Source organism: Oncorhynchus clarkii, chromosome 9, assembly GCF_045791955.1.
Source record: "Oncorhynchus clarkii lewisi isolate Uvic-CL-2024 chromosome 9, UVic_Ocla_1.0, whole genome shotgun sequence".
Taxonomy (NCBI): Eukaryota; Metazoa; Chordata; class Actinopteri; order Salmoniformes; family Salmonidae; genus Oncorhynchus; species Oncorhynchus clarkii.
Genome location: NC_092155.1, coordinates 16077220 through 16149308, shown reverse-complemented (window position 1 = coordinate 16149308; position 72089 = coordinate 16077220). Strand labels below are relative to the sequence as shown.

At 41.9% G+C, this 72089-nt stretch overlaps 1 protein-coding gene across 1 annotated transcript; it reads right to left on the bottom strand.

The window, feature by feature from the left end:
• Nucleotides 1–23715: 23715 nt before the first annotated feature.
• Nucleotides 23716–61798, bottom strand: LOC139417473 (leukocyte immunoglobulin-like receptor subfamily A member 4). The gene is made up of 8 exons (XM_071166755.1): nt 61531–61798; nt 53754–54038; nt 49218–49502; nt 43960–44220; nt 43480–43764; nt 24174–24422; nt 23949–24065; nt 23716–23795 (listed from the first exon to the last, which is right to left on the bottom strand). Exons 1-8 carry the CDS (start codon nt 61568–61570, stop codon nt 23716–23718), a joined length of 1602 nt encoding a protein of 533 aa, XP_071022856.1. The 5' UTR covers nt 61571–61798.
• Between the last annotated feature and the right edge of the window lie 10291 nt (nt 61799–72089).

The window sequence follows — 72089 nt, the reverse complement described above, 5'->3', positions numbered from 1 at the left end:
CATCCAGAAGGTGAGGTCAGTACAGGTGCATCAAAGCAGGGACCGAGAGACTGAAAAACAGCTTCTATCTCAAGGCCATCAGACTGTTAAACAGCCACCACTAACATTGAGTGGCTGCTTCCAACATACTGACTCAACTCCAGCCAATTTAATAATGGAGATTGATAGAAATTGATGTAAAAATATATCACTAGCCACTTCAAACAATGCTACTTAATATAATGTTTACATACCCTACATTACTCATCTCATATGTATATACTGTCCTCGATACCATCTACTGCATCTTGCCTATGCCGTTCTGTACCATCACTCATTCATATATCTTTATGTACATATTCTTTATGTACATATTCTTTACACTTGTGTGTATAAGGTAGTGGTTTTGGAATTGTTAGGTTAGATTACTCGTTGGTTATTACTGCATTGTCAGAATTAGAAGCACAAGCATTTCGCTACATTCACATTAACATCTGCTAACCATGTGTATATGACAAATAACATTTGATTTGATTTGATTAGACAGCTGCGCCACTGGGGAGGCCCCATCCACAAAGTATCAAAATACAGAGAGGTGTTGGTAACGGTATATTGTCCTGCAAACAGCCATAATGGACTATTATAATACTTTACATGGTGTCAAGGTCAGGATAACCAAAACATTTCTTTATTAAAGACTATCAGAAAGAATGTAGGTGGTTATTTATTTTCATCCAAAGCCATGAATGAGTGAGTCTCTCAGCTTTATATAGGTGCCGCTACAGTATATGACTGTGCCATCAACTTGATAATATATAACAATATTTATTGTTGTTATTGTTATTGTTTATTGTTGAGGTTATTTCGTTTAAAAAAAAAAAAATGAGCGATTGTAATCTGAATAAATGCCAAAATAGTATTTGTAAAGGCCAAACCATGAATTGCTGTTTTTAGAGGGAGAGAAACGCTGGGCCAATTGTGCGCCACCCTGAAGGACTCCCAATCACAGTCGGATGTGATACGTAATAATAACAATAATACTTTTTGTTGTATTATTTGTTTTGTCTTTTCTGGTGGATTAAAGTGAAATTGCAACAAATCAAATCAAATCAACGTTTATTTGTCACAGTGAAATGCTTACTTACAGGCTCGAACCAATAGTACAAAAAAAAGGTATTAGGTGAACAATAGGTAAGTAAGGAAATGAAAACAACAGTAAAATGACAGTTGAAAATAACAGTAGCGAGGCTATGTACAGAAAACGGTTAGTCAGGCTGATTGAGGTAGTATGTACATGTAGATATAGTTGAAGTGACTATGCATATATGATAAACAGAGAGTACCAGCAGCGTAAAAGAGGGGTTGGGGGGCACACAATGCAAATAGTCCGGGTAGCCATTTGATTACCTGTTCAGGAGTCTTATGGCTTGGGGGTAAAAACTGTTGAGAAGCCTTCTGGTCCTAGACTTAGCACTCCGGTACCGCTTGCCATGCGGTAGAAGAGAGAACAGTCTATGACTGGGGTGGCTGGGGTCTTTGACAATTTTTAGGGCCTTCCTCTGACACCGCCTGGTGTAGAGGTCCTGGATGGCAGGCAGCAATCACGGCCGGTTGTTATACAGCCAACCGAACTAAGAAATACATTTGACGATAGAATTCTCCCCCTACCCTCCGTCTAGGAAAGTTTATTGTCCAGCTACCTGCTAATAGCCATAATGACGCTGTGCAACGTGACCGTGTGTGTTTGAAAGAGTATTCTCCAGTAAGCAACAATTTGTTTACCTTCATTAACTTTGTTTAAATATTTCTGTAATTCAGTGATATTTATTCCCATAGTAATTCATTATCGATACATAACCAAATAAACAATGGCATTTTGAAAGAGTATTTGTATCATTATTTTATTAACGAAAACATAAAGATGCCATTATTAGTTACATTGTTTTAGTTTGAACGTGCAGACCGGCATTAAGAACAGCGGGAACGTTTCCTTTGTCAGTGCCATTATTAGTGCAACGCCCCTTAAAGTGTTGCTCTGTGCGACCCAGTGTGGCGGGGTATCAGATGGGCTATGTCCGTCTTCTGTGCGTGGCTCTATGGCCCATCCCATGCCGCTTGCCCTCATGCATTGAACCTTGTGCGCTTTCTCTGGATACAGCTGGAGAACTGCAAGGCAATCCCATTGTGTTCCACTTGGGAGCATTGACCAATATGACCAATATACAGTTGAAGTCGAAAGTTTACATACACTTAGGTTGGAGTCATTAAAACTTGTTTTTCAACCACTCTACTTTGTGCATGACACAAGTAATGTTTCCAAAAATTGTTTACAGACGGATTATTTCACTTATAATTCACTATATCACAATTCCAGTGGGTCAGAAGTTTACATACACTAAGTTGACTGTGCCTTTAAACAGCTTGGAAAATTCCAGAAAATTATGTCATGGCTTTAGAAGCTTTTGATAGGCTAAATAATGACATAATTTGAATCAATTGGAGGTGCACCTGTGGATGTATTTCAAGGCCTACCTTCGAACTCAGTGCCTCTTTGCTTGACATCATGGGAAATCAAAAGAAATCAGCCAAGACCTCAGAAAAAAATTGTAGACCTCCACAAGTCTGGTTCATCCTTCGGAGTAATTTTAAAATGCTTGAAGGTACCACCTTCATCTGTACAAATAATAGTAATCAAGTATAAACACCATGGGACCATGCAGCCATCATGCTGCTCAGGAAGGAGACGCGTTCTGTCTCCTAGAGATGAACGTACTTTGGTGCGAAAAGTGCAAATCAATCCCAAAACAACAGCAAATGACCTTGTGAAGATGCTGGAAGAAAACAGGTACAAAAGTATCTATATCCACAGTAAAAACGAGTCCTATATCGACATAACCTGAAAGGCCGCTCAGAAAGTAAGAAGCCACTGCCCCAAAACAGCCATAAAAAAGCCAGACTACGGTTTGCAACTGCACATGAAGAAATGTCCTCTGGTCTGATGAAACAAATAGAACTGTTTGTCCATAATGACCATCGTTATGTTTGGAGGAAAAGGGGAAGGCTTGCAAGCCGAAGAACACCATCCCAACTGTGAAGGACGGGGATGGCAGCGTTATGTTGTGGAGGTGCTTTGCTGCAGGAGGGACTGGTGCTCTTCACAAAATAGATTGCATCATGAGGGAGGAGAATTATGTGGATATATTGAAGCAACATCTCAAGACATCAGTCAGGAAGTTAAAGCTTGGTCGCAAATGGGTCTTCCAAAGCATACTTCCAAAGTAGTGGCAAAATGGCTTAAGGATATCAAAGTCAAGGTATTGGAGTGGCCATCACAAAGCCCTGACCTCAATCCTATCGAAGATTTGTGCGCAGAACTGAAAAAGCGTGACCCCAAGCATACTTCCAAAGTAGTGGCACAATGGCTTAAGGATAACAAAGTCAAGGTATTGGAGTGGCCATCACAAAGCCCTGACCTCAATCCTATTGAAGATTTGTGCGCAGAACTGAAAAAGCGTGACCCCAAGCATACTTCCAAAGTAGTGGCAAAATGGCTTAAGGATAACAAAGTCAAGGTATTGGAGTGGCCATCACAAAGCCCTGACCTCAACCCTATCGAAGATTTGTGCGCAGAACTGAAAAAGCGTGTGTGAGCAAGGAGGCCTTACAAAGCTGACTCAGTTACACCAGCTCTGTCAGGAGGAATGGGCCAAAATTCACCCAACTCATTGTGGGAAGCTTGTGGAAGGCTACCCAAAACGTTTGACCCAAGTTAAACAATTTAAAAGCAATCCTACCAAATACTAATTGAGTGTATGTAAACTTCTGACATGCTGGGAATGTGATAAAATAAATAAAATCTGAAATAAATAATTATCTCTACCATTATTCTGACATTTCACATTCTTAAAATAAAGTGGTGACTGACCTAACTGACCTAAAACAGGGAATTGTTTCAAGGATTACATGTCAGGAATTGGCATAGACCCTACTGAACAGGTAAGAGTAACTGTCTCTCCAGGGTACAGAGTGCTGTTGGGCTGGATGTTCAGAACAGGTTTCTCTGCATAGACACAATCAACACAATACCATTCATTACCTTATACTTGTTACAGTATCATGAGACAAATAAAACACATTTGTTTTACTTTTCTACACAGAGCATACAAACACAACCGAATACTGACACGTACATCATGAATGACTCAGTATAAATAGTGTATCAATCACCTATTTCAACTGATTCACCTATTTCAACTGAATCACCTATTTCAACTGAATCACCTATTTCAATTGAATCACCTATTTCAACTGATTCACCTATTTCAATTGAATCACCTATTTCAACTGATTCACCTATTTCAATTGAATCACCTATTTCTTTAAAATAAAATGACTGAGAAAGGAAAAGCAGTGACAGAGACAAAGAGGATGAAACATAAAGACGGAGGTTTGATCAAATAAATGAATGTCTAGCATCATCTTCACCACAGTATCCACAGTAGATTCAACAAAGACCAAGAAAGTCATTACAGTACAGAAAATAATATATTGACTGTACTTTCAGTGTAGCACACAGAGCAAGGTGTTCACCATTCTGTCCCACTGACCATCTCCGAACTACAGTTCTTCTGACAAACCGCTCTACTTCCAGTATGGTGAGTCTGATTACATCACACAGAGAAAAAGGGAGACAAGATTCTGCAGAAATATATAAAGACTGAACAAAAGAACAGGAACTGTTATTTTTTGAGAAATGTATTTTTATGGTTGGCTACATTAGTTACATGGCCCCAACCTCTTTATTGGAGGAAAGAGGATGGAACCAGAAGAGAGATCTGAGATCAGATCTTGTGGTTTGACATCAGAATGTGCAGATGTTTGTTTCATGTTGCACAATGAACAGATAGATGGATATGGAAAGACAGACAGACAGACAGGAAGACATACACTGAGAGGACAAAACATTAAGGACACCTGCTCTTTCCGTGACATAGACTGAACAGGTTAAACCAGGTGAAATCCACTTCAATCAGTGTAGATGAAGGGGAGAAGACTGGTTAAAGAAGGATTTTTAAGCCTTGAGACAATTGAGACATGGGTTGTGTATGTGTGCCACACAGAGGGTGAACTGGCAAGACTAACGATTTAAGTACCTTTGAACGGGGTCTGGTATCAAGTGCCTGACACACTGGTTTGTTTCAAGAACTCTAACGCTGCTGGGTTTTTCACGTTGAACAGTTTCCCTTGTATATCAAGAATGGTCAAAAACGCTTTCTCTGTACACTGAGATATAATGCATGCCAAGCTAGCTAACCTAATTTGTGCCACTGCCCACAAAGGAAATGGACATCTTCAGCCACCCCCTCCCTTCATATACACACACAGCTCTTCTCACCTCTCACTGTCACACTGCTGCTCAGGAGAATATGTCAAAACCACAGTCAGCAAGCTAAGCAACTAACTCCTCTCAGGGGTTTGGTGGATGACTTGTTCATTAGACAGCTGAAGCTCAGTCTCAGCCGGCAGCTAGCCACATACAGTGCCTTGCTAAAGTATTCGGCCCCCTTGAACTTTGTGACCTTTTGCCACATTTCAGGCTTCAAACATAAAGATATAAAACTGTATTTTTTTTGTGAAGAATCAACAACAAGTGGGACACAATCATGAAGTGGAACGACATTTATTGGATATTTCAAACTTTTTTAACAAATCAAAAACTGAAACATTGGGCGTGCAAAATTATTCAGCCCCCTTAAGTTAATACTTTGTAGCGCCACCTTTTGCTACGATTACAGCTGTAAGTCGCTTGGGGTGTGTCTCTATCAGTTTTGCACATCGAGAGACTGACATTTTTTCCCAATCCTCCTTGCAAAACAGCTCGAGCTCAGTGAGGTTGGATGGAGAGCATTTGTGAACAGCAGTTTTCAGTTCTTTCCACAGATTCTCGATTGGATTCAGGTCTGGACTTTGACTTGGCCATTCTAACACCTGGATATGTTTATTTTTGAACCATTCCATTGTAGATTTTGCTTTATGTTTTGGATCATTGTCTTGTTGGAAGCCAAATCTCCGTCCCAGTCTCAGGTCTTTTGCAGACTCCATCAGGTTTTCTTCCAGAATGGTCCTGTATTTGGCTCCATCCATCTTCCCATCAATTTTAACCATCTTCCCTGTCCCTGCTGAAGAAAAGCAGGCCCAAACCATGATGCTGCCACCACCATGTTTGACAGTGGGGATGGTGTGTTCAGGGTGATGAGCTGTGTTGCTTTTACGCCAAACATAACGTTTTGCATTGTTGCCAAAAAGTTCAATTTTGGTTTCATCTGACCAGAGCACCTTCTTCCACATGTTTGGTGTGTCTCCCAGGTGGCTTGTGGCAAACTTTTTAAACAACACTTTTTATGGATATCTTTAAGAAATGGCTTTCTTCTTGCCACTCTTCCATAAAGGCCAAATTTGTGCAATATACGACTGATTGTTGTCCTATGGACAGAGTCTCCCACCTCAGCTGTAGATCTCTGCAGTTCATCCAGAGTGATCATGGGCCTCTTGGCTGCATCTCTGATCAGTCTTCTCCTTGTATGAGCTGAAAGTTTAGAGGGACGGCCAGGTCTTGGTAGATTTGCAGTGGTCTGATACTCCTTCCATTTCAATATAATTGCTTGCACAGTGCTCCTTGGGATGTTTAAAGCTTGGGAAATCTTTTTGTATCCAAATCCGGCTTTAAACTTCTTCACAACAGTATCTCGGACCTGCCTGGTGTGTTCCTTGTTCTTCATGATGCTCTCTGCGCTTTTAACGGACCTCTGAGACTATCACAGTGCAGGTGCATTTATACGGAGACTTGATTACACACAGGTGGATTGTATTTAGCATCATTAGTCATTTAGGTCAACATTGGATCATTCAGAGATCCTCACTGAACTTCTGGAGAGAGTTTGCTGCACTGAAAGTAAAGGGGCTGAATAATTTTGCACGCCCAATATTTCAGTTTTTGATTTGTTAAAAAAGTTTGAAATATCCAATAAATGTCGTTCCACTTCATGATTGTGTCCCACTTGTTGTTGATTCTTCACAAAAAAATACAGTTTTATATCTTTATGTTTGAAGCCTGAAATGTGGCAAAAGGTCGCAAAGTTCAAGGGGGCCGAATACTTTCGCAAGGCACTGTAACTGACATATCTATAAGCAACTATTTACCAGTTGTGCACTCGATCATTCTCTGAGGGACTGTTTTTGTTTGTTAGGGTGATGTCTGTAGACATGGCAGGAGTCGATGGACGGTTTAAAAAAGTTCATTTTTTTCCAGCATCTCCCAAACAGTGTCAGCAGCGTCTCTAGACTATTTGCCTACTGAGCTGACGAGGAGCTGGGGTAGTTTTTTCACATCTCATGCCCTCAGCCTCTGCCTGAGTGTATTGCCTAACTGTGTGCGAACACTAAACTACCTACTACATAACATTCTATATCAAGTTGAGAGTTGCAGTTGGAACATTGCGTTCTAAAGTTAGTGTCCAGTGTCCCCTACAGTTCCTGTGGCTTTGAAACAAATAGGGCTTTTTGTCAGATTTAAAAAGCTACAGATGCTTTAAAGAGAAACAGAGTAAATTAGCATGTCCTGTTTATCTCAAGTCAACTTCCTCTTTCTGTAAAAGGAGTGGACACAGCAACACTGTGGGAAGGAGTAGGTGACGACGCCATGAAGTACAAAATATCAAGTAAGTAACCTAGATTTACAAAATGTACACAGGCTTAACCTGTCCTAACTATAGGTAGAGGGCAAGACTGAGACAAACCAGAGAGGAAGAGTTGAAACGAGACAAATGTCCCAAAAATCTGTCTTCCCCATCATGTGGTGTTTTCAGTATTTTTCGCTTACCAAGCAAGGAGTTTATGTACAGAGGTCAATAAGAGAGTGGCGAATTTGGTCAAATAAATAATTTAATGGCCCTCTTGGAACTCTAGGGGCAGTATTTTCATTTTTGGAAAAAAAAACGTTCCCGTTTTAAACGGAATATTTTGTCAGGAAAAGATGCTAGAATATGCATATCATTGACAGCTTTCGATAGAAAACACTCTAACGTTTCCAAAACTGTAAAGATATTGTCTGTGAGTGTAACAGAACTGATGTTGCAAGTGAAAGCCTGAGAAAAATCCAATCCGTCGTCAGTCGTTTCCACAAATAGAGTCAAATTAATAAGTGTTGTAATTATGAAATGAATACACACTGTAACTACAGCGAGCTAGAATCCTGCCTGCAGTACATTCTAATGAACATGACAAGCCAACTGTCTTGGTACTGCCTTTAGAGATGGTATCAGTATGACTGCAGTACATTGATATTACCACAATATTCTAATAAAGCCCAGGGGAAAATAGGAACCCAATAGGAGTTATGTTATGTACCTCACCACCACACTGTTCTCACTCAGCATCCTCCTGTGTGTGTGTGTGTGTGTGTGTGTGTGTGTGTGTGTGTGTGTGTGTGTGTGTGTGTATACACATCATCCCACAGACCAGAGACTCAATGAGGAAGACAGTATTCAATCAAAAACTATAACCAGTAACTGGTTTTCGAGGATAAGCCATGAAGCTGAATTGTTCCTGGTCTGTTAGCGCCCCCTCAGAGCTGGGCATGTAAATACCACATAGCCTTACATCCCATGCATTTAGTCATGATCAAATATGTTTTTGTCACTGACATTTCATTGTGTTCGAATGTATGACAAACATATTTATCACTGGATGGGAAAAGTAAAACTGGAAATTGTACTGTAAAATTATTTTATCTTTTTGGGGGTTAATTCATGACAATTAATATACTGTAGTGAAATTCCTCTATTGATCCCTTTCATGATCTCTTTGCTTTGAGGTGTTTCTCACATACTGTGAAAGTGGACACTGAGCACTGAAACATTCTATTTTGTCTAGATGTTTTCAGAAATATTTCATAAAACAGAGAGGAAATGTCCATTTCAACACCTTTATTTAAAAATGAATGATGAAAATCTCTATTGGCAACTAAGCTCATGAGGCATTTGCAAGTTATATTCTTTAAGATTCCCAAAATGTATGTACTAATCACAGATTGTCCCTTGAACTCACATATTGGGAGCCCCAAAACTATTTTAGGCTGAAAGGAAGGCTGAAAGACGGTTGTATGGATGAGTTGACTGTAACTGTTTACTTGTGCATTCACACCCTCTTGTGGATGATTGAAAAAAAGTGAAATACAAGAGCAAATATATTGTAAAAGTAGTCTTTAAAAAAAAGTGTATAATTCTAATATTCTGTGAAATGTATATACTAATACACTGAATTAAAATAAACTCAACATGCAACAATTTCAAAGATTTTACTGAGTTACAGTTCATGTAAATTAGTCAATGTAAATTAGATATTAGTCAAATTTAATAAATTCATTAGGCCCTAATCTATGGATTTCCTATGACTGGGAATGCAGATATGCATCTGTTGGTCAGATACTTTTTAAAAATGTAGGGGCATGGATCAGAAAAGCAGTCAGTATCGGGTGGGACCACAATTTGCCTCATACAGCACGGCAGTGTTGATCAGGCTGTTGATTGTGGCCTGTGGAATGTTGTCCCACTCCTCTTCAATGGCTGTGCGAAGTTGCTGGATATTGGCGGGAACTGGAACGCACTGTTGTAGATGTCGTTCCAGAATATCCCAAAGAAAGCTCAATGGCTGACATGTCTGGTGAGTATGCAGGCCATGGAAGAACTGGGACATTTTCAGCTTCCAGGAAATGTGTACAGATCCTTGAGACATAGGACCATGCATTATCATGCTGAAACATGAGGTGAAGGGGGCGGATTAATGGCATTACAATGGGTCTCAGGATCTCAAATTGCCAATATTTGTTAGTTGTCCATAGCTTATGCCTGCCCATACCATAACGGTTAGAGTGTTGGGCCAGTAACCGAAAGGCTGCTGGATTAAATCCCCGTGCTGACAAGGTAAAAACCTGTCATTACGGCCCGGAACAAGGCAGTTAACCCACGGTTCCTAGGCTTTCATTGTAAATTAGAATTTGTTCTTAACTGACTTGCTAGTTAAATAAATGTATGTAAAAAACAATAATTAATATACAATTAAAAACACTGCCACCATGGGGCACTCTGTTCACAACGTTGACAAAAGCAAACTGCTCACAAACAGGATGCCATACCCAATACAGTTTTAACCGTTATTAATCTGTGAACTTCTCCAGCGTGCCATTGAAGGTGAGCATTGCTCTCTGAAGTCCGTTACAACACCAAGTAGCAGTCAGTTCAAGACCCTGGTGAAGACGACGAGCAAACAGATACGTTTCCCTGAGACAGCTTCTGACACATTTTTTGGTGGAAACCCAGAGTTTCATCAGGTGTCCGGAAGTCTCAGACCATCCCACAGGTGAAGAAGCCGGATGTGGAAGTCCTGGGCTGACGTGGTTACACGTAGTTGTGAAGACGGTTCTCTGAAACAACGTTGGAGGTGGCTTATGGTGGAAAAATAAACATTAAATTCTCTAGCAATCTGGTTATAAGAACGGAGGCACATATGTGAATGAGAGATAAGATGACGTACGTGTCACTGATCACTCAATTTAGAATCCTGCTGCTGATGTGAACCCAGACATCTGTCGTCACCACAGTGGGAAAACTCAGTTGAACTGATAATACATTCATGTTCTTTCTGTGGACATTGATCTGGACTGGGTGTTAACCATCTGTACTCCCTGTCAGTGACTCCTCCCCCCTGTATGTCACATCTGAGAGTGACAGACTCTCCACTGAATATCTGGGAGCTGTTGGGGTGTATGGTCAGAACAGCCTTAGCCACTCCTGCATAAGGGCATAGCGAGATTTATTATAAGTGTCCGGATTAGTGTACCGCTCCATGAAAGCTGCAGCTCTAGCCTTTAGCTCAGTGTGGATGTTCCCTGTAATCCATGTCTTCAGGTTGAGATATGTACGTACGGTCATTGTGGGGACGATGTCGTCGATGCACTTATTGATGAAGATGATGACTGAGGTGGTATACTCCTCAGTGTTATTGGTCTTCTGACCACGTTCATTTTGAGCGAGTCACTGGTACTTCCTGCTTTAGTTTTTGCTTGTAAGCAGGAGTCAGGAGGATATTATTATTGCCAGATTTTCCCAAATGGAGGGCGAGGGAGAGCTTTGTATGCATCTCTGTGTGTGGAGTAAAGGTGGCCTAGAGTTTTTTTCCTCTGGTTGCACATTCAACATGATGGTAGAAATCTGGTAGAACTGATTTAAGTTTGCCTGCATTAAAGTCCCCGGCCACTAGGGGCACTGCTTCTGGATGCACATTGTCTTGTTTGCTTATGTCCTTATACAGCTTGTTGAGTATGGTCTTAGTGCCAACATCGGTTTGTGGTGGTAAATAGATGGCTACGAATGATATAGATGAGAACTCTCTTGGTAGATAGTGTGGTCTACAGATTATCATGAGGTACTCTACCTCAGGCGAGCAAAACCTCGAGACTTCTTTAATATTAGAAATCGTGCACCAGCTGTTATTTACAAACGGACATACACCCCCGCCACTCGTCTTACCAGACATAGCTTCTCTGTCCTGCCAATCCTAACAAATGCATTCCTCTTTTCCAGGTGGATGGATCTTCACATGTGATCACATAACCTTTTACATGTGGAATCATTGAAAACCATTTGGTTTTGGAACACTTCACATGTGATGATATTTCATATGAAGTTTCAGAGGTGGATATTTTTAACATTACATTTCACAGGTGATGCCCTAAAATTTGTCGTTAGGATGTCCCCGGAACGTCACACAGTCAGTGTTTTCAACTTTCTTATTTGACACACTTTGACATGATTACATTGTGATTGTTTATTTATACTGTAATTATTATTCAAGATATCCACTTGACCAAGAAAGAGATACTAACTAAATGACTACCGACCCATTGCACTCAATTCCATCATTATGAAATACTTTGAGGGGCTTGTCAAAGACTACATCACATTCTCCCTCCCCGACACAAACGACCCTCTCCATTTCCCCTACTGCCCAAACAGATCCACGGACAACACAATCGCCATTTCACTGCAAGCAGCCCTCACACACCCGAACAAGAGGATTGCATATCTGAGGATGCTGTTTATTGACTACAGCTCGGCCATCAATACCATAGTGCCCTCTAAGCTCATCAGAAAATTCACAGCCCTGGGACTGAACTCTTCCTTATGCAACTGGGTCCTGGACTTCCTGACGGGCAGCCCTCAGGTGGTGAAGATAGGCAACATTACCTCATCAACACGGATTCTCAACACAGGGGCCCCACAAGGGTGCATCCTTAGTCATCTGCTGTACTCCCTGTATACCCACGACTGCATGGCCTCAACCAGTTCCAACAGTAGTAGGCCTGATTACCAAGAGAGGCGAGACACCATACATGAAGGAGGTAGGCACTCTGCCGGTGTCGTGCCAGGTAAACAACCACTCCCTCACCTTCAGCAAAACAAAGCTGATAGCGGACCTCAGGAGGAACCAGGTTGGACAATGGGGTTGCCATGGAGATCAAAAACTTAAAGTTCCTTGGCGTACATACAGTGCCTTGCGAAAGTATTCGGCCACCTTGAACTTTGCGACCTTTTGACACATTTCAGGCTTCAAACATAAAGATATAAAACTGTATTTTTTTGTGAAGAATCAACAACAAGTGGGACACAATCATGAAATGGAATGACATTTATTGGATATTTCAAACTTTAACAAATCAAAAACTGAAAAATTGGGTGTGCAAAATTATTCAGCCCCCTTAAGTTAATACTTTGTAGCGCCACCTTTTGCTGCGATTACAGCTGTAAGTCGCTTGGGGTATGTCTCTATCAGTTTTGCACATCGAGAGACAAAACAGCTCGACAAAACTGTTGCAAAACAGCTCGAGCTCAGTGAGGTTGGATGGAGAGCATTTGTGAACAGCAGTTTTCAGTTCTTTCCACAGATTCTCGATTGGATTCAGGTCTGGACTTTGACTTGGCCATTCTAACACCTGGATATGTTTATTTTTGAACCATTCCATTGTAGATTTTGCTTTATGTTTTGGATCATTGTCTTGTTGGAAGCCAAATCTCCGTCCCAGTCCCAGGTCTTTTGCAGACTCCATCAGGTTCTTCCAGAATGGTCCTGTATTTGGCTCCATCCATCTTCCCATCAATTTTAACCATCTTCCCTGTCCCTGCTGAAGAAAAGCAGGCCCAAACCATGATGCTGCCACCACCATGTTTGACAGTGGGGATGGTGTGTTCAGAGTGATGAGCTGTGTTGCTTTTACGCCAAACATAACGTTTTGCATTGTTGCCAAAAAGTTCAATTTTGGTTTCATCTGAGCACCTTCTTCCACATGTTTGGTGTGTCTCCCAGGTGGCTTGTGGCAAACTTTAAACAACAGTTTTTATGGATATCTTTAAGAAAAGGCTTTCTTCTTGCCACTCTTCCATAAAGGCCAGATTTGTGCAATATACGACTGATTGTTTTCCTATGGACAGAGTCTCCCACCTCAGCTGTAGATCTCTGCAGTTCATCCAGAGTGATCATGGGCCTCTTGGCTGCATCTCTGATCAGTCTTCTCCTTGTATGAGCTGAAAGTTTAGAGGGACGACCAGGTCTTGGTAGATTTGCAGTGGTCTGATACTCCTTCCATTTCAATATTATTGCTTGCACAGTGCTCCTTGGGATGTTTAAAGCTTGGGAAATATTTTTGTATCCAAATCCGGCTTTAAACTTATTCACAACAGTATCTCGGACCTGCCTGGTGTGTTCCTTGTTCTTCATGATGCTCTCTGCGCTTTTGACGGACCTCTGAGACTATCACAGTGCAGGTGCATTTATACTGAGGCTTGATTACACACAGGTGGATTGTATTTATCATCATTAGTCATTTAGGTCAACATTGGATCATTCAGAGATCCTCACTGAACTTCTGGAGAGAGTTTGCTGCACTGAAAGTAAAGGGGCTGAATAATTTTGCACGCCCAATTTTTCAGTTTTTGATTTGTTAAAAAAGTTTGAAATATCCAATAAATGTTGTTCTACTTCATGATTGTGTCCCACTTGTTGTTGATTCTTCACAAAAAAATACAGTTTTATACCTTTATGTTTGAAGCCTGAAATGTGGCAAAAGGTCGCAAAGTTCAAGGGGGCTGAATACTTTCGCAAGGCACTGTATGTTAGAGGAGCTGAAATGATCAAACCACACGGACACCGTGGTGAGGAGGGCTCGACAGCAACTCTTTAACCTCAGGAGGCTGATGAAATTCGGCATTTTCCCAAGGGGCCTCACAGTATTCTACAGGAACACCATCAAGAGCACACTGTCGGGCTGCATTACAGCCTAGTATGTCAACTGCATCACAGCCTGATACCGACAATTACCCTGCCCACAACCTAATGGACATTTGTATTTTTCATTGTCAAAGTTGTAAATATGTATGTATTATTTTGAATGTTTTTATTATTGTTTCATTTACACCTGAACTGTTGGATCTCAGAGTTTAAGTATTTCACTGTACACTGCTATTACATCTGTGACCTTATGCATGTGACTAAATAAACAACTAATCTAAATGCAACATGTCCTCACAAGCATTTCGCAAAACGCGCAATTACATCTGATAAATATGTGTATGTGACCAATAAAATGTGATTTGATTGAAACTCACAATCTCTTGGTTCATGGCATTCCAATCTTCCACGGCACCGTTTCTGTGTCAATAACTAATTTCACCTGTATTCCTAAACGTTGAACTTTACTGTAAATCTCAGCTTTGTTTAAAATACACTCAATAAAACCTATTATATTTATCATAGTGATTCAGGAGTAACCTTAAAACAGAATAATATGCCCCACCAACATTATACAAATATACAGAAAAAACACAAGTTACTGAAGTAATTAAATAAAATAAAGGATGTCAGATTAACTGATAACTAAAATAGAAGTGCAGATGACATTATTTTGCAAAGTGCGGTGATATAGATTTAGGTATAGATATAGGAATAGGTAATTCATCTGTAGGGGACTTCTGAGAATGCGACTGTACAGACTTAGTGCAGCAGAAAGATCAGCGTACCCCAAATGTAGAGGTTGTGAGTTTCAAATCCCAGGTGGGGTCATATTGAAGTGATCATGATCATGTCAAATGTACAGCATGTCACTCACCTTAAAACTCCTACACCATTTAATTACATCCCTTGCAAAAAAGACTCAAAAAAAGACTCAAAAAAGAAATGTGCGCTTTCACATTAAAATTGCATTTTCACATGTTGAGCTGACATTTTCACATGTGAAACAACTGTTTTCACATGTTGAGCTGACATTTTCACATGTGAAACAACTGTTTTCACATGTTGAGCTGACATTTTCACATGTGAAACAACTGTTTTCACATGTTGAGCTGACATTTTCACATGTGAAACAACTGTTTTCACATGTTGAGCTGACATTTTCACATGTGAAATAGATGTTTTCACATGTTGAGCTGACATTTTCACATGTGAAAACAAGAGACTTGAGGTAAATCTTGAAACCATATGTTCACATGCATTAAATTAATATTATCACCACCTTTTCACGAGAGAAAAAATACGTTTCCACCTCACATGTGAATTGCAACAATTTCACGTGTGAAAAACTTTCACCTGAGAAAATCTAACTCTGTAGAATTACATTTTCACATTTGAAAAAAATTGTATATTTGCTGTTTTAGTTGTGAAAATGTTATCACGTTAAGTTTCATGGCATCACATTGAATATTTGTATCCCCATGTTGTCTCATTTATTTCACGAGATCATGTTTCCATGTGCTGAAATATTTGTTGTTTAATGACGTGTAGTTTACATTGACTCCATAAGTCCAGCAGGCTAGTCTTTTTCTTCTTTTTTATTTCATGTTTAATTTCTTACTATTATTATTTTTATTGGTGCGTAACAGTTATGAAAGTTGTATTGTCAATTTTGTTTTGTATTTAAATGCCACTTTAAATGTGTACATGACACTGCAACAACATTTCCCCATGGGAACAATACAGTCAGTAAGTAAGTAATGTTATCACGTCACTTTACTTGTTGCCACCTACAGTACCAGCAGCATACCACCCTTCATCCCACTGCTGGCTTGCTTCTGAAGCTAAGCAGGGTCGGGCCTTGTCTGTCTCTGGATAGGAGACTGCTGGAAGTGGTGTTGGAGGGTCAGTAGGGGCCACTCTTCCCTCTGGTCTAAGGAGATACCTGAGCAGTCTAGGTGACATTTCCCTACTTAGTGTGCTGTCTTATTGATAGGAAGTTAAATGGTTGTCCTGACTCTCTGTGGTTATTAAAAATCCCATGTCACTTATTGTAAGACTAGGGATGTTAACCCTGGTGTCATGGCAACATTCCCAACCTGGCCCCCTTCCATCATAACCACCTAATCATCCCCCTCATTACTAGTTGGCATAATACAGTGTCTTCAGAAAGTATTCACACCCCTCGACTTTTTCCACATGTTGTTGTGTTACAGCCTGAATTTCAAATGTATTAGATTGAGATGCTTTGTCACTTTGTCACTGGCCTACACACAATACCCCATAGATATTTACAAATGAAAAGCAGACATTTCAGACAAGCAGACAAGTTCAGAAGTGAATTTTATTAACAAGTCACATAATAAGTTTCATGGACTCACTATGTGTGCAATGATAGTGTTTAAAATGATTTTTGAATGACAACCTCATCTCTGTACCCCACACAGACTATTAGTTATAAGGCCCCTCAGTTGAGAAGTGAATTTCGAACACAGATTTAACCACAAGACCAGGTTTTCCAAAATCTCTTAAAGATGGGCACCTATTGGTAGATGGACAAAATGTAAAAAAGCAGACTTGAATAACCATCTAAACATGGTGAAGTTGGTAATTACACTTTGGATGGTGTATCAATACACCCAGTCACTACAACGATACAGGTGTCCTTCCTCACTTACTTGCCAGAGAGGAAGGAAACTACTCAGGGATTTCACCATGAGGCCAATGGTGACTTTTTAAAACATTTAGAGTTAAATGGCTGTGATAGGAGAAAACTGAGGATCGATCAACAACATTGTAGTTACTCCACAATACTAACCTAATTGACAGAGTGAAAAGAAGGAAGCCTGTACAGAATACAAATATTCCACAACATGCATCCTGTGTGCAACAACGCACTAAAGTAATTCTGCAAAAAATGTGGCAAAGCAATACTGTTTTTTTTGTGCTGAATACAGAGTGTTATGGTTGGAGCAAATACAATACAATACATTCATCATGAGTTCCACTCCTCATATTTTCAAGTGGTGACTGCATCATGTTATGGGTTTGCTTGCAATCGAGGACTGGGGAATTTTTCAGGATAAAAAATAAACAGAGTTAAGCACAGGCAAAATCCTAGAGAAAACCTGGTTGTCTGCTTTCCACCAGACCCTGGAGATGAATTCACCTTCCAGCAGGACAATAACCTAAAACACAATGCCAAATCTACAATGGAGTTGATTACCACGAAGAAAGTCAATGTTCTTGAGTGGCTGAGATACAGTTTTGACTTTACTTGAAAATCTATGGCAAGACCTGAAAATGGTTGTCTAGCAATGATCAACAGCCAATTTGACAGAGCTTGAATCATTTAAAAAATAATAATGGGCAAATATTGCACAGTCCAGGTGTTGAAAGCCAAGGAAAACCAAGAAAAACTCACAGCTGGAATCACTGTCAAAGTTGATTCTATAAAGTAATGACTCAGGGGTGTGAATAATTATGTAGTTAAGATATTTCTGTATTTCATTTTCAATAGATTTTCAAACATTTCTAAAAACATGTTTCACTTTGTCATTATGGGTATTGTGTGTAGATGGGTGAGAAAAGTAAACAATTTAATACATTTTGAATTCAGGCTGTAACACAACAAAATGTGAAATTAGTCAAGGGGTATGAATACTTTCTGAAGGCACTCTCTCGTCACCTCTCCACCTAATAGCTGATGTGTGGTGAGAGCTCTGACACACAACTGATCACCCAGGTGGGTGCAACACATTGCTGGTGGATGAGGTGGGTTTCCCAGTACTATGTAAAGCGCTTTGAGTACCTCAATTGGTTAAAAAGCGCTATATAAATATAAAATATAACACAAAATATACTGTTATTTAATGACAATGTTTGCTAACAATATCAGTGTAAACAAACACTGTACATGAATGAATTCCCCTAGCAACATTACTCAGCTGTATACAACAACAAGTGGCAGGGTGATCGTTTTGTGGTAGTTTCAATTACGGACTGCAGCTTTAAAATGGCCAGAGACTTACCATGTCCTGCAATATCATTTTAGTACAATTTACTAATAAGCATTTCCACTGTTTTATCAATAAGGAATAAAACACAAAAAAGCTAAAGTATAACATTTTCTTAATATACATGAGTAGTCTTTTTTCCATCAAAGGTTTAGTAAATCAGGTAATTAGTGTTCATACACAAACACACTAACTCAGTACTTACAGAGTAACACACAGATCAAGGTGGACTCCATTGTGTCCTGCTGGAACTCTGAACTACAGTTCTTCTGACAAACCCCTCTACTTCCTATACGATGACAGACGGATTAGTTCACGCCTCTTTACCATCACACAGAGGACTAGAGAGAAAAGCTTTCAACAGAAATGAACAAAGACTGAAAAAAGAGTATCGGTTAAAGGCGTGTTTCTTTTCTGACCAACTTCTCTGTAGGGCCCCATACTGCATGATGTCACACAGGTTACTTCCTCTTTAGCCAGCTAGCCAGCTAACCTCAGTTGTTCCACTGCCCACACAAGAAATATAACAACTTCAGACAAACACTAACTTAACAGGGCTCCTGAGAGGCACAGCGGTCTAAGGCACTGCATCTCAGTGCAAGAGGCGTCACTACAGACCCTGGTTTGATTTCAGGCTGTATCACAACCGGCCATGATTGGGCGTCCCATAGGGTGCCACACAATTGGCCCAGCGTCGTTAGGGTTTGGCTGGGGTAGGCCGTCATTGTAAATAAGAATTTGTTCTTAACTGACTTGCCTGGTTAAATAAAGATTTTTTTAATAACAAACACACACGTGCACACACACCTGTGCACGAACCCGCACATACACACACATGCACGCACCATAGATAATTGCTTTGTTCGCTAGGTTATAAACCCTGCATGACGATAGCTGCCAGGACCTATTGCAGGGCTCTAAAATAAAAATAAAAATTTGTAACAATAGTGCTCCCAAATGTTTTAAGTTAGGAGCACCACATTTTTATATTGATTGAGATACAGCCTATATTGGGCCAATATGAATTCTAGCTACCTTTGAAGCACATGTTGTGCCCCAGAAACTAATATGTAACACTGTAAAAACATTTGTTTATTATAAAAGCTAAAATGTGTATACAAATACTTGTCATTGGAATTACAGTAATTTGTGGATATTAGGATTCTAAATTGTGTAAATACACTATTTTCCTATTGAGATGCATTACAATTAAAATTGTACACTGTCTCTTTAAAACGTCAGGTGACTGAACAAAGTGTAAACAAATGGTTAATGACGGGAGAGTAGTTTTAGACCGGCTCACGATATGGTATATGAATATAAAATGTGGTTCCGGCGATTCACTATTGGGAGATTTTGGTAATATGGGTCTTTTGAACTGTTTGGGCTAGAAGCTAGCCTGCTTTTGCTGCGTTAATGGTCCCACCATGATGCTGACAAATCTGAACTGGCTTCTTTCTCTAGGGCAGCACCAGATAGCTGTCTGTGGCTCTGCCGCCCAATGAGGGTGAAGTAAACCCCCCCCCCCCCCCTCGTTCTTCCCTAAGACCCAGAAGTAAAGTAAGAAATTACTATACTGACTGATCTCTAGCTCAAAGGAGAGTGTTATCCATAACAGCGTCAAGTCGCATTTGCCAAAATAATCTCTTAGAATCCTTAAAAGGGCTGAGGGGCTTTAACAGTGAGCGCCGGAAACATGGTCTCCCGTAGAACAGGGAAGCCAATATGGTTTCACCTGTCTTGTTGTATAGAGTAGCAGCGCCCTTTGATACAAAAACAGAGGGTGGCCAGTGTTGGGGCAGTAACTGAAAGGTTGGTTGTTTGAATCCCTGAGCCGTCAAAGTGGATAAATCTGCCGTTCTGCCCTTGAGCAAGGCAGTTAAACCCCCACAACAACTGTTCCCCAGGTGCAAAAGACATGGATGTCAATTAAGGCAGCCCCCCTCACCACTCTGATTCAGAGGGTTTGGGTTCAATGCGGAAGCCACATTTCAGTTGAATGTGTTCAGTTCTGCAAATGACAAAGAAGCCCCTTGACTGTGATTGTTTGCGCCAACAGTTAGAGGCAAAAAGGGCCATGGTGAAGGGTGGAAGACATATTGCCCTCCTGCTCTGTGTGTTGGTGAGACTGGAGGGAGGGCTGACATGCTGAATCCACCCCTGGCTGACAACATGAGAAAGAGCTTGAGGAGAGCTTGAGGGAGGTGGGCATTCAGGGGGAACAAAAAGTGTGTGTCCTCCATTTTCTGTTGTGAGCACAACACAGCCACTAATGTCAGCTGCTGCACAGAGAATAGAATAGAATAGAGATAAGCATTCTACAGAAATGTATGAAGACTGTGAGAAAAAAAAGAGTAACCGTTGCTGGCCTGTATGTTTTCTGACTGACTTCTTATGATTAGCTACATGACCTCACACTGGTTACTTCCGTATTGGAGAAAAGGAGGGTGAAATGAGAATAGATACCGGAGATGACATCAGAGCTTGCAGTTGGATATCAGAATGTGCAGATGGTTGTTTAATTTTTGCACCCACAATGCACAGAAAGATAGATAGATAGATAGATAGATAGATATGCCTTACTGAGTGTAGGCCTCCCTTCAAGCCTAGGGTGCTAACCTGGGTTGGCGCCCCTCCTTGGGTTGTGCCGTGGCGGAGATCTTTGTGGGCTATACTCGGCCTTGTCTCAGGATGGTAAGTTGGTGGTTGAAGATATCCCCCTAGTGGTGTGGGGGCTGTGCTTTGGCAAAGTGGGTGGGGTTATATCCTTCCTGTTTGGCCCTGTCCGGGGGTATCATCGGTTGGGGCCACAGTGTCTCCTGACCCCTCCTGTCTCAGCCTCCAGTATTTATGCTGCAGTAGTTTATGTGTCGGGGGGCTAGGGTCAGTTTGTTATATCTGGAGTACTTATCCTGTCTTATCCGGTGTCCTGTGTGAATTTAAGTATGCCCTCTCTAATTCTCTCTTTCTCTCTTTCTTTCTCTCTCTCAGAGGACCTGAGGCCTAGGACAATGCCTCAGGACTACCTGGCATGATGACTCCTTGTTGTCCCCAGTCGACCTGGCCGTGCTGCTGCTCCAGTTTCAACTGTATTGCCTGCGACTATGGAATCCTGACCTGTTCACCGGACGTGCTACCGGTCCCACACCTATTATTTCACCATGCTGGTCATTATTGAACATTTGAACATCTTGGCCATGTTCTGTTATAATCTCCACCCAGCACAGCCAGAAGAGGACTGGCCACCCCTCATAGCCTGGTTCCTCTCTAGGTTTTGGCCTTTCTAGGGAGTTTTTCCTTGCCAACGTGCTTCAACACCTGCATTGCTTGCTGTTTGTGGTTTTAGGCTGGGTTTCTGTACAGCACTTTGAGATATCAGCTGATGTACGAAGGGCTAAATACATCAAGTTTGATTTGATTTTGATTTGAACCTCAGTTGTTCCTCTGCCCACAAATAGACATCTTCACCCCCACCTTCTTCCTCCTCCTCACCCCCTCTCTTCACACACATTACTGATTTGTAGTAGCATGAGTCAAAACCACAGTCCGCTAGCTAACTCCTTCATTATTCAGATGGATCTGAGGGATACTTTTAGTTAAAGACTGACCACATAGATATATGTCTTTGTTATTGTGTTGTTTATGTGATGTGTATCAGGGTAATTGTTCATGTATTTTGCATGTGCATGTGTGTGTGTTGTTTAGTTTGTATGTGTGTGTGTACGTCAGAAGCATACACATGCATTACCAAAAAACAGAGATGGGAGGAGATTCAAAGCTGGGAAACTGGGTACATGAATCAAAACATTTTAGCGTTTCCCAATTTATTCCAATAATTTACCTCTAAATATCTGAATGTGTATTTTTGTAGAGTGTAGAGTGTGCGACACTTGTACAACATGTAAAGGAGCAAACATAAATAGAGAGAGAAAGGTTAAAGGGGAAATGCAGTCAGACTTCACTTTCAGTGGGTACAGCCTGGTAAACATCTGGGGTTATCGCCCCCTTCAGGGACAGGCTTGTAACTACTCCACATTCTAGTGGATCACAATATAGACACTAATATGGTCGTTGGTCACATAGCAACAGCATAAGCCCTCAGTGTACTGGGTCTGCCCTCTTATTCCTTCCTCTCTCTATCTCATCATAATAGTACAGACATGGAACACTTCTGTATGGGTTCATATCAGTAGAAGTCAATCTGAATGTGGTTTACAGAAGACTGTCAGCCCTATGGAGATTTTGTTAGAACGTGTTACATAATAAGAAATGTATAGAAACATTCAAGCATTGTTTCAACTCAGAAATACAGAAAGTAAAATGAATATGTACTTAAATCAAGTTATATTTCAAAGCAATACAATGATGAGGGGAATCATCACTTTTTATTTGATATATGAGAATAATTATAAAACACAACATACCTTCTCCATTTTAAGTTCCATAGTGGAACACCCATCTGGCTCCTTTAACAACTACTGAAACCATTTTACAAAATACATGTTGAAAATGTATATCTGCTGTAAAAGTTTATTTTATTTTTTTACAAAATACTTAGACAGAATTTGAAAACGAATATAAGTCAAAAGTTTGTGGAGTTTAAAGGTAGATTCAGCGATTTGACATAGATGTAGAAAGTAAACTGCATAGTGGTTCAATTTCCACAACAACTAAGAACGTTGAAGCATGAGACTCAACTTCCCTGTTTTGGTCCTGTGACTTCCAGACTGTGAACGTGAAGTGAACCCGTGCATATGTGCAGATACTGTCTGTGGCTGTGTGAGAATGAAGTCCTGCATCTCGCTCATCTCAATATCTGCAGTGATACTCTTGGCAACGTAATTTCGCTGAGTCTACCCTTTATATAAAAATAAGTGTTAAAGCTGCATTATGTAAATATACATTTTTAATAACAAACTATAGCTACGTGTTCTATCTTAACTGTTATAGTAGGTCGACCAACCAGGTATAAACGCATCTTTAGTATTTAAAATTAGAATAAAAAACAGAAAAGATTCATGTACTGTATATATCCACCTGTATGTAAAAAGCATGACATTATTTAAAATACAACATATTTAAAAAACTACAACAAATTTGACTTTTAATTTTAAAAAATGCACTACACTCTTGTTTAATTAGCAAACTGAAATAAAGACAGATAAGTGTAATATCAAAAAAATCTACATCAATCAACAATAACAAAGGAAAGCTTACAAGCCACCAAAAGCTGAAATTGTTAACTTACAAAACCATAACATTCAGCATTTGTGAAATTCCATTTAGTGATATTAAACTCAGTAAACACAATCATATATCAATGGTAAAAACTTAACAATCATAAAAGTGGTTGTTCAGCTTACAGTTCATGCTGTAATGATCACACTGATGATTCGTTCTGTTCGATGACATCATCACATGGTATCTGGTCTTGAGGAGATTTGACTGTTGAACACAAACCTACAGGAATATAATGGATGGAAAGTATCACTAGAGACTGCTCTTTCAAATGTACACAGCTATAAAATGTAAACAATCAGAGAGCATGACAAAAAGAAAGAGATTATCCAGCTGGATAAACTGGTTGTAAATACACTGAAATAATGTTCTCACCTCGAGCCCTGCAGCATTTCACTGTCAGCACAATGGACACCAGTAGAAAAGGAGACACCACCAGTAGACCACACAGCAGCCTGGTCAGAGAGATGGAGACAACGGAACCTGGAGGGACTAGAAAAACACATGTTTTACCTACAATACACCTGAACACACACACACACACACACACACACACACACACACACACACACACACACACACACACACACACACACACACCTCTCACTGGCACCCATCTCTCTGGTGATTCTCCTTCACCAGATTTACACGTATAGAATCCTTCATCTGACTTGGATACTGCAGGGATGGTCATCTCTCCTGTGGTCTCATTCTTGATGAGTGTTCCATCTTTGTAGAAATCAGTCTTGGGTTTAGGATTTGTTCCCTGATGTCTAAATGTACAGGTCAGAGTCACAGAGTCTCCTTCAGTCACAGGATGGACAGGACTCTCCAGGATCACATCACCAGCTGTGTAACATAATATATAAATAATACTGTAAATCTGGAGTCATCACTCACAATACATCAACATCTTTTAAGCTTGTACATTTTTACATTGACATTTTAGTCACTTAGCAGATGATCTTGTCCAGAGTGACTTACAGTTAGTTAGATAGCTAGGTGGGACAATCACATATCTCAGTCTTAGTAAGTAAATTTTTCTTCAATAAAGCATCAACCAGAAAGTCAGTGCTAGGCGGCGGTAAAAGTCAAGAGTGACTGTTAGTTCTGTGTTTTTAGGGTGGGTGGATATTTTATGAGATGCAATCATTCAGTTACAGAACTGAAAATCATATCATACATACATGTAAAAGAAACACTGTGAATGTTGTACAACAGACGCTCCATGCACTGTGAATGTTGTACAACAGATGCACCATGCACTGTGAATGTTGTACAACAGACGCTCCACGCACTGTGAATGTTGTACAACAGACGCTCCACACACTGTGAATGTTGTACAACAGACGCTCCACACACTGTGAATGTTGTACAACAGATGCTACACACAATGTGAATGTTGAAAAACAGATGCTCCATGCACTGTGAATGTTGTACAACAGATGCTCCATGCACTGTGAATGTTGTACAACAGATGCACCATGCACTGTGAATGTTGTACAACAGACGCTCCACGCACTGTGAATGTTGTACAACAGACGCTCCACACACTGTGAATGTTGTACAACAGACGCTCCACACACTGTGAATGTTGTACAACAGACGCTCCACACACTGTGAATGTTGTACAACAGATGCTACACACACTGTGAATGTTGTACAACAGATGCACCATGCACTGTGAATGTTGTACAACAGACGCTCCATGCACTGTGAATGTTGTACAACAGATGCACCATGCACTGTGAATGTTTGTTCAACAGATGCTCCACGCACTGTGATGTTGACAGTATTACTGTACTCTCCAGACTCACACAATAGCATTAATTTGTCATAAAACTGTTTTAGACTCACCAGTAATGTTTATCTGGACTGGGTCACTGTACAGGGTGTAGTAGACTGGGTCTCCTCTCCCAGCTCTGCACCAGTACTGTCCTCCATCAGAGACACTGACCCTGCTGAGTGTGTAGGAGTATCCAGAGGTTGTGGTTACTGGTGTAGACTCTGGTCTGTGTCTGTACCAGGAAAACTTCCAACCAGGAGACTCTACAGTACAGCTCAGTGTAATACTGTCTCCTGTGAATATGTTCTCTTTGTCTGAAGTCAGTGTGGTCTTTGGCTGATAATCTGTGGGTATTTCAATAGGTTTGAATGGTAAGATAACAACAACAGCAACAACAACCAAAAGACTCACTATTCACAGTAACAGAGACAACATCACTGATGGCTGAAGATGTGGGTCTGGATTTTCTCTCTCCCTGACACCAGTAGAGACCCTGGTCAGACTCAGTAACTCTACTGATGGATGAAGATGTGGGTCTGGATCTTCTCTCTCCCTGACACCAGTAGAGACCCTGGTCAGACTCAGTAACTCTACTGATGGATGAAGATGTGGGTCTGGCTCTTCTCTCTCCCTGACACCAGTAGAGACCCTGGTCAGACTCAGTAACTCTACTGATGGCTGAAGATGTGGGTCTGGATCTTCTCTCTCCCTGACACCAGTAGAGACCCTGGTCAGACTCAGTAACTCTACTGATGGATGAAGATGTGGGTCTGGATCTTCTCTCTCCCTGACACCAGTAGAGACCCTGGTCAGACTCAGTAACTCTACTGATGGATGAAGATGTGGGTCTGGATCTTCTCTCTCCCTGACACCAGTAGAGACCCTGGTCAGACTCAGTAACTCTACTGATGGATGAAGATGTGGGTCTGGATCTTCTCTCTCCCTGACACCAGTAGAGACCCTGGTCAGACTCAGTAACTCTACTGATGGATGAAGATGTGGGTCTGGATCTTCTCTCTCCCTGACACCAGTAGAGACCCTGGTCAGACTCAGTAACTCTACTGATGGATGAAGATGTGGGTCTGGATCTTCTCTCTCCCTGACACCAGTAGAGACCCTGGTCAGACTCAGTAACTCTACTGATGGATGAAGATGTGGGTCTGGATCTTCTCTCTCCCTGACACCAGTAGAGACCCTGGTCAGACTCAGTAACTCTACTGATGGATGAAGATGTGGGTCTGGATCTTCTCTCTCCCTGACACCAGTAGAGACCCTGGTCAGACTCAGTAACTCTACTGATGGATGAAGATGTGGGTCTGGATCTTCTCTCTCCCTGACACCAGTAGAGACCCTGGTCAGACTCAGTAACTCTACTGATGGATGAAGATGTGGGTCTGGATCTTCTCTCTCCCTGACACCAGTAGAGACCCTGGTCAGACTCAGTAACTCTACTGATGGATGAAGATGTGGGTCTGGATCTTCTCTCTCCCTGACACCAGTAGAGACCCTGGTCAGACTCAGTAACTCTACTGATGGCTGAAGATGTGGGTCTGGATCTTCTCTCTCCCTGACACCAGTAGAGACCCTGGTCAGACTCAGTAACTCTACTGATGGATGAAGATGTGGGTCTGGATCTTCTCTCTCCCTGACACCAGTAGAGACCCTGGTCAGACTCAGTAACTCTACTGATGGATGAAGATGTGGGTCTGGATCTTCTCTCTCCCTGACACCAGTAGAGACCCTGGTCAGACTCAGTAACTCTACTGATGGATGAAGATGTGGGTCTGGATCTTCTCTCTCCCTGACACCAGTAGAGACCCTGGTCAGACTCAGTAACTCTACTGATGGATGAAGATGTGGGTCTGGCTCTTCTCTCTCCCTGACACCAGTAGAGACCCTGGTCAGACTCAGTAACTCTACTGATGGATGTAGATGTGGGTCTGGATCTTCTCTCTCCCTGACACCAGTAGAGACCCTGGTCAGACTCAGTAACTCTACTGATGGATGAAGATGTGGGTCTGGATCTTCTCTCTCCCTGACACCAGTAGAGACCCTGGTCAGACTCAGTAACTCTACTGATGGATGAAGATGTGGGTCTGGATCTTCTCTCTCCCTGACACCAGTAGAGACCCTGGTCAGACTCAGTAACTCTACTGATGGATGAAGATGTGGGTCTGGCTCTTCTCTCTCCCTGACACCAGTAGAGACCCTGGTCAGACTCAGTAACTCTACTGATGGATGAAGATGTGGGTCTGGATCTTCTCTCTCCCTGACACCAGTAGAGACCCTGGTCAGACTCAGTAACTCTACTGATGGCTGAAGATGTGGGTCTGGATCTTCTCTCTCCCTGACACCAGTAGAGACCCTGGTCAGACTCAGTAACTCTACTGATGGATGAAGATGTGGGTCTGGATCTTCTCTCTCCTTGACACCAGTAGAGACCCTGGTCAGACTCAGTAACTCTACTGATGGATGAAGATGTGGGTCTGGATCTTCTCTCTCCCTGACACCAGTAGAGACCCTGGTCAGACTCAGTAACTCTACTGATGGATGAAGATGTGGGTCTGGATCTTCTCTCTCCCTGACACCAGTAGAGACCCTGGTCAGACTCAGTAACTCTACTGATGGATGAAGATGTGGGTCTGGATCTTCTCTCTCCCTGACACCAGTAGAGACCCTTGTCAGACTCAGTAACTCTACTGATGGATGAAGATGTGGGTCTGGATCTTCTCTCTCCCTGACACCAGTAGAGACCCTGGTCAGACTCAGTAACTCTACTGATGGCTGAAGATGTGGGTCTGGATCTTCTCTCTCCCTGACACCAGTAGAGACCCTGGTCAGACTCAGTAACTCTACTGATGGATGAAGATGTGGGTCTGGATCTTCTCTCTCCTTGACACCAGTAGAGACCCTGGTCAGACTCAGTAACTCTACTGATGGATGAAGATGTGGGTCTGGATCTTCTCTCTCCCTGACACCAGTAGAGACCCTGGTCATACTCAGTAACTCTACTGATGGATGAAGATGTGGGTCTGGATCTTCTCTCACCTTGACACCAGTAGAGACCCTGGTCAGACTCAGTAACTCTACTGATGGATGAAGATGTGGGTCGGGCTCTTCTCTCTCCCTGACACCAGTAGAGACCCTGGTCAGACTCAGTAACTCTACTGATGGATGAAGATGTGGGTCTGGATCTTCTCTCTCCCTGACACCAGTAGAGACCCTGGTCAGACTCAGTAACTCTACTGATGGATGAAGATGTGGGTCTGGATCTTCTCTCTCCCTGACACCAGTAGAGACCCTGGTCAGAATCAGTAACTCTACTGATGGATGAAGATGTGGGTGTGGATCTTCTCTCTCCCTGATACCAGTAGAGACCCTGGTCAGACTCAGTAACTCTACTGATGGATGAAGATGTGGGTCTGGATCTTCTCTCTCCTTGACACTAGTAGAGACCCTGGTCAGACTCAGTAACTCTACTGATGGATGAAGATGTGGGTCTGGCTCTTCTCTCTCCCTGACACCAGTAGAGACCCTGGTCAGACTCAGTAACTCTACTGATGGATGAAGATGTGGGTCTGGCTCTTCTCTCTCCCTGACACCAGAAGAGATCCTGGTCAGACTCAGTAACTCTACTGATGGATGAAGATGTGGGTCTGGATCTTCTCTCTCCCTGACACCAGTAGAGACCCTGGTCAGACTCAGCAGTTCTACTGATGGATGAAGATGTGGGTCTGAATCTTCTCTCTCCCTGACACCAGTAGAGACCCTGGTCAGACTCAGTAACTCTACTGATGGATGAAGATGTGGGTCTGGATCTTCTCTCTCCCTGACACCAGTAGAGACCCTGGTCAGACTCAGTAACTCTACTGATGGATGAAGATGTGGGTCTGGATCTTCTCTCTCCCTGACACCAGTAGAGACCCTGGTCAGACTCAGTAACTCTACTGATGGATGAAGATGTGGGTCTGGATCTTCTCTCTCCCTGACACCAGTAGAGACCCTGGTCAGACTCAGTAACTCTACTGATGGATGAAGATGTGGGTCTGGATCTTCTCTCTCCCTGACACCAGTAGAGACCCTGGTCAGACTCAGTAACTCTACTGATGGCTGAAGATGTGGGTCTGGATCTTCTCTCTCACCTGACACCAGTAGAGACCCTGGTCAGACTCAGTAACTCTACTGATGGATGAAGATGTGGGTCTGGATCTTCTCTCTCCCTGACACCAGTAGAGACCCTGGTCAGACTCAGTAACTCTACTGATGGATGAAGATGTGGGTCTGGATCTTCTCTCTCCCTGACACCAGTAGAGACCCTGGTCAGACTCAGTAACTCTACTGATGGATGAAGATGTGGGTCTGGCTCTTCTCTCTCCCTGACACCAGTAGAGACCCTGGTCAGACTCAGTAACTCTACTGATGGATGTAGATGTGGGTCTGGATCTTCTCTCTCCCTGACACCAGTAGAGACCCTAATCAGACTCAGTAACTCTACTGATGGATGAAGATGTGGGTCTGGATCTTCTCTCTCCCTGACACCAGTAGAGACCCTGGTCAGACTCAGTAACTCTACTGATGGATGAAGATGTGGGTCTGGATCTTCTCTCTCCCTGACACCAGTAGAGACCCTGGTCAGACTCAGTAACTCTACTGATGGATGAAGATGTGGGTCTGGCTCTTCTCTCTCCCTGACACCAGTAGAGACCCTGGTCAGACTCAGTAACTCTACTGATGGATGAAGATGTGGGTCTGGATCTTCTCTCTCCCTGACACCAGTAGAGACCCTGGTCAGACTCAGTAACTCTACTGATGGCTGAAGATGTGGGTCTGGATCTTCTCTCTCCCTGACACCAGTAGAGACCCTGGTCAGACTCAGTAACTCTACTGATGGATGAAGATGTGGGTCTGGATCTTCTCTCTCCTTGACACCAGTAGAGACCCTGGTCAGACTCAGTAACTCTACTGATGGATGAAGATGTGGGTCTGGATCTTCTCTCTCCCTGACACCAGTAGAGACCCTGGTCAGACTCAGTAACTCTACTGATGGTGGATCTGGTATTATGGTATTTATACTGGGACAAGCTAATCTCACTGTTGTCTTTGTACCATTTATAGCTCCAGTCACTGAACACGTCAGAGTGACTGTTTCTCCGGTGAACACAGGGTTTCACTGTAGTTTCAGGCAGAGCTGAGAGAAAAGAGCACTGAATATCAAAACATACGGAAACCTTCGAAATTTCCATCAATTTAGCTGTTTTGGAAAGTTCATTATAGGTGTATGTTGAACTTAAAGCTAGAATACTTAGTTAATACGTCCATTTTTGTACTTAGAAATGAATGATATAATGTATACTCATTCATACCCATTGATTGTTGAATAATATAATCTGGTTTTACTCCAATGTTTGTAAACAATGTAAATGTAAACAGACAATGTAAAGCCTCAAAACATTGTTAAAACTATAATTCATTTATGGGTTGTTCTACAGAAGTGGTGCACTTTTGCACTTTTGGGGGTTTATATTTTTCCCAACTTCCAGCATCTGTCAGAAAGACAAAGATACTTCTCACACACTTTGTTTATATTACATACCTGAATTCCTTACCACCACACTAAACGGGTCACTACAGAAACATAGTGAAATATAAGCAGTAAAGGGAGCACCATGCACAGTAGTGATCATTCTGATTAACCTATTACAGATTCATATGAGAAAATGTATTTGCATAACAAATTAACTAAATAGTAAAAACATGATGTTTAACCAATTTTCAAAACCTTTAAATTGAATTTACAGAAATATAATCTCTATTGTTCTCTGTAAAATGTTCAATGTTGATTGTATGAATGTGGAACATGTTGATTGATTTAATTACTTAAGCATCTAATTCATTATGTTGTTAAATGTTTAGTTATCACTTTGCCTTTCATTATTTTGGCAAAATAGCAGGTGTTTTGGTGTAAGTTTTTAAAAATAGAGATAAATAGAGAACGCTAGATGGAAAAAAAACTAATTTTACTACAAACATTGCCATTGACAGCTTCCACCATTAAAAAGTAGTCAACTGGGTGGGGATTCCTATGGTTTGGGAGTGATCAGCCAATGATCAAAGAATATTGTCTTCCTCCAATTGGGTTGCCTCATAGAGAAAGATAGAGGACTCTAGTGCCCAAAAGCATGTTTCTGCATGGGCAGCACTATTGAGGACTTTCACAATTTTTAAGTATTCAACTGGGTTGGACTTAATATGGTTTAAGAAATGATCACATACTTCCATTCTGGTCATCAAGTGGACAGACAATTAATTATAATTGTGAGTAAACATTCCATAACTGCAGGTAAATTGCCAACCTTGACTTTTCACCATTTCAAACAACATGGTGGCTGTTTGTTTGTTTACCAACTCATAGAAATAGTAGAAGAAGACAATTGACGATTTCAAAATGGAGATGGCCTCAATGAATCTGCCCATAATTTATTTTTTCTTTATTTAACTAGGCAAGTCAGTTAAGAACAAATTCTTATTTTCAATGACGCCTAGGAACAGTGGGTTAACTGCCTGTTCAGGGGCAGAACGACATATTTGTACCTTGTCAGCTCGGGGGTTTGAACTTGCAACCTTGCGGTTACTAGTCCAACGCTCTAACCACTAGGCTGCCACCCCAATGTGACATACAGGTAGACAATGATGCAATGTCTATCTAAGTCCATGTGTTGCCTATGGTTTGCAAACCAGGTTTTAGACCAGAACATTGGTCCCACTATCCAGAACCAGTGAATTGAGACCATAACAGATAAAGACCAAATGTGTGTGTTCTTGAGTGGTCTCAAGACCAAGACCACTAGATCCTGAGTGGTCTCAAGACCAAGACCACTAGATCCTGAGTGGTCTCAAGACCAAGACCACTAGATCCTGAGTGGTCTCAAGACCAAGACCACTAGATCCTGAGTGGTCTCAAGGCCAAGACAAATAGATCCCGAGCACATTGGGCCCTTTCTGCAATTGTAAGAAGCTCAAGTAAAGTAAACTTGAGTACAGTACAGTACAGTACAGTAGAGTAGAGAACAGTAGAATACAGTAAAGTAGAGCACAATAGAGAATGGTACAGTTCAGTAGAACACAGTACAATACATTCAAGTATTGTACAGTAGAGTAGGGTACAGTTCAGTAGAGCACAGTACAACAGAGTAGGGCAGAGTTCAGCAGAAAACAGTACAACAGAGTAGTGTACAGTTCAGTAGAAAACAGTACAATACGGTCAACTAGAGTACAATAGAGTACAGTTCAGTAGAGCACAGTACAATAGAGTAGGGTACAGTTCAGAAGAGCACAGTACAATACATTCAAGTAGAGTACAGTAGAGTACAGTTCAGTAGAGCACAGTACAACAGAGTAGGGCAGAGTTCAGCAGAAAACAGTACAACAGAGTAGTGTACAGTTCAGTAGAAAACAGTACAATACGGTCAACTAGAGTACAATAGAGTAAGGTACAGTTCAGCAGAAAACAGTACAATAGAGTAGGCTACAATTCAGCAGACAACAGTACAACAGAGTAGAGCAGTAGAGCACAGTACAGTAGAGTAAGGTACAGTACAGTATAGTACAGTAGAGTAGGGTACAGTTCAGTAGAGTACAATAGAGTAGGGTACAGTAGTATATGGTAGTAGTAGTGTTTTGCTCAAATATATGTCAATGTTTAGGGTCTTGGATGGTTGGAGCCCCCCCGTAGGCTATACATCTCAATACTCTACACTTTTTCATGAAGTGTGCACTTGTCCGCTACCCACATTGTGGTCCTCTGTAACACAGTTGGTAGAGCATGACACATGCAACATTAACATATAGATAACTTGCAGACTTGTTTTACGTGTTGCTGTGCGTTTTGTGCATTTTGTTGCCAACCTTACTTTGCTACCTGACAACTTTACGTTTTTTACTTTTTAATTACCGTTTATATTTTTGTTTTTTCCCTCACTCAACTTTTTATTCAACTTTTTCTCTCCGGACGCTTTATCTGGACGTAGTTCGTCAGGACCTCCAACAGCCGAAGCTAAGTAGTAACATTAACATGATGCCTTCTAATTGCAGTCGCTGTACATACAAGAGAACGATCGCCTTACGGCGAAAATAGCTGTGCTACAAGCCCAGCTTCAGACGCAATCGTTAGGCAAGGGTAATTTCAGTGTGGGAAAGGATGAAACAGCGTCTGTGCCACCAGTAAGTACAGATAGTGACGTTAGTATAAATCCCCTCCCCTCGCACGGTTCCCACAGTCGGACAACTTTCTCATGGTTTCTGGAGGGAAATGCTGTAGGAATGCTCAACCGGTGTCGCTCATTCAGCCGGCAGAAACTTTCAACAGGTTTTCCCCATTAAGCAGCGAGTCGGAGTCTGAGGCCGATCCTTCTTTTGTCTCTACTCCTCCCGTTACGGGGTCTGAGACGCTGAAGCTTCCCACCATTAGCTCTGACAAATTGAAAACCCTAGTCATTGGCGACTCCATTGCCCGCAGTATTAGACTTAAAACGAATCATCCAGCGATCATACATTGTTTACCAGGGGGCAGGGCTACCGACGTAAAGGCTAATCTGAAGATGGTGCTGGCTAAAGCTAAAACTGGCGAGTGTAGAGAGTATAGAGATATTGTTATCCACGTCGGCACCAACGATGTTTGTATGAAACAGTCAGAGGTCACCAAGTGCAACATAGCTTCAGCTTGTAAATCAGCTAGAAAGATGTGTCGGCATCAAATAATTGCCCTCGCTAGAAGCCTGTGTTTCAGACATAAGGAAGTGGATGGCTGCAAACATTCTACTTTTGAACTCGAACAAAACAGAGATGCTTGTTCTAGGTCCCAAGAAACAAAGAGATCTTCTGTTGAATCTGACAATTAATTTTAATGGTTGTACAGTCGTCTCAAATAAAACTGTGAAGGACCTCGGCGTTACTCTGGACCATGATCTCTCTTTTGACGAACATATCAAGACTGTTTCAAGGACAGCTTTTTTCCATCTAGGTAACATTGCAAAAATCAGAAACTTTCTGTCCAAAAACGATGCAGAAAAATGTATCCATGCTTTTGTTACTTCTAGGTTAAACTACTGCAATGCTCTACTTTCTGGTTACCCGGATAAAGCACTAAATAATACGGCTGCTAGAATCCTGACTAGAACCCAAAAATGTGATCATATTACTCCAGTGCTAGCCTCCCTACACTGGCTACCTGTCACGGCAAGGGCTGATTTCAAGGTTTTACTGCTAACCTACAAAGCATAACATGGGCTTGCTCCTACCTATCTCTCTGATTTGGTCCTGTCGTACATACCTACAAGTACGCTACGGTCACAAGACGCAGGCCACCTAATTGTCCCTAGAATTTCTAAGCAAACAGCTGGAGGCAGGGCTTTCTCCTATAGAGTTCCATTTTTATGGAATGGTCTGCCTACCCATGTGAGAGACGCAACCTCGGTCTCAACCTTTAAGTCTTTACTGAAGACTCATCTCTTCAGTGGGTCATATGATTGAGTGTAGTCTGGCCCAGGAGTGTGAAGGTGAACGGAAAGGCTCTGGAGCAACGAACCGCCCTTGCTGTCTCTGCCTGGCCGGTTCCCCTCTTTCCACTGGGATTCTCTGCCTCTAACCCTATTACAGGGGCTGAGTCACTGGCTTAATGGTGCTCTTTCATGCCGTCCCTAGGAGGGGAGCGTCACTTGAGTGGGTTGAGTCACTGATGTGATCTTCCTGTCTGGGTTTGCGCCCCCCCTTGGGTTGTGCCGTGGCGGAGATCTTTGTGGGCTATACTCGGCCTTGTCTCAGGATGGTAAGTTGGGGGTTGAAGATATCTCTCTGGTGGTGTGGGGGCTGTGCTTTGGCAAAGTGGGTGGGGTTATATCCTTCCTGTTTGGCCCTGTCCGGGGGTATCATCGGATGGGGCCACAGTGTCTCCTGACCCTCCTGTCTCAGCCTCCAGTATTTATGCTGCAGTAGTTTATGTGTCGGGGGCTAGAGTCAGTTTGTTATATCTGGAGTACTTCTCCTGTCTTACCGGTGTCCTGTGTGAATTTAAGTATGCTGTCTCTAATTCTCTCTCTCTCGTCGGAGTGCATGCTGGGAGTGAGTCGTTAAGCAGGAGTGATTGTGAGAGCGAATGGAATTTCTTTTCACTCTATCGGGTTTTGGTATATATATATATATATATATATATATATATATATATATTGATTAGTTTAGTTGTTTTAAGGGTATCTTGTTTAACTATCATTAAGCACATATAGGGGTGGTGGGATCTTTGAGGTTGGTTTTTCGCGAGGGCACAACCAGCGGGTGGGGCTGGTTGCAATGGCCACTCGCGGAAGTGTAGAGTTTGAAAAACTGAGTCGGAGGTATGGAGTAAAGATTCCTGCTGCGGCTGGGTGTTCAGTGGAAGAATGTAGCTTGGCTGTGGGTGCTATCATTGGGTATGATAGCATCAAATCAGCCTCAAGGATGAATAGCGCTGTAGTGTAGTATTCTTAGATTCAATTGAAAAGGTGAATAAGATAGTTGAGAGAGGTGTTGTGTTGCGGGAGACACAGACGCCGGTATTTCCGCTCATGAATCCGGCGAAGAAAGTTATGCTTTCTAACGTGCCACCATTTGTTAGAGATGAAGTGTTAGAGCGAGAGTTATCTCGCCATGGTCAAATCGTATCTACAATAAAGAAGGTTATTTTTGGATGCAAATCTCCGTTGTTGAAACATGTCGTGTCTCATAGGAGACAAGTGCATATGATTTTAAAAAAGGAAGGAGATTAACTGAATTTAGCGTTTAGTTTTAAGATTGATGGATTTGATTATGTCTTCTATGCATCTACTGAATCAATGAAATGTTTTGGATGTGGAAGAGAGGGGCATTTGGTGCGTAGTTGTCCAGAGAATGAGCGCGCTGAGCCTGGTAGTAGCTTTAGTGCGGGTGCAATTAGCGCACCACCGCGAAGGGATGAAAATACTACGGGTGCAGGGGAAGAGAGAAGGTGGGCAGATGTGGTTGGAAAAGTAGGAGAGGAAGGCATTGTGGATACGGGGGCAATTGTGGTAGATCAGAACAAAGAGGGAGAGGAAACAGTAGGTGAGATTGCGACTGCCGTCGCTGAGGTGGTGCTGGAAAATGAAATTGGAGGTAAAGAGGAGATTGAAATAACGGAAAAGGAAGCGGATGTTTTCAAAATACCGAGGAGTAAAAGGAAGAATTTAAGGGGTGGTGAAGGGTCTAATTCTAAGAGAAAGGTAGAGATGGATAAATCAGTTGAAGATGAACAGGTTGTAGAGATGGAGTTTTCTTCTGGGGAGGATAGCGAGAGTGAATCATCTGACGCGTCACAACAATATAGTGAGATAGATGGGGTGGAAGGGAGGTATGGGATCGAGAAGATACGTCAATTTCTGAAGTTGACAAAAGGGAAGAAATATATGCAGGATTACAATGTAACTGATTTTTTCCCTGAACGTGAATTGTTTATTGAATCAGCAAAGTTTCTGATGTCAAAAATTACAGGGGGAGGTTTGAAAAGCCCTGAAATTGCTAGACTCAAGAAAGTGGTCACGAGAGTGATAAGTGATGTAAATTCTAAAGAAAATGAAAGAGTTCAGTTGCAGTTTTAACTCTGTAAAGAGATGTGGTGGCTGTATCTTCCTCTGTATTTTTTTTAAAATCCATGAGCAGTTTTAAGATCTCTTCTTTAAACGTAAATGGGGCAAGAGATGTTAAAAAAAGAGCCATGGTGTATGAGTTAATGAGGGGAAAGGGAAGTGACATAATTTTTCTACAAGAAACGCATAGTAATTTGGAAAATGAAGTTATGTGGCAACAGGAGTGGGGGGGGACAGTGGTGTGTAGTCATAAAAACTCAAAAAGTGGGGGTGTGGTTATCTTGTTCTCAAAAGGGTTTTTGCCTTTGTCATATGAGGTTGAAGAGGTAGTTGAGGGGAGGTTATTAAAAGTTAGAGCAAGGTATGAAAACATCAATATGTGTCTGATAAATGTATATGCCCCAGTGGTGACAGTTGAGAGAGTATGTTTTTTAGAGACATTATCAAATACCATTGAGAAATGTAACAAAGAAGATTATTTGTTTATTGCTGGGGATTTTAACTGCACAGTTAGCGATTTAGATAGAAATCACCAAGAACCTCATATAGCCTCAAGGACGTTTTTAAAACGCCTTTTGTAACGCCATTGTAACAAATGAACTGTGTGATATTTGGCGGAGTCAACATGGAGGAACAAGGCAGTACACCTGGGCGCATGTGAGAGAGAACATCATCTCTATGGCCAGGTTAGATAGGTTTTATGTTTTTGAGCATCAATCTCAGGTCTGTAAATCAAGTGTGATAACCCCAGTGGGATTTTCTGATCATTGTTTAATAACAGAGGTGGTGTTCATTAACGATGTAAAACCTAAAAGCGCATACTGGCATATTAATATAACTTTATTGAGTGATGCTCACTTCAGGAACTGTTTCAGTTTTTTTTGGGAGAGGTGGAGGTCTCAAAAGGCCAGTTTTGTATCCATTCAACAATGGTGGGATATAGGGAAAATCCAGATTCAACAATTTTGTAATCAATACACGAGGAATGTCACGAAGGATATCACCAGATCAATGAAAGCCCTAGAGATTGAAATAGTGGAACTCATGACGTTGGTTGAGACCACAGGAGATCGAGGCCATACTCAGGCCCTCAAGAGGAGAAAAGCTGCATTGGCAGACCTGCTGGGTATCAGAGCACAGGGGGCACTGGTGAGAAGTACAGTGCCTTGCGAAAGTATTCGGCCCCCTTGAACATTGTGACCTTTTGCCACATTTCAGGCTTCAAACATAAAGATATAAAACTGTATTTTTTTTGTGAAGAATCAACAACAAGTGGGACACAATCATGAAGTGGAACGACATTTATTGGATATTTCAAACTTTTTTAACAAATCAAAAACTGCAAAATTGGGCGTGCAAAATTATTCAGCCCCCTTAAGTTAATACTTTGTAGCGCCACCTTTTGCCTCGATTACAGCTGTAAGTCGCTTGGGGTATGTCTCTATCAGTTTTGCACATCGAGAGACTGAACATTTTTCCCATTCCTCCTTGCAAAACAGCTCGAGCTCAGTGGGGTTGGATGGAGAGCATTTGTGAACAGCAGTTTTCAGTTCTTTCCACAGATTCTCGATTGGATTCAGGTCTGGACTTTGACTTGGCCATTCTAACACCTGGATATGTTTATTTTTGAACCATTTCATTGTAGATTTTGCTTTATGTTTTGGATCATTGTCTTGTTGGAAGACAAATCTCCGTCCTAGTCCCAGGTCTTTTGCAGACTCCATCAGGTTTTCTTCCAGAATGGTCCTGTATTTGGCTCCATCCATCTTCCCATCAATTTTAACCATCTTCCCTGTCCCTGCTGAAGAAAAGCAGGCCCAAACCATGATGCTGCCACCACCATGTTTGACAGTGGGGATGGTGTGTTCAGCTGTGTTGCTTTTACGCCAAACATAACGTTTTGCATTGTTGCCAAAAAGTTCAATTTTGGTTTCATCTGACCAGAGCACCTTCTTCCACATGTTTGGTGTGTCTCCCAGGTGGCTTGTGGCAAACTTTAAACAACACTTTTTATGGATATCTTTAAGAAATGGCTTTCTTCTTGCCACTCTTCCATAAAGGCCAGATTTGTGCAATATACGACTGATTGTTGTCCTATGGACAGAGTCTCCCACCTCAGCTGTAGATCTCTGCAGTTCATCCAGAGTGATCATGGGCCTCTTGGCTGCATCTCTGATCAGTCTTCTCCGTGTATGAACTGAAAGTTTAGAGGGACGGCCAGGTCTTGGTAGATTTGCAGCGGTCTGATACTCCTTCCATTTCAATATTATCGCTTGCACAGTGCTCCTTGGGATGTTTAAAGCTTGGGAAATCTTTTTGTATCCAAATCCGGCTTTAAACTTCTTCACAACAGTATCTCGGACCTGCCTGGTGTGTTCCTTGTTCTTCATGATGCTCTCTGCGCTTTTAACGGACCTCTGAGACTATCACAGTGCAGGTGCATTTATACGGAGACTTGATTACACACAGGTGGATTGTATTTATTATCATTAGTCATTTAGGTCAACATTGGATCATTCAGAGATCCTCACTGAACTTCTGGAGAGAGTTTGCTGCACTGAAAGTAAAGGGGCTGAATAATTTTGCACGCCCAATTTTTCAGTTTTTGATTTGTTAAAAAAGTTTGAAATATCCAATAAATGTCGTTCCACTTCATGATTGTGTCCCACTTGTTGTTGATTCTTCACAAAAAGATACAGTTTTATATCTTTATGTTTGAAGCCTGAAATGTGGCAAAAGGTCGCAAAGTTCAAGGGGGCCGAATACTTTCGCAAGGCACTAAGTTTCAGGGAATATCTGAAATGGATGCCTCATCCAAATTTTTCTTTGGTTTAGAGAAAAATAATGTACAAAGAAAAATTATTCATTGTCTCAAATCAGCTGTTGGACAAGAGCTCACTAGCCCTAGTGAAATTAGAAAGAGGGCAGTAGAGTTCTATGCTGAGCTCTACAAGTGTGAGTACAAAGAGGACAAAACAGTGACACAGCAGTTCTTTGATGGGCTCCCAAAGGTGGCTGCAGAAGCTCAGGTTGAGCTTGAGCAACCATTGTCTTTGCAGGATTTATACACTGCATTAAAAGGCATGGAAAATGGAAGGGCACCAGGCATTGATGGGCTTCCCGTTGACTTTTTAAGTCTTTTTGGGCTATGTTGGGAGAGGATTGGTTAGAAGTAGCTAATGATAGTTTAACCGGAGGGTTACTACCAATAAGCTGCAGAAGGGCTGTCCTCACCCTACTGCCCCAAAAGGGTGACCCGAGGGAGGTGAAGAACTGGAGGCCGGTGGCTTTATTGTGCACTGATTATAAGATATTGTCAAAGGCTTTGTCCAACAGGCTGAGGGAGGTGATGGGGCAAATCATACATACGGATCAGTCCTACTGTGTTCCTGGCAGGCAGATAGGGGATAACATTTCTCTGATTCGTGATTTTTTGGACGTCTCTAAGGCTATTGGGTTGGATGCTGGTCTAATTTCAATTGATCAGGAAAAGGCATTTGACCGAGTTGAACATCAATATTTATGGCACACGTTTGAGGCGTTTGGGTTCAGCTCTGGTTTTATTGCCATGATAAAGGTGATATATGGTGACATTGAAAGTGTATTGAAAGTTAACGGTGGTTTGAGTGCTCCTTTTAAAGTGTGTAGAGGTATTAGGCAGAGATGTTCTATGTCAGGGATGTTATATGCCATTGCTATAGAACCACTACTAAATAGCATTAGAAGTCGCATTGCAGGGGTGTGCCTTTCAGAGGATATTCCTCCTATTCGTCTTTCAGCCTATGCTGATGATGTAGTTGTGCTAGTGAAAAATCAAGCGGAGGTGGATAGCTTGAGTCTAATGGTTGATCGTTTTAGGGGAATATCCTCTGCAAAGGTAAATTGGGAAAAGAGTTGTGCTTTACAGATTGGAGAATGGTCTGGAGGGATCATGCCTTTGCCAGGGGGGCTAGAATGGTGTAAGGGAGGTTTTAAGTATCTTGGAGTGTACCTAGGAGATGAGGGGACTATGGAAAAAAATTGGAGTGGGGTGGTTGAAATGGTGGAAGGGAGGATGAGGAGATGGCGTTGGTTATTATCTCGTATGTCATATAGGGGGCGCACTATTATAGTTAACAATGTGATTGCCTCTGCACTGTGGCATCGGTTGTCAGTTTTAGAACCACCATCTGGCCTTCTGGCTAAGATACAGGCAATTATTGTGGATTTATTTTGGGATAAATATCACTGGGTTCCACAAAGTGTTTTGTATTTGTCAAAAGAGGAGGGGGGACAAGGTCTTGTACATCTTGCTAGTAGGGCTGCTGCTTTCCGGTTTCAGTTTATTCAAAGGTTGCTTTATGGACCGGAAAATGTGGTGTGGAGAGGGGTGGCAGGTCTTATATTACAGCGGGTTGGAGGATTAGGTTTAAAGAAGGCTTTATTTCTGGTTGATAGTAGTCAGATTTCTAGGGAGGGAGTACCTCCGTTTTACAGAGGCCTTCTCAGAGTGTGGAGCATAATGAAGGTGTCCAGACGAACTTCAGCGGAGTCAGTGGATTGGCTGTTGGAGGAACCTCTGGTGTATGGGGCAAGACTGGATTGTACAACTGCAGCTGTTCCACATTTCTCCAAGATTCTGGTGAAGGGGAAAATCATTACTTTAAGACAGTTAATGGCCATGGCTGGGCCCGCCTTAATGGATGGAAGACGGGTGGAAGAACATTTGGGGATGAGGTCGGAAAGGATTGTCGGACAAATGCTGGGAAGCTGTAGGAAGGCTCTGTCAGCGGAAGAATGGGGTATGCTTAGTAGCCACAAGAAGAAGGTGCAAGATGAAGACGTCTCATTTCCAAAACTAGGGATTACACCAAATATCCCAGAGTCAGAAAGAAAGGCGTTATTGCTGGATTTGAGAGGGTTGGAGGAGGTGGGTTTGGATGACGTGAATGGGAAGGAATTGTATGTGTGTCAAGGTGTTGAATAAAGATACATTGAAAAATAGAAAAGACACTCCATGGAGGGTAAAATTGGGCATTGATGACAAGGTAAAGCCAGCATGGAGAGCACTGTACAAGCCACCGTTATAAAAGGGTACTGGTGATATGCAATGGAGGGTTTTACATGGCATCATTGCAGTTAATGCTTTTGTATCTGTTATTAACTCAGATGTTAGAGATGGATGTCCTTTTTGTAATATAAGAGAAACCATTTTTCACTGTTTTATGGAGTGTGAGAGGATAAAACCTCTATTGGAAATGCTGGAATCTTTGTTTAAAGCTGTAGGGGAGTTTTTCAATAACACTGTGTTTATTTTGGGGTTTCAATATAGTAAACAACAGAAAAGAAAATGTCAAATGTTAAATTTTATTTTGGGACAAGCTAAGATGTCAATTTTTCTGAGTAGGAAACATAAGATAGAAACGGGATATGGGCAGGATGTAAGATGTGTTTTTAAAGGATTAGTGAAAGCAAGAATAAAAGTAGATTTTGAGTTATTTTCAGCTGTAAAAGATCTCCTATTATTTGAGGAGAAGTGGGCCTACGAAGGAGCGCTTTGTTTTGTAGAGGAGGGGAAATTATTTTTTGCTGATGAAATAAGTTGAATGTATATGTTATGTATTTATTTTTGTTTAGGAATTACATTTGTTGTTTCATTTCTGAAAAGGCAGTGTGTCATTATTTATGTTAACACTTGAGTAAAAAATAAAGGTTTTATAAAAACTCAAACTCTCTTTCTTTCTCTCTCTCGGAGGACCTGAGCCCTAGGACCATGCCTCAGGACTACCTGGCATGATGACTCCTTGCTGTCCCCAGTCCACCTGGCCGTGCTGCTGCTCCAGCTTCAACTGTTCTGCCTGCGGCTATGGAATCCTGACCTGTTCACCGGACGTGCTACCTGTCCCAGACCTCTTATTTGACCATGCTGGTAATTTATGAACATTTGAACATCTTGGCCATGTTCTGTTATAATCTCCACCCAGCACAGCCAGAAGAGGACTGGCCACCCCTCATAGCCTGGTTCCTCTCTAGGTTTCATCATATATTTTGGCCTTTCTAGGGAGTTTTTCCTAGCGAACGTGCTTCAACACCTGCATTGCTTGCTGTTTAGGGTTTTAGGCTGGGTTTCTGTACAGCACTTTGAGATATCAGCTGATGTACGAAGGGCTATATCAATACATTTGATTTGATTTGATATCCTCAATGGTGCTGCCCGTGTTGTAACAGACATCATAAATGCACAGATACAAAGATGAAACCTCTATACAAATGCTTTCCTTTATGTTTAAACATGAAGTTTAGGAGTCAGTGTTTGGGACAGACTCCTCTCAATAGAAATACAGTCTGTGTATCAACAAATACTTTGTCTTAAAATAATTTAACAATGTGTTTGTTATTGCTTTGGAGTTTGGATACTTCACAGAACAACACTGTTCCAATTCTTTAACTAAGAATTCTGACACAATATAAATAGTGTCCATCTTTATGACAAAAACACAAAGTAACTCACCTTTTACAGTGAGAGTGACATGATCACTTGGTTGTGAAGATGTGGGTCTAGACACTCTGTTCCCTTCACACCAGTACTGACCCTGGTCAGACTCAGCAGCTCTACTGATGGTGTGAGTGTCTCCTGTTATAGTGTGTCTGACAGACTGGGACACTACATTATAATTCCTGTCTTTGTACCACTTATAGCTCCAGATACTGTCAGACTCAACTGAACACTTCAGAGTGACTTTCTCTCCAGTGTATGCAGGGTTTGGCTCTACAGTCAGAGTAGTTTTGGGAAGAGCTGTGAAAATAATGCACAAAACATCTGGATACCTGCCTGGTAATTCAGCTGATGCTGTAACATTGTGATAAAAGTATATTTGACATATGTTGACTCCATTCAGTTAGAATTTACAGTGTATATATCTGTATTTAGATGAACCCTCATTGGCTCTAAATTTAGAAAGCCCAGATTGAAGACAAACAGTGACCTCACCAGTGATGATGATGGGGAGAGCTGAGCTGTGATATGACTTCTGGGGCCAACCTTTCCTCATCCCAACACAACTGTACTGATCAGCCTGGTCAGGGAGAGAGATGGTGGTTTTTCTGGTCTGAATGGGAAGCTCTTCATTGTATCTGAACCAGCGATATGTCCAGTCTGTGTAGTCTGATATGTCACACTGCAGAGTGACTGTCTCTCCAGGGTAGAGGAGACCCTGTGGAGTGACTATCTTCACTGAGGCCGTGGGCAGAGCTGTGGAAACAGTTATATGAAGACAAATGCAGTCAGAGCAACAATCTTTCCAAAGTATGATCTGACTTCAGTAAATAGTACAGTAACTATTATTTTAGACATATAAACTATATATGCAAAAGTATGGATTCAGTGGATTCTGCTTTTTCAGCCATACCCGTTTCTGGCGTGTATAAAATCAAGCACACAGCCATGCAATCTCCATAGACAAACATTGGCAGTAGAATGGCCTTACTGAAGAGCTAAGTGACTTTCAATGTGACGCCGTCATAGGATGCCACCTGTCTAACAAGTCAGTTTGTCAAATTTCTACCATGCTAGAGCTAACTGTAGTCAACTGTAAGTGTTGTTATTGTGACGTGGAAATGTCTAAGAGCCACAATGGCTCAGCTTTAATATGGTAGGCCACACAAGCGCACAGAAAGGGACCGCCGAGTGCTGAGGTGCAGAGCGTGTAAAAAATTTCTGTCCTCGGTTGAAACACTAACTACTGCGTTCCAAACTGCCTCTAGAAGCAAACTCAGCACAATAAATGTTTGTCGGGAGCTTCATGATATGGGTTTCCATGGCCGAGAAGCCACACACAAGCATAATATAACCAATACAATAGAGCAGGGTACAGTTCAGTAGAACACAGCACAGTAGATTAGTTTATAGTACAATAGGGTAGGGTACAGTTCAGTAGAGCACAGTACAGCAGAATACGGTTCAGTTCAGTAAATTACAGTACAATAGGGTGGGTAACGTTTCAGTAGAGCACAGTACAACAGAGTAGGGTACAGTACAGTAGAGCACAGTACAATGGAGTAGGGTACAGTTCAGTAGAGCACAGTACAATGTAGTAGGGTACAGTTCAATAAACTACAGTTCAGTAGAGTACAGTACAATAGAGTAGTGTACAGTACAGTTGAGCAGAGTACAATAGAGATCGGTATAGTTTAGTAGAGCACAGAACAGTAGAGTAAGGTATAGTTCAGGAGACTACAGTGCAATACATTCAACTAGAGTACAGTAGAGTACAGATCAGTAGTGTAGGATACAGTTCAGTAGAGTACAGTAGAGAACGGTACAACAGAATAGTCCAGTTCAATAGAGCACAGTGCAAAAGAGAAGGGTACAGTTCAGTAAGGAACAATGCAACAGAGTATGGTACAGTAGAGCACAGTACAATAGGGTAGGGTACAGTTCAGTAGAGCACAGTGCAATAGAGTAAGGTCTAGTTCAGTAGAGCACAGTGCAACAGAGTAGGGTACACTTCAGTAGAGTACAGTGCACAGAGTAAGGTACAGTTCAGTAGAGCACAGTACAATAGAGTAGGGTACAGTTCAGTACAGCACAGTATAATAGAGTAGTGAACAGTAGAGCACAGTACAATAGAGTAGGGTACAGTTCAGTAGAGCACAGTGCAATAGAGTAGGGTATAGTTCAGTAGAGCACAGTGCAACAGAGTAGGGTACAGTTCAGTAAGGTACAGTACAGTAGAGTACAGTAGAATACGTTCAAGTAGAGTACAGTAGAGTAGGGTACAGTTTAGTAGAACACAGTACAGTACAGTAGAGAACAGTACAATACCTTCAAGTAGAGTACAGTAGAGTAGGGTAGAGTTCAGTAGAGCACAGCACAACAGAGTAGGGTACAGTTCAGAAGAGCACAGTACAATAGAGTAGGGTATAGTTCATTAGAGCACAGCAGATTAAGGTACAGTACAGTAGAGCACAGTACAATAGAGTAGGGTACAGTACAGTAGAACACAGTACAATACATTCAAGTAGAGAAGAGTACAGTTCAGTAGAGCACAGTACAAAAGAGTAGGGTACAGTTCAGTAGAACACAGGGCAATAAAGTAGGGTATAGTTCATTAGAGCACAGCAGATTAAGGTACAGTACAGTAGAGCACAGTACAATAGAGTAGGGTACAGTTCAGTAGAACACAGTACAACAGAGTATGGCAGAGTTCAGCAGAAAACAGTACAATAAGGTCAACTAGAGTACAATAGAGTAGGGTACACTTCAGCAGAAAACAGTTCAGTAGAGTACATACAGTACAGTAGAGTAGGGTAGAGTTCAGTAGAGTACAGTACAATAGAGTAGGGTAGAGTTCAGTAGAGTACAGTACAATAGAGTAGGGTACAGTTCAGTAGAGCACAGTACAATAGAGTAGGGTACAGTTCAGTACAGCACAGTACAGTAGAGTACAGTAGAGTAGGGTACAGTTCAGTAGAGCACAGTACAATAGAGTAGGGTACAGTACAGTTGAGTACAGTAGAATAGGGTACAGTAAGGGAGAGCACAGTACAATAGAGTAGGGTACAGTACAGTACAGTAGAGTACAGTAGAGTAGGGTACAGTTCAGTAGAGCACAGTACAATAGTAGAATAGGGTACAGTTCAGTACAGCACAGTACAGTAGAGTACAGTAGATTAGGGTACAGTTCAGTAGAGCACAGTACAATAGAGTAGTGTACAGTACAGTTGAGTACAGTAGAATAGGGTACAGTAAGGGAGAGCACAGTACAATAGAGTAGGGTACAGTACAGTAAGGTAGAGTACAGTAGAGTACAGTAGGGTACAGTACAGTAGAGTACATTAGAGTAGGGTACAGTACAGTAGAATACAGTAGACTAGGGTACAGTACAGTAGAGCACAGAAGAGTACAGTACAAAATAGTATAGTTCAGTAGAGCACAGTATGTTAGAGTAGGGAACAGTTTAGTAGAGTACAGTAGAGTTCAGTATAATAGAGTAGGGTACAGTGCAGTAGAGCACAGTGCAATAGAGTATTTTATAGTTCAGTAGAGCACAGTACAATAGAGTAGGGTACAGTTCAATAAACTACAGTACAGTAGAGTAGGGTACAGTTCAGTAGAGTACAGTACAATAGAGTAGGGTATAGTTCAGTAGAGCACAGTGCAACAGAGTAGGGTATACAGTAGAGCACAGTACAATAGAGTAGGGTACAGTTCAGTAGGGAAAAGTGCAACAGAGTAGGGTATACAGTAGAGCACAGTACAATAGAGTAGGGTACAGTTCAGTAGAGTACAGTACAATAGAGTAGGGTACAGTACAGGAGAGCACAGTACAACATAATAGGGTATACATCAGCAGAGTACAGTACAATAGATGAGGGTACAGTTCTGTGGAGTTCAGTACAATAGAGTAGGGTACAGTACAGTAGAGCACAGTACAATAGAGTAGGGAACAGTTCAGTAGAGTACAGTACAATAGAGTAGGGTACAGTACAGCAGAGTATAATAGAGTAGGGTACAGTACAGCAGAGTAGAATAGGGTACAGTAGAGTACAATAGAGTAGGGTACAGTACAGTAGAGTACAGTACAATAGAGTAGGGTACAGTTCAGTAGAGTACAGTACAATAGAGTAGGGTACAGTACAGTGGAGCACAGTACAATAGAGTAGGGTACAGTTCAGTAGAGTACAGTACAATAGAGTAGGGTACAGTACAGTAGTGCACTGTACAATAGAGTAGGGTACAGTTCAGTAGAGTACAGTACAATAGAGTAGGGTACAGTTCAGTAGTGTACAGTACAATAGAGTAGGGTACAGTTCAGTAGTGCACTGTACAATAGAGTAGGGTACAGTTCAGTAGAGTACAGTACAATATAGTAGGGTACAGTTCAGTAGAGTACAGTACAATAGAGTAGGGTACAGTTCAGTAGAGTACAGTACAATAGAGTAGGGTACAGTACAGTGGAGCACAGTACAATAGAGTAGGGTACAGTTCAGTAGAGTACAGTACAATAGAGTAGGGTACAGTTCAGTAGAGTACAGTACAATAGAGTAGGTTCCAGGTCACTAGAGCACAGTACAATAGAGTAGGGTCCAGTTCAGTAGAGCACAGTGCAAAACAATCAATTAGAGTACAGTAGAGTAGAGCACAGTGCAATAGAGTAGAGTATTGTTCAGTAGAGCACAGTACAATAGAGTAGGGTACAGTACAGGAGAGCACAGTACAACATAATAGGGTATATATCAGCAGAGTACAGTACAATAGATGAGGGTACAGTTCTGTGGAGTTCAGTACAATAGAGTAGGGTACAGTACAGTAGAGCACAGTACAATAGAGTAGGGAACAGTTCAGTAGAGTACAGTACAATAGAGTAGGGTACAGTTCAGTAGAGTACAGTACAATAGAGTAGGGTACAGTTCAGTAGAGCACAGCACAATAGAGTAGGGTACAGTACAGAAGAGTACAATAGAGTAGGGTACAGTACAGCAGAGTATAATAGAGTAGGGTACAGTACAGTAGAGTAGAGTAGGGTACAGTAGAGTACAATAGAGTAGGGTACAGTACAGTAGAGTACAGTACAATAGAGTAGGGTACAGTTCAGTAGAGTACAGTACAATAGAGTAGGGTACAGTTCAGTAGAGCACAGTACAATAGAGTAGGGTACAGTACAGTAGAGTACAATAGAGTAGGGCACAGTACAGTAGAGTACAGTGGAGTAGGGTACAGTACAGTACAGTGGAGTAGGGTACAGTACATTAGAGAAGTGTGTAGTAGTAGTAGTGTTTTGGTCAAATGTTTGTCAATGTTTGGGGTCTTGGAGGGTTGGAAACCCCCTGTTGTTTATACATCTCAAAACTCTACTATTTTTCCTGAAGTGTCCACTACCCACATGGTGGTCCTCTGTAACACAGTTGGTAGATTATGGCACACGCAACATTAACATGTAGATGTTCTGCTTGTGTTGTAACAGACACCATAATGGCACAGATACAAAGATGAAACCTCTATATAAATGTTTTCCTTTATGTTCAAACATGAAGTTTAGGAGTCAGTGTTTGGGACAGACTCCTCTCAATAGAAATACACTATGTGTATAAACAATTACTATGTAATAAACTAATTAACAATATGTTTGTTATTGCTTTGGAGTTTGGAGACTTCACAGAACAACACTGTCCCAATTCTTTAACTAAGAATTCTGACACAATATAAATAGTGTCCATCTTTATGACAAAAAACACAAAGTAACTCACCTTCTACAGTGAGAGTGACAGGATCACTTGGTTGTGAAGATGTGGGTCTAGACTTTCTGTTCCCTTCACACCAGTACTGACCCTGGTCAGACTCAGCAGCTCTACTGATAGTGAGGGTGTCTCCTGTTCTAGTGTGTCTGACAGACTGGGACACTACATTATAATTCCAGTCTTTGTACCGCTGATAGTTCCATCTACTGTCATACGTCACTGAACACATCAGAGTAACTGTCTCTCCAGTGTATGCAGGGTTTGGCTTCACAGTCAGAGTAGTTTTGGGAAGAGCTGTGAAAATAATGCACAAAACATCTGGATACATGCCTGGTAATTCAGCTGATGCTGTAACATTGTGATAAAAGTATATTTTACATATGTTGATTCCATTCAGTTAGAATTTACATAAATGTATATAAAGACAAATGCAGTCAGAGCAACAATCTTTCCAAAGTATGATCTGACTTCAGTAAGTAGTACGGTAACTATTATTTTAGACATATAAACTATATATGCAAAAGTATGTGGACACCTTTTCAAATTAGTGGATTCAGCTTTTTCAGCCACCACTGTTGCTGACATGTGTATAAAATCAAGCACACAGCCATGCACTCTCCATAGACAAACATTGGCAGTAGAATGGCCTTACTGAAGAGCTCAGTGACTTTCAATGTGACACCATCATAGGATGCCACCTGTCTAACAAGTCAGTTTGTCAAATTTCTACCATGCTAGAGCTAACTGTAGTCAACTGTAAGTGTTGTTATTGTGAAGTGGAAACGTCTAGGAGCAACAACGGCTGCAATATAGTAGGCCACACAAGAATACAGAACGGGACCGCCGAGTGCTGAAGTGCGGAGCGCGTAAAAATAGTCTGTCCTCCGTTGAAACACTAACTACTGCATTCAAAACTGCCTCTAGAAGCAAACTCATCACAATAAATGTTTGTCGGGAGCTTTATTATATGGGTTTCCATGGTAGAGAAGCTGCACACAAGCATAAGATAACCATGCGCAATCCCAAGCGTCGGCTGGAGTGGTGTAAAGCTCGCAGCCATTGGACACTGGAGCAGTGGAAACACCTTCTCTGGAGTGATGTCCGATGGAAAAATCTGGGTTTGGCTGATGTCAGGGGAAGCTACCCGCCCGAATGCATAGTGTCAACTGTAAAGTTTGGTGGAGGTGGAATAATTATCTCGGGCTGTTTTTCATGGTTTGGGCTAGGCCCCTTAATTCTAGTGAAGGGAAATCTTAATGCTACAGCACACAATTTCGAATCCAATGGCTGACAAGGGAAAAACCTTTGGTTCTGCCCCTGAACAAGGCAGTTAACCCACTGTTCCTAGGCCGTCATTGAAAATAAGAATTTGTTCTTAACTGACTTAAATAAAAAAAAGAGAAAATTCAAGACGATTCTGTGCTTCAGCTTTGTGGCAACAGTTTGGGGAAGGCCCTTTCCTGTTTTAGGATGACAATGCCCCCCGTGCACAAAGCGAGGTCCATACAGAAATGGCTTGTCGAGATCGGTGTGGAAGGACTTGACTGGCCTGCACAGAGCCCTGACCTCGACCTAGGGTACAGTACAATAGAGTAGGGTACATTTCAGTCATTAGGGTACAGTGCAATAGAGTAGGGTCCAGTACAGTTGAGCACAGTACAATAGAGTAGGATCCAGATCAATAGAACACAGTACAATACGTTCAACAAGAGTACAGTAGAGTAGGGTACAGTTCAGTGGAGTACAGTACAATAGAGTATGGTACAGTTCAGTATAGCACAGTACAAAGGAGTATGGAACAGTACAGTAGAGTACAGCACAATAGAGTATGGTACAGTTCAGTAGAGTACAGCACAATAGAGTAGGGTACAGTTCAGTATAGTACAGTACAACAGAGTAGGGTACAGTAGAGTACAATAGAGTAGGGTACAGTTCAGTGGAGTACAGTACAATAGAGTATGGTACAGTTCAGTATAGCACAGTACAAAGGAGTATGGAACAGTACAGTAGAGCACAGCACAATAGAGTAGGGTAGAGTTCAGTAGAGTACAGTGCAATAGGGTAGGGTACAGTTCAGTAGAGTACAGCACAATAGAGTAGGGTACAGTTCAGTATAGTACAGTACAACAGAGTAGGGTACAGTTCAGTAGAGTACAGTGCAATAGGGTAGGGTACAGTTCAGTAGAGCACAGTAGAGTAGGGTACAGCTCAGTAGAGTACACTACAATAGAGTAGGGTACAGTTCAGTAGAGTACAGTACAATAGAGTAGGGTTAAGTTCAGTAGAGCACAGTAGAGTAGGGTATAGCTCAGTAGAGCACACTACAATAGAGTAGGGTACAGTACAGTAGAGAAGAGAACAATAGAGTAGGGTACAGTGCAATAGAGCACAGTGCAATACATTTAACTCAACTACAGTAGAGCACAGATCAGTGGAGTATGGTAGAGTTCAGTAGAGTACAGTAGAGTAGGGTACAGTGCAGTAGAGTACAGTAAAATAGAGTAGGGTTCAGTAGAGTGCACTACAATAGAGTAGTGTACAGTTCAGTAGAGTAGGGTACAAGTACAGTAGAGTATAGTACAATAGAGTAGGGTACAGATCAGCAGAACACAGAACACCACATTCAACTAGAGCACAGTAGAGCAGGGTACAATTCAGTAGAGCACAGGACAATAGAGTATGGTACAGTTCAGTATGGTGCAGTTCAGTAGTGCACAGTACAATAGAGTAGGGTACAGTTCAGTATGGTGCAGTTCAGTAGAGCACAGTACAATAGAGTATGGTACAGTTCAGTATGGTGCAGTTCAGTAGAGCACAGTACAATAGAGTAGGGTACAGTTCAGTATTGTGCAGTTCAGTAGAGCACAGTACAATAGAGTAGGGTACAGTTCAGTAGAGCACAGTTCAGTATGGTACAGTTCAGTAGAGCACAGTACAATAGAGTAGGGTACAGTTCAATAGAACACAGTACAATACGTTCAACAAGAGTACAGGAGATTAGGGTACAGTTCAGTAGAGCACAGTACAGGAGATTAGGGTACAGTACAATAGAGTATGGTACAGTTCAATAGAACACAGTACAATACGTTCAACAAGAGTACAGGAGATTAGGGTACAGTTCAGTAGAGCACAGTACAGGAGATTAGGGTACAGTACAGTACAACAGAGTATTGTACAGTTCAGTAGAGTACAGTAGAGCAGGGTACTGTACAGTACAGTACACTAGAGTAGGGTACAGTTCAGTACAGTACAATAGAGTAGGGTACAGCCCAGTACAATAGAGTAGGTTACAGTTCAGTAGAGCACAGTACAATAGAGGAGAGTACAGTTCAGTGGAGCACAGTATCGTAGAGTAGGGTACAGTTCAGTAGAGTACAGTACAATAGAGGAGAGTACAGTTCAGTGGAGCACAGTACAATAGAGTAGGGTACAGTTCAGTAGAGCACAGTTCAGTATGGTACAGTTCAGTAGAGCACAGTACAATAGAGTAGGGTACAGTACAGGAGAGCACAGTACAACATAATAGGGTATATATCAGCAGAGTACAGTACAATAGATGAGGGTACAGTTCTGTGGAGTTCAGTACAATAGAGTAGGGTACAGTACAGTAGAGCACAGTACAATAGAGTAGGGAACAGTTCAGTAGAGTACAGTACAATAGAGTAGGGTACAGTTCAGTAGAGTACAGTACAATAGAGTAGGGTACAGTTCAGTAGAGCACAGCACAATAGAGTAGGGTACAGTACAGAAGAGTACAATAGAGTAGGGTACAGTACAGCAGAGTATAATAGAGTAGGGTACAGTACAGTAGAGTAGAGTAGGGTACAGTAGAGTACAATAGAGTAGGGTACAGTACAGTAGAGTACAGTACAATAGAGTAGGGTACAGTTCAGTAGAGTACAGTACAATAGAGTAGGGTACAGTTCAGTAGAGCACAGTACAATATAGTAGGGTACAGTACAGTAGAGTACAATAGAGTAGGGCACAGTACAGTAGAGTACAGTGGAGTAGGGTACAGTACAGTACAGTGGAGTAGGGTACAGTACATTAGAGAAGTGTGTAGTAGTAGTAGTGTTTTGGTCAAATGTTTGTCAATGTTTGGGGTCTTGGAGGGTTGGAAACCCCCTGTTGTTTATACATCTCAAAACTCTACTATTTTTCCTGAAGTGTCCACTACCCACATGGTGGTCCTCTGTAACACAGTTGGTAGATTATGGCACACGCAACATTAACATGTAGATGTTCTGCTTGTGTTGTAACAGACACCATAATGGCACAGATACAAAGATGAAACCTCTATATAAATGTTTTCCTTTATGTTCAAACATGAAGTTTAGGAGTCAGTGTTTGGGACAGACTCCTCTCAATAGAAATACACTATGTGTATAAACAATTACTATGTAATAAACTAATTAACAATATGTTTGTTATTGCTTTGGAGTTTGGAGACTTCACAGAACAACACTGTCCCAATTCTTTAACTAAGAATTCTGACACAATATAAATAGTGTCCATCTTTATGACAAAAAACACAAAGTAACTCACCTTCTACAGTGAGAGTGACAGGATCACTTGGTTGTGAAGATGTGGGTCTAGACTTTCTGTTCCCTTCACACCAGTACTGACCCTGGTCAGACTCAGCAGCTCTACTGATAGTGAGGGTGTCTCCTGTTCTAGTGTGTCTGACAGACTGGGACACTACATTATAATTCCAGTCTTTGTACCGCTGATAGTTCCATCTACTGTCATACGTCACTGAACACATCAGAGTAACTGTCTCTCCAGTGTATGCAGGGTTTGGCTTCACAGTCAGAGTAGTTTTGGGAAGAGCTGTGAAAATAATGCACAAAACATCTGGATACATGCCTGGTAATTCAGCTGATGCTGTAACATTGTGATAAAAGTATATTTTACATATGTTGATTCCATTCAGTTAGAATTTACATAAATGTATATAAAGACAAATGCAGTCAGAGCAACAATCTTTCCAAAGTATGATCTGACTTCAGTAAGTAGTACGGTAACTATTATTTTAGACATATAAACTATATATGCAAAAGTATGTGGACACCTTTTCAAATTAGTGGATTCAGCTTTTTCAGCCACCACTGTTGCTGACATGTGTATAAAATCAAGCACACAGCCATGCACTCTCCATAGACAAACATTGGCAGTAGAATGGCCTTACTGAAGAGCTCAGTGACTTTCAATGTGACACCATCATAGGATGCCACCTGTCTAACCAGTCAGTTTGTCAAATTTCTACCATGCTAGAGCTAACTGTAGTCAACTGTAAGTGTTGTTATTGTGAAGTGGAAACGTCTAGGAGCAACAACGGCTGCAATATGGTAGGCCACACAAGAATACAGAACGGGACCGCCGAGTGCTGAAGTGCGGAGCGCGTAAAAATAGTCTGTCCTCCGTTGAAACACTAACTACTGCATTCAAAACTGCCTCTAGAAGCAAACTCATCACAATAAATGTTTGTCGGGAGCTTTATTATATGGGTTTCCATGGTAGAGAAGCTGCACACAAGCATAAGATAACCATGCGCAATCCCAAGCGTCGGCTGGAGTGGTGTAAAGCTCGCAGCCATTGGACACTGGAGCAGTGGAAACACCTTCTCTGGAGTGATGTCCGATGGAAAAATCTGGGTTTGGCTGATGTCAGGGGAAGCTACCCGCCCGAATGCATAGTGTCAACTGTAAAGTTTGGTGGAGGTGGAATAATTATCTCGGGCTGTTTTTCATGGTTTGGGCTAGGCCCCTTAATTCTAGTGAAGGGAAATCTTAATGCTACAGCACACAATTTCGAATCCAATGGCTGACAAGGGAAAAACCTTTGGTTCTGCCCCTGAACAAGGCAGTTAACCCACTGTTCCTAGGCCGTCATTGAAAATAAGAATTTGTTCTTAACTGACTTAAATAAAAAAAAGAGAAAATTCAAGACGATTCTGTGCTTCAGCTTTGTGGCAACAGTTTGGGGAAGGCCCTTTCCTGTTTTAGGATGACAATGCCCCCCGTGCACAAAGCGAGGTCCATACAGAAATGGCTTGTCGAGATCGGTGTGGAAGGACTTGACTGGCCTGCACAGAGCCCTGACCTCGACCTAGGGTACAGTACAATAGAGTAGGGTACATTTCAGTCATTAGGGTACAGTGCAATAGAGTAGGGTCCAGTACAGTTGAGCACAGTACAATAGAGTAGGATCCAGATCAATAGAACACAGTACAATACGTTCAACAAGAGTACAGTAGAGTAGGGTACAGTTCAGTGGAGTACAGTACAATAGAGTATGGTACAGTTCAGTGGAGTACAGTACAATAGAGTATGGTACAGTTCAGTATAGCACAGTACAAAGGAGTATGGAACAGTACAGTAGAGTACAGCACAATAGAGTATGGTACAGTTCAGTAGAGTACAGCACAATAGAGTAGGGTACAGTTCAGTATAGTACAGTACAACAGAGTAGGGTACAGTTCAGTGGAGTACAGTACATAGAGTATGGTACAGTTCAGTATAGCACAGTACAAAGGAGTATGGAACAGTACAGTAGAGCACAGCACAATAGAGTAGGGTAGAGTTCAGTAGAGTACAGTGCAATAGGGTAGGGTACAGTTCAGTAGAGTACAGCACAATAGAGTAGGGTACAGTTCAGTATAGTACAGTACAACAGAGTAGGGTACAGTTCAGTAGAGTACAGTGCAATAGGGTAGGGTACAGTTCAGTAGAGCACAGTAGAGTAGGGTACAGCTCAGTAGAGTACACTACAATAGAGTAGGGTACAGTTCAGTAGAGTACAGTACAATAGAGTAGGGTACAGTTCAGTAGAGCACAGTAGAGTAGGGTATAGCTCAGTAGAGCACACTACAATAGAGTAGGGTACAGTACAGTAGAGAAGAGAACAATAGAGTAGGGTACAGTGCAATAGAGCACAGTGCAATACATTTAACTCAACTACAGTAGAGCACAGATCAGTGGAGTATGGTAGAGTTCAGTAGAGTACAGTAGAGTAGGGTACAGTGCAGTAGAGTACAGTAAAATAGAGTAGGGTTCAGTAGAGTGCACTACAATAGAGTAGTGTACAGTTCAGTAGAGTAGGGTACAATAGAGTAGGGTACAGATCAGCAGAACACAGAACACCACATTCAACTAGAGCACAGTAGAGCAGGGTACAATTCAGTAGAGCACAGTACAATAGAGTATGGTACAATTCAGTATGGTGCAGTTCAGTAGAGCACAGTACAATAGAGTAGGGTACAGTTCAGTAGTGCACAGGACAATAGAGTATGGTACAGTTCAGTAGTGCACAGGACAATAGAGTATGGTACAGTTCAATATGGTGCAGTTCAGTAGAGCACAGTACAATAGAGTAGGGTACAGTTCAGTATGGTGCAGTTCAGTAGAGCACAGTAGAATAGAGTAGGGTACAGTTCAGTATGGTGCAGTTCAGTAGAGCACAGTAGAATAGAGTAGGGTACAGTTCAGTATGGTGCAGTTCAGTAGTGCACAGTACAATAGAGTAGGGTACAGTTCAGTAGAGTAGGGTACAAGTACAGTAGAGTATAGTACAATAGAGTAGGGTACAGATCAGCAGAACACAGAACACCACATTCAACTAGAGCACAGTAGAGCAGGGTACAGTTCAGTAGAGCACAGTACAATAGAGTAGGGTACAGTTCAGTAGAGCACAGTACAATAGAGTAGGGTACAGTTCAGTATGGTGCAGTTCAGTAGAGCACAGTACAATAGAGTAGGGTACAGTTCAGTAGAGCACAGTACAATAGAGTAGGGTACAGTTCAGTATGGTGCAGTTCAGTAGAGCACAGTACAATAGAGTAGGGTACAGTTCAATAGAACACAGTACAATACGTTCAACAAGAGTACAGGAGATTAGGGTACAGTTCAGTAGAGCACAGTACAGGAGATTAGGGTACAGTACAGTACAACAGAGTATTGTACAGTTCAGTAGAGTACAGTAGAGCAGGGTACTGTACAGTACAGTACACTAGAGTAGGGTACAGTTCAGTACAGTACAATAGAGTAGGGTACAGCACAGTACAATAGAGTAGGGTACAGCCCAGTACAATAGAGTAGGGTACAGTTCAGTAGAGTACAGTACAATAGAGTGTGGTACATTTCAGTAGAGTACAGTACAGTAGATTAGGGTACTGTTCAGTAGAGTACAGTACAACAGAGTATGGTACAGTTCAGTAGAGTACAGTACAATACATTCAAGTAGAGTTCAGTAGAGTAGGGTACAGTTCAGTACAGTACAATAGAGTAGGGTACAGCACAGTACAATAGAGTAGGGTACAGCCCAGTACAATAGAGTAGGGTACAGTTCAGTAGAGCACCGCATAATAGAGTATGGTACAGTTCAGTAGAGTACATTACAGTAGCGCAGGGTACTGTACAGTACAGTACAACAGAGTAGGATACAGTTCAGTAGAGCCCAGTACAACAGAGTATTGTACAGTTCAGTAGAGCACAGTACAATAGAGTAGGGTACATTTCAGTAGAGCACAGTACAATAGAGGAGAGTACAGTTCAGTGGAGCACAGTATCGTAGAGTAGGTTACAGTTCAGTAGAGTACAGTACAATAGAGGAGAGTACAGTTCAGTGGAGCACAGTACAATAGAGTAGGGTACAGTTCAGTAGAGCACAGTTCAGTATGGTACAGTTCAGTAGAGCACAGTACAATAGAGTAGGTTACAGTTAAGTAGAGTTGGGTACAGTTCAGTAGAGTATAGTACAATAGAGTAGGGTACAATTCAGTATAGCACAGTACAATAGAGTGTGGTACAGTTCAGTATGGTACAGTTCAGTAGAGCACAGTATGTTAGAGTAGGGTACAGCACAGTACAATAGAGTAGGGTACAGTTCAGTATGGTACAGTTCAGTAGAGCACAGTACAATAGAGTAGGTTACAGTTAAGTAGAGTTGGGTACAGTTCAGTAGAGTATAGTACAATAGAGTAGGGTACAATTCAGTATAGCACAGTACAATAGAGTGTGGTACAGTTCAGTATGGTACAGTTCAGTAGAGCACAGTATGTTAGAGTAGGGTACAGCACAGTACAATAGAGTAGGGTACAGTTCAGTATGGTACAGTTCAGTAGAGCACAGTACAATAGAGTAGGTTACAGTTCAGTAGAGTTGGGTACAGTTCAGAAGAGTATAGTACAATAGAGTAGGGTACAATTCAGTAGAGCACAGTACAATAGAGTATGGTACAGTTCAGTATGGTACAGTTCAGTAGAGCACAGTACAATAGAGTAGGGTACACTACAGTAGAGAAGAGAAGAGTACAATAAAGTAGGGTACAGTGCAGTAGAGCACAGTGCAATACATTCAACTCAACTACAGTAGAGTACAGATCAGTGGAGTATGGTAAAGCTCAGTAGAGTACTGTAGAGTAGGGTACAGTTCAGTAGAGCACAGTTCAATAGAGTAGGGTACAGTTCAGTAGAGCACAGTACAATAGAGTAGGGTACAGTACAGTAGAGAAGAGAAGAGTACAATAAAGTAGGGTACAGTGCAGTAGAGCACAGTGCAATACATTCAACTCAACTACAGTAGAGTACAGATCAGTGGAGTATGGTAAAGCTCAGTAGAGTACAGTAGAGTAGGGTACAGTTCAGTAGAGCACAGTTCAATAGAGTAGGGTACAGTTCAGTAGAGAACAGTATTGTAGAGTAGGGTACAGTTCAGTAGAGTACAGTATTGTAGAGTAGGGTACAGTTCAGTAGAGTACAGTACAGTACAATAGAGAGTACAGTTCAGTGGAGCACAGTACAATGGAGTAGGGTACAGTTCAGTAGAGCACAGTACAAAAGAGTAGGGTACAGTTCAGTAGAGTACAGTACAACAGAGTATGGTACAGTTCAGTAGAGTACAGTACAATAGAGTAGGGTACAGTTCAGTGGAGCACAGTTCAATACAGTAGGGTACAGTTCAGGGTACAGCACAGTACAATAGAGTAGGGTACAGCCCAGTACAATAGTGTAGGGTACAGTACAGAAGAGAAGTGTGTAGTAGTAGTAGTGTTTTGGTCAAATGTATGTCAATGTTTGGGGTCTTGGAGGGTTGGAACCTCCCTGTTGTCTATACATCTCAAAACTCTACTCTTTTTCCTGAAGTGTCCACTACCCACATGGTGGTCCTCTGTAACATAGTTGGTAGATTATGGCACATGCAACATTAACATGTAGATGTGCTGCCCGTGTTGAAACAGACACCATAATGGCACAGATACAAAGATGAAACCTCTATATAAATGTTTTCCTTTATGTTCAAACATGAAGTTTAGGAGTCAAATCAAATCAAATCAAATCAAATTTTATTTGTCACATACACATGGTTAGCAGATGTTAATGCGAGTGTAGCGAAATGCTTGTGCTTCTAGTTCCGACAATGCAGTAATAACCAACAAGTAATCTAACTAACAATTCCAAAACTACTGTCTTGTACACAGTGTAAGGGGATAAAGAATATGTACATAAGGATATATGAATGAGTGATGGTACAGAGCAGCATAGGCAAGATACAGTAGATGGTATCGAGTACAGTATGTACAAATGAGATGAGTATGTAAACAAAGTGGCATAGTTTAAAGTGGCTAGTGATACATGTATTACATAAGGATACAGTCGATGATATAGAGTACAGTATATACGTATGCATATGAGATGAATAATGTAGGGTAAGTAACATTATATAAGGTAGCATTGTTTAAAGTGGCTAGTGATATATTTACATCATTTCCCATCAATTCCCATTATTAAAGTGGCTGGAGTTGAGTCAGTGTCAGTGTGTTGGCAGCAGCCACTCAATGTTAGTGGTGGCTGTTTAACAGTCTGATGGCCTTGAGATAGAAGCTGTTTTTCAGTCTCTCGGTCCCAGCTTTGATGCACCTGTACTGACCTCGCCTTCTGGATGATAGCGGGGTGAACAGGCAGTGGCTCGGGTGGTTGATGTCCTTGATGATCTTTATGGCCTTCCTGTGACATCGGGTGTTGTAGGTGTCCTGGAGGGCAGGTAGTTTGCCCCCGGTGATGCGTTGTGCAGACCTCACCACCCTCTGGAGAGCCTTACGGTTGAGGGCGGAGCAGTTGCCGTACCAGGCGGTGATACAGCCCGCCAGGATGCTCTCGATTGTGCATCTGTAGAAGTTTGTGAGTGCTTTTGGTGACAAGACAAATTTCTTCAGCCTCCTGAGGTTGAAGAGGCGCTGCTGCGCCTTCTTCACAATGCTGTCTGTGTGAGTGGACCAATTCAGTTTGTCTGTGATGTGTATGCCGAGGAACTTAAAACTTGCTACCCTCTCCACTACTGTTCCATCGATGTGGATAGGGGGGTGTTCCCTCTGCTGTTTCCTGAAGTCCACAATCATCTCCTTAGTTTTGTTGACGTTGAGTGTGAGGTTATTTTCCTGACACCACACTCCGAGGGCCCTCACCTCCTCCCTGTAGGCCGTCTCGTCGTTGTTGGTAATCAAGCCTACCACTGTTGTGTCGTCCGCAAACTTGATGATTGAGTTGGAGGCGTGCATGGCCACGCAGTCGTGGGTGAACAGGGAGTACAGGAGAGGGCTCAGAACGCACCCTTGTGGGGCCCCAGTGTTGAGGATCAGCGGGGAGGAGATGTTGTTGCCTACCCTCACCACCTGGGGGCGGCCCCTTTCGGAAAAGCTGACCACGACTCCATTTTGTTGATCCCTGCCTACAGACAGAAACTAAAACAAGAGGCTCCCACGCTGAGGTCTGTCCAACGCTGGTCCGACCAAGCTGACTCCACACTCCAAGACTGCTTCCACCACGTGGACTGGGACATGTTTCGTATTGCGAAATATAAACTTATATATGCATATAAACTATATAAACTAACATATAAACTATATATGCAAAAGTATGTGGACACCTTTTCAAATTAGTGGATTCGGCTTTTTCAGCCACACCAGTTGCTGACATGTGTATAAAATCAAGCACACAGCCATGCACTCTCCATAGACAGACATTGGCAGTAGAATGGCCTTACTGAAGAGCTCAGTGACTTTCAATGTGACACCGTCATAGGATGCCACATGTCTAACAAGTCAGTTTGTCAAATTTCTACCATGCTAGAGCTAACTGTAGTCAACTGTAAGTGTTGTTATTGTGAAGTGGAAACGTCTAGGAGCAACAATGGCTGCAATGTGGTAGGCCACACAAGAAAAATTGTCTGTCCTCGGTTGAAATACTAACTACTGCGTTCCAAACTGGATACATGAGTATCTGTTTCAAATTACATTGTTATAGTGATACTGACTATAGTGAACTTACCAGTGACACTGATGGTGACGACATCACTGGGTTGTGGCATCTGTGGCCGATCTGTCCTCAGCCCCTCACATCTGTACTGACCAACCTGACCAGTCTGAGTGATGGGAATGGTGATATCTATGGCTTTACTGGTCTGACTGGGAAGGTGATGGTTGTCTCTGAACCAGCCGTACGTCCACTCTGTGTAGTCTGATATGTCACACTGCAGACTGACTGTCTCTCCAGGGTAAAGGAGACCCTGTGGAGTGACTATCTTCACTGAGGCCGTGGGCAGAGCTGTAGAAACAGTTGTACACCGTCATAGGATGCCACCTGTCTAACAAGTCAGTTTGTCAAATTTCTACCATGCTAGAGCTAACTGTAGTCAACTGTAAGTGTTGTTATTGTGAAGTGGAAACGTCTAGGAGCAACAACGGCTGCAATATGGTAGGCCACACAAGCGCACAGAACGGGACCGCCGAGTGCTGATGGTGAGGGTGTCTCCTGTTATAGTGTGTCTGACATACTGGGGTAGTACATTATCTTTCCTGTCTTTGTACCACTGATAGTTCCAGATACTGTCAGAATCAGTTACTCTGAACACGTCTGTCTCTCCAGGGAACACAGGGTTTGGTTCTACAGTCAGTGTAGCTTTGAGCAGAGCTGCAGAAACATACAACATATGTTTTTAAAACAACTAAACAGCATCCTTTAAATGAGGCCCACTTTCAAGTGGTTATAAGAACGGAGGCATTGATCTGGACTGGGTGTTCTCCATGTGTATTTCTAGTCAGTGACTCCTCCCCCTGTATGTCACATCTGAGAGTGACAGACTCTCCACTGAATATCTGGGAGCTGTTGGGGTGTATGGTCAGAACAGCCTTCGACACACAATCAAACCAGCATGATACAATTCCCTTACACATGTTATTTTGAGACACTCAAAACATGTCCAGACAAAATCAACTTTAAAATTCACAAATAAAGAAATAGGATGAAGCATTAAGAGATGGAGGCTTGATGAAGTGAACAAATATCTACCATCATCATCTTCAGAGTGTCCAGAGTTGATGGTTGTATTCAGCACTAAAACAAAGAAAGTCACATTGCACCAATATTAGCTTGAAATAAATAAAAACATGCCATATTCAGGTTACTGATTACCAAATCTGTCCTGTACTTTAATTTAAAGGTGCAATCTCTGATTTCTACATAGATTAATAGCTATTCATCCTTGAACAGTATAACTTTTAATTGCCTCAGCTTATCGTTACAGAAAAAACATGATTTCACGTTTGAAATGTCCATGTTTTGCATTTGTGAAATATAATTTCACGTGTGAAACCATGTAACTGAACTGAATGACTACTGACCCATAACACTCACTTCCGTCATTATGAAGTGCTTCGAGAGGCTTTTCAAAGACTCAATCACCCCCCCCCCCCTACAGCCCAACAGATCCACGGACGACCAAATCGCCATTTCACTGCACACAGCCCTCATCCACCTGGACAAGAGGAGTGTATTTGTGAGGATGCTGTTCATCAACTACAGCTCAGCCTTAAATACCATAGTGCAGTCTAAGCTCACCAGAAATCTCAAATCCCTGGGACTGAACTCCTCCCTATGCAACTGGGTCCTGGACTAAATGACACGCTGCCCTCTGCTGGTGAAGGTAGGCAACATTACCTCCTCCACACTGATTCTGAACACGTGGGGCCCCAAAAGCATGTGTACTTAGTCCCCTCCCTTACTCTCTGTATTCCCAAAACTGCATGGCTTCACACAGTTCCAACTCATCATCAAGTTCGCTGATGAAATGGCAGTAGAAGGCCTGATTACCAACAACGACGAGATGGCCTACAGGGAGGAGGTAGGCACTCTGACTGTGGTGCCAGGAAAACCACCTCTCCCTCAACGTCAGCAAAACAAAGGAGCTCATTGTGGACTTCAGGAGGAACCAGGCATCCTCATCAATGGGGCCATCGTGAAAACGGCAAAAATGTACATTTCCTTGGCGTACAATTCTCCGAGGAGCTTAAATGGTAAAGCTACACGGACACCGTGGTGAATAACACACAACATCGACTCTTTAACCTCATGTGGCTGATTCAATTTGTCCGGTTCCTGAATGCCCTCACAGTATTCTACAGGAACACCATCGAGAGCATACTGTCGGGCTGCATCACAGCCTGGTATGGCAGCGTAGACTAGTGGTTAGAGCGTTGGACTAGTAACCGTGAATTGCACAACTTTCACATGTGAAAATCTAATTTGCTATTTTACATGTGAAAATGTTGTCATGTGTAGTTTCATTTTACATGTTGAAATGTTGCATCTCCATGTCACATTTACTTCACATGAGATCATGTTTTCACATGTTGTCAAATATTTTCACTTGTGTAGTTTAATTTGATCTTATGTTGCTTTTAGATGTTGTCACATGTTATCACAGTAACTTCTCATAAGATCATGTGAAATTCAGGTTGTCACAACTGTCACATCCCATCATAGCACAAAATATACTGTTATTTTATGACAATGTTTGTTAACAATGTCAGTGTAAACAAACAATGTACATTAATTCCCCTAGCCCTGTTCTTCATCCGTTTACAACAAGTGGCAGCGTGGACGTTTTGTGGTAGTTTAAATGGCCACTGACTCACCATGTCCTGCAATCCTAATTTAGTACCATTTACTAATGAGCATTTAAACTGTTTTATCAATAAGGTATAAAACACAAAAAAGCATGAAACAATCTTAATTTACATGAATGTATTATTTATTTTTCAATCTAAGGCTTACTATATCCGTTTATTAGTGTTCACACACAAACACACTCACTCATGTGGCAAAAGCCCAAAAAGATCAGACCCCTCCCTCAGTGCCCAGTCCAGATCCAGAGCCACATTTATAGGCTCTAAGAACAACTATTGACTGGGGAATAAAATAAGAAACTGCCACAACAGCATGCGACCAGCAGAGGGAGCCAAATGCACCGGAACTACAAGTACTGGGCATTAAACATGAACCAACCTACAGGAAGACTGAGGAGGAGTGGTATGAACAGACCTACCAAACCAACGCCCCCAACGGAAGAATACTTATGGGCATCAGTGCTGAAGGAACTAACATTGGACTAAGTGCTACATAATCTTGAGCACGCGGCAAAGAAAAGTGGCAAGGACATAATGTAATGGCACACTGTGTTAAGATAGATTGCACTCCCGAACATCTTCCCCCTAACTGAGTGTCTAAAAGAGGTATAAAAGGAGGAGAGATCAGTGCCTAGGCATGATCCTCAACCCATATGATTTGGACATCATAGAGAATCATCAGATTCTATACTCTATACTATACTCTGTTTGTATTGCCTACTTTGACATCAAGGCACGAGCAAACTATTGACTGGTATATCTTAAGAATTGTGTTGTACACTGGAAGCTCACACCACTTAAAAAGAATAAGAGAACAAAGTTGTGAAAGAGAGAACTTCACCCGTCAACAGCGCGAGGCGTAGAGAACTCTTGGGAGCAGCAAGTTCCATCTTTCGTGTGTCATTGACAATTGCAGTTTGGCAAGTTTGAAAAAGCCCAGAAATAAGTAAGCCTCGTAGTAGCCAAGGGTCGATAAAAGGGAATCAATATCTAAACAGTAGGCAGTAAAAAGTGTAACCATAGGAAATTCAGACTAAATAATAAATTATAGTATTATAAACAGCGGAGGCTGCGAAAATATTAGTACTCTTATAAAGAGCAGTTTCGGGAAGGACCAAGGGAATAGAGCTTTAAGGTAAATATATGGCTATTTGCTTTGTTTAAGAGTTATAAGAAGTGTGTTAAGCGAATTATATTTGCAATATTATTTGGCATAGCATAGCGCATTAAGGATTGATTGAGCATTATTGATGTATTGGTACTGTAGAACCATTGAATTGTAATAATGTGTATAAAGACAAAAACAGAGTGACTTAATAAAAGCTTGAAACTTTGACAACTGGGCCAGATTAACGATCTGGAGAGCAAAGGCCTTTGACACTCTCACTGAACAGAAAGTGACCCTGGTTATAGGTTAAAGTGACTGCACTAAAGAATATTTCATTGTGTGGACAATAATATATCTTTGGGAAAGTCAAATACATATAGCAATACTAGTTTCCAAGTGACTACTAGCTGACGAGCATAATAACTAACAGAAAATAAGTTATTAGGTATTGATATATAGAGAGGAAGACACAAGGTAAGGGAGTATAGGAAGAGTCTATAAACATAAAGTAATAAAGTCCTCATCTACCCAAGGCCCCATACTAGACCGGGAAATAAGGGAGTGACAACGTTAACGAAGGAACAAACCCAACTCACGCGAAGGGCCATTACGAATACATGGAAGGGTTGGTGGGGCCGCACGGCAAGGCCCTTGTTACACCGAAGTGACTAAAATCCTAAAGTACTCTGCCTAGCCAGAGGACGGGATAGAGGCTTTTGCTGCAGGCAAGGTGTGCTCCATTCTGTCCTGACGATGATCTCTGAACTACAGTTCTTCTGACAAACCCCTCTACTTCCTATATGATGATTAGTTCACGCTAGATGTCGACCGATTAATCGGAATGGCCGATTAATTATGGCCGATTTCAAGTAACAATCGGAAATCTGTATTTTTGGACACCGATTTGGCAAATTTTTTTAAATATATTTTTTTTACACCTTAATTTATTTAACTAGGCATTATTTAACACATTCTTATTTTCAATGACGGCCTAGGAACGGTGGGTTAACTGCCTTGTTCAGGGGCAGACCGACAGATTTTTACCTTGTCAGCTCTGGGATTCAATCTTGCAACCTTACAGTTAACTAGTTCAACGCTCTAACCACCTGCTTTACATTGCACAACACGAGGAGCCTGCCTGTTACGCAAATGCAGTAAGCCAAGGTAAGTTGCTAGCTAGCATTAAACTTATCTTATTAAAAAAATCAATCAATCATAATCACTAGTTAACTACACATTGTTGATGATATTACTAGTTTATCTAGCGTGTCCTGCGATGCATATAATCGATGCGGTGCGTATTCGTGAAAAAGGACTGTCGTTGCTCCAATGTGTACCGAACCATAAACATCAATGCCTTTCTTAAAATCAATACACAGAAGTATATATTTTTAAACCTGCATATTTAGCTAAAAGAAATCCAGGTCAGCAGGCGATATTAACCAGGTGAAATTGTGTCACTTCTCTTGCGTTCATTGCACACAGAGTCAGTGTATATGCAGCAGTTTGGGCTGCCTAATTTGCCAGAATTCTACGTAATTATGACATAACATTGAAGGTTGTGCAATGTAACAGGAATATTTAGACTTATGGATGCCACCGTTAGATCAAATACGGAACGGTTCCGTATTTCACTGAAAGAATAAACATCTTGTTTTCGAGATGATAGTTTCCGGATTTGACCATATTAATGACCTAAGGCTCGTATTTCTGTGTGTTATGTTATAACTAAGTCTAAGATTTGATAGAGCAGTCTGACTGAGCGATGGTAGGCACCAGCAGGCTCATAAGCATTCATTCAAACAGCACTTTACTGCGTTTTGCCAGCAGCTCTTCGCTGTGCTTCAAGCATTGAGCTGTTTATGACTTCAAGCCTATCAACTCCCGAGATTAGGCTGGTGTAACCGATGTGAAATGGCTAGCTAGTTAGCGTGGGGGGGGGGGGGCGCTAATAGTGTTTCAGACGTCACTCGCTCTGAGACTTGGGGTGGTTGTTCCCCTTGTTCTGGATGGGTAACGCTACTTCGAGGGTGGCTGTTGTCGATGTGTTCCTGGTTCGAGCGAGGAGAGGGACGGAAGCTATACTGTTACACTGACAATACTAAAGTGCCTATAAGAACATCCAATAGTCAAAGGTTAATTAAATACAAACGGTAGAGAGAGAAATAGTCCTATAATTCCTATAATAACTACAACCTAAAACTTGTTACCTGGGAATATTGAAGACTCATGTTAAAAGAAACCACCACCATATGTTCTCATGTTCTGAGCAAGTAACTTAACGTTAGCTTTATTACATGGCACATATTGCACTTTTACTTTCTTCTCCAACACTTTGTTTTAGCATTATTTAAACCAAATTGAACATGTTTCATTATTTATTTGAGGCTAAATTGTTTGTATTGATGTATTATATTAAGTTAAAATAAGTGTTCATTCAGTATTGTTGTAACTGTCATTATTACAAATAAATAAATAAAAAAATCATCCGATTAATCGGTATCGACTCTTTTTGGGTCCTCCAATAATTGGTATCGGCGTTGAAAAATCATGAATCGGTTGACCTCTAGTTCACGCCTCTTTACCATCACACAGAGGAATAGAGAGAAAAGCATTCTACAGAAATGAACAAAGACTGTGAGATAAAACAGCAGTGTTTAAAGGCGTGTTTATTTTCTGACCAACTTCTCTGTATGGCCCCACACTGCATGATGTCACACTGGTTCCTTCTTCTTTACTGGAGGAAAGGAGGATGGAACGAGAATAGAACAGATGCTTATAGGCCCTTTGCTAAGTTGTCAGGTTTCAAGCCTACCAACTAATTTCAGTTGTTCCACTGATCACCAAGTAAATTTAACAACTTCAGCCCCCCAGCCACCCCCCCACTTAACAAACACACACGTGTACACAGTTACATGCATCCACCCGCACATACACACACACATGCATGCACGCATGCACGCGTGTGTCTTTAGAGACAACACAACAGCTGTGGATAAACTGTTGCACTGTCTTTCACTAAAGGACCTTTCTCCAAGAGAAAGTCAACAAGTGTAAAACAGAGAGTGTACATAAGGAGATAACACTCTTCTCCAAGAGAAAGTCAACACTAAAACAGAGAGTGTCCATACGGGGCAGACACTCTTCTCCAAGAGAAAGTCAACAAGTGTAAAACAGAGAGTGTACTTAAGAGCCACTCTTCTCCAAGAGAAAGTCAACAAGTGTAAAACAGAGAGTGTACATAAGGAGATGACACTCTTCTCCAAGAGAAAGTCAACAAGTGTAAAACAGAGAGTGTACTTAAGAGCCACTCTTCTCCAAGAGAAAGTCAACAAGTGTAAAACAGAGAGTGTACATACGGGGCTGACACTCTTCTCCAAGAGAGAGTCAACAAGAATAAAACAGAGAGTGTACATACGGGGCTGACACTCTTCTCCAAGAGAGAGTCAACAAGAATAAAACAGAGAGTGTACATACGGGGCTGACACTCTTCTCCAAGAGAAAGTCAACAAGTGTAAAACAGAGAGTGTCCTTAAGAGCCACTCTTCTCCAAGAGAAAGTCAACAAGAATAAAACAGAGAGTGTACTTAAGAGCCACTCTTCTCCAATAGCTTGTCTCTTTCCCTTCTTACTTTTCTCTTTTCTTTAACTTTTCTCCCCGGCTCTGCCCCGAGGGATAAAGCATCCAGGTGAGGATTGTCACGCCCTGATCTGTTTCACCTGTTCCTGTGATTGTCTCCACCCTCTCCAGGTGTCGCTTATTATCCCTGGTGTATTTATCCCTGTGTTTCCTGTCTCTCTGTGCCACGTCATCTTGTATGTTTAGTCAAGTCAACCAGCGTGGTTTTCCCGCACTCCTTTTGCTATTCTCCTTTTTCTAGTCCTCCCGGTTTTGACCCTTACCTGTTTCTGGACTCTGTACCCGCCTGCCTGACTATTCTGCCTGCCTTGACCACAAGCCTGTCTGCCACTCTGTACCTCCTGGACTCTGATCTGGTTTTGACCTTTAGCCTGTCCACGACCATTCTCTTGCCTACCCCTTGGATTATTAAACATTGTAAGACTCCAACCATCTGCCTCCTGTGTCTGCATCTGGGTCTCGCCTTGTGCCTTGATAGAGGATAGACCATTTCTTTGTTCGCTATGGTACAGTATTAACCCTTCGTGACAATAGCATGCAGGTAACACTGGTGCTCTCAAAAAGTTAGGAGCACCAGAAAATAGTGTGTTATATTGATTGATATACAGCTCATATATGAATTCCAGCTACTTTTGAAGCACATATTGTGCCCTGGAAACTAATATGTAACACTGTAAAGGCATTGGTTTATTATAAAAGCTAAAATGTGTATATGAATACCTGTCATTGAAATTGCAATACTTTCTGGAATATTAGGATTCTACATTGTGTAAAAACACTATTTTCCTATTGAGTTGCATTACATTGAAAATTGTACACTGTCTCTTTAAAACATCAGGTGACTGAACAAAGTGTTAACCAGGTATTCCCAAACAGGGATACGCACAATGTCGTCGTGGGTACGCCCAATTTTTTGGGGATTTTTCTTCACATTTTCAAACAGTCCATTTATGTTGTCCAACGGGCTATACATTTGGGTGAGGTGTTTTTTGACTGTGTAGCCTCATTTCACTGCCAAAAATTAAATGAAACCATCTAGTGTTCAGCGAAATAACAACACAATGTCAAATACAGGTAGCCTAGTCAAATAATTAACATCCGAGTCCACATAACATCCACATCCACATGAACATTTACTCTCTCGTGGGCATATGTAGACAAACGTAGCTGCTGCTCATTCTGTTTGACATTGATAAATGGTTAAAGTAAGGCCCACATCCAGAGACACATAGCAGCTATACTGGTAGTATATCTACGAACAGTACTACACCTGCACCTGTCGACGACACATTGTTCTGCTTCTACGAGCACATCCAATGCTAGCATCAGTAATTCTACATTCTACGTTACAGCTGGATGAGTCAACAGATGTGGCGGGCCTGGCACAGCTCCTGGTCTTATGTCTGTTACGGTTATGGGGGGGTCAATTAAAGAAGACATCCACTTCTGCAAACCACTGGAAACCAGGACAACAGGAGAGGATATTTTTTAAGTACTGGACAGGCCTAACAATGTGGGGCAGAACCTGTTATGAGCCTCACATTTTTTGTTTGTTTTGCATGTAATTTTGGCATTAATATCATATATCAGTTTGCAAACATTGTAAAAAATATATCATTCAGTTAATAAAGCTGCATACAAACATGGGCTGTGTCTGAAAACCCATACTAACATACTGTAGAGTACATACTTAATGAGTATATACTACATACTATATAAACTCAGCAAAAAAAGAAACGTCCTCTTACTGTCAACTGCATTTATTTTCAGAAAACTTAATAAAGTGTAAATATTTATATGACCATAACAAGATGCAACAACAGACATAAACTGAACAAGTTCCACAGACATGTGACTAACAGAAATGGAATGTGTCCATGAACAAAGGGGGGGGAGTCCAAATCCAAAGTCACAGTCAGTATCTGGTGTGGCCAATAGCTGCATTAAGTACTGCAGTGCATCTCCTCCTCATGGACTGCACCAGATTTGCCAGTTCTTGCTGTGAGATGTTACCCTACTTTTCCACCAAGGCACCTGCAAGTTCCCGGACATTTCTGGGGGGGAATGACCCTAGCCCTCACACTCCGATCCAACAGGTCCCAGACGTGCTCAATGGGATTGAGATTCGGGCTCATAGTTGGCCATGGCAGAACACTCACATTCCTGTCTTGCAGGAAATCACGCACAGAATGAGCAGTATGGCTGGTGGCATTGTCATGCTGGAGGGACATGTCAGGATGAGCCTGCAGGAAGGGTACCATATGAGGGAGGAGGATGTCTTCCCTGTAATACACAGCATTGAGATCGCCTGCAATAACATTAAGCTCAGTCCGATGATGCTGTGACACACCGCACCAGACCATGACTGACCGTCCACCTCCAAATCGATCCCGCTCCAGAGTACAGGCCTCGGTGTAAAGCTCATTCCTTCGACGATAAACGCGAATCCGACCATCACCCCTGGTGAGACAAAACCGCAACTTGTCAGTGAAGATAACTTTTTCCAGTCCTGTCTGGTCCAGCGATGGTGGGTTTGTGCCCATAGGCAACGTTGTTGCCGGTGATGTCTGGTAAGGACCTGCCTTACAACAGGCCTACAATCCCTCAGTCCAGCCTCTCTCAGCCTATTGCGGACAGTCTGAGCACTGATGGAGGGATTGTGCGTTCCTGGTGTAACTCTGTCAGTTGTTGTTGCCATCATGTACCTGTCCCGCAGGTGTAATGTTCAGATGTACAGATCCTGTGCAGATGTTGTTACACGTGGTCTGACGATCCACCGTCCGTCCTGTCTCCCTGTAGCGCTGTCTTAGGCGTCTCACAGTACGGACATTGCAATTTATTGCCCTGGCCACATCTGCAGTCCTCATGCCTTCTTGCAGCATGCCTAAGGCACATTCACGCAGATGAGCAGGGACCCTGGGCATCTTTCTTTTGGTGTTTTTCAGAGTCAGTAGAAAGGCCTCCTTATTGCCTACCATCTGTAAACTCTTAGTGTCTTAACAACCGTTCCACAGGTACATGTTCATTAATTGTTTTTGGTTCATTGAACAAGCATGGAAAACAGTGTTTAAACCCTTTACAATGAAGATCTGTAAAGGTATTTGGATTTTTATGAATTGTCTTTGAAAGACAGGGTCCTGAAAAATTGACGTTTCTTTTTTTTGCTGAGTTTACT

Excerpts from the sequence above, each read along its gene's own strand:
- LOC139417473 (XM_071166755.1), bottom strand. The coding sequence starts at position 61,570 with ATGCCACAACCCAGTGATGTCGTCACCATCAGTGTCACTG. Across the intron at positions 54,039-61,530 it reads CGTCACCATCAGTGTCACTG|CTCTTCCCAAAACTACTCTG; the intron begins GTAAGTTCACTA and ends TTATTTTCACAG. Across the intron at positions 24,423-43,479 it reads TGTCACTCTCACTGTAAAAG|CTGGTGATGTGATCCTGGAG; the intron begins GTGAGTTACTTT and ends TATGTTACACAG.